General features: G+C 39.7%; 1 protein-coding gene and 1 long non-coding RNA gene across 2 annotated transcripts in view; both read right to left on the bottom strand.

Moving 5' to 3' along the window:
- Positions 1-48,856: 48,856 nt before the first annotated feature.
- LOC307168110 (apolipoprotein B-100-like) lies at positions 48,857-65,409 on the bottom strand. Its single transcript, XM_079887721.1, has 27 exons — positions 65,234-65,409; positions 64,594-64,632; positions 63,538-63,650; positions 63,283-63,428; positions 62,782-62,926; positions 61,280-61,432; positions 60,821-60,945; positions 60,626-60,711; positions 60,036-60,486; positions 59,551-59,668; positions 59,282-59,428; positions 58,963-59,174; positions 58,607-58,835; positions 58,254-58,433; positions 57,939-58,142; positions 57,605-57,769; positions 57,264-57,469; positions 56,900-57,073; positions 56,686-56,816; positions 56,386-56,587; positions 56,123-56,295; positions 55,823-55,998; positions 55,611-55,726; positions 55,144-55,517; positions 50,620-55,031; positions 49,971-50,471; positions 48,857-49,838 (listed from the first exon to the last, which is right to left on the bottom strand). The coding sequence occupies exons 1-27, from the start codon at positions 65,286-65,288 to the stop codon at positions 49,308-49,310; spliced, it is 9,564 nt and encodes a 3,187-aa protein (XP_079743847.1). The 5' UTR covers positions 65,289-65,409; the 3' UTR covers positions 48,857-49,307.
- A 3,522-nt stretch (positions 65,410-68,931) lies between these two features.
- The window catches only part of LOC307168704, a 3,672-nt gene continuing 514 nt past the window's right edge, over positions 68,932-72,089 (bottom strand). Inside the window, exons 3-4 of the long non-coding RNA XR_013822961.1 lie at positions 69,875-69,988; positions 68,932-69,034 (exon numbers count right to left, since the gene is read on the bottom strand). This is a non-coding gene — a long non-coding RNA (uncharacterized lncRNA). The remainder of the gene's footprint in view (positions 69,035-69,874; positions 69,989-72,089) is intronic.

The following is a 72,089-nucleotide window of genomic DNA, read 5'->3' as shown; positions in this document are numbered from 1 at the left end:
GAAACATGTTAAAACATGCTAACAATGCTTAGCTAAGTGCTAAAGAATGCTAATTCAATGAAACATGACTTTTTTGTTACTCAAGAAGGCAATTTCCAATTTGCACCAAACTTCACACGTTTGATAAGAGTTCTGTCCTGAACACACATCCATGCTCATATTCAGCAATAGTCATAACGCCACCTACTGGCAACAGAAACTGACATGGTTAACACAGTAATGCAGTACTAACCACATAATTATTGTGTACTAAGCATGCTAGAAACAGACTAAACATGCTAGCAACACTTAGCTGAGTCATGAAGCATGCTATTATCACCATTATACAAAACATTTTGTAACTGACTTTGACATACTCTTACTATATATACCTCCTTAAATGTACATTTCCCAACCATGCTCTGCCTTCCTAAAGCCACCGAGTGTTGATGGCACGGGTGCGAGGGCCCTTTCATCGCTGCTTGCAGCTTTAATTATTATTATTATTATTCTTCTCCGCATTGATTTGCATTTTTGAGGGCCTAAACATGCGCGAAAACTCACGAAACTTTGCACACGCGTCAGAACTGGCGAAAATTTACATCTGATATAGGTTTCAGAATTGGACGGGGCAAAATGGCTCGATAGCGCCACCTATAAAAGTTCAACGGAGTGCGCCTCCCGCAACGTTCAACGTACGTGCACGAAATTCGGTACATACGTGTAATGACCTAATACCTACAAAAAAGTCTCTTGGAGCATAGCCCTAAACACAACAGGAAGTCAGCCATTTTGAACTTCCTCTCAGATTTTTGTGCAGTTTTTGCCATTTTCAGGCCTCATACTTTAACGAACTCCTCCTACAGTTTTAATCTGATCATCTTCAAATTTGGTGAGTGTAATCTTAAGGCCTTTGCGACGTTAAATTGCGAAGATCTTGAGTTTTCGTCGAAGGGCGGGTCCTCGGCGGCCTTACAAATTTCGATGTTTCGCCATGAAACAGGAAGTTGCTGTAACTCAGGCATGGAATGTCCAATCTGCCCCAAACTTCACACGTTTGATAAGAGTTCTGTCCTGAACACATGGCCATGCTCATATTCAGTTATAGTCATAGCGCCACCTGCTGGCAACAGGAAGTGACATGTTTAACACTGTTATGGACTCCTAATAACATATAAAAAAGTACCAGCAAGTGCTAAACATGCTAACAACATACTAGAAGCATGCTAAAACATGCTAGCAAACTCTTAGCTAAGTGCTAAAGCATGCTATTATTGCAATTAAATAGGAATTTGCTGTAACTCAGGCATGGAATGTCCAATCTGCCCCAAACTTCACACTTTTGATAAGCGTTCTGTCCTGAACACATCTACATGAGAATATTCAGTTATAGTAATAGCGCCACCTACTGGCAACAGGAAGTGTCATGTTTAACACATTGATGCCATTCTAGCAACATGTTAAAAATGCCATTGAGGTCTAAACATGCTAGAAACATGTTAAAACATGCTAGCTAATGTTAAAACATGCTAGCAATACTTAGCTAAGTGGTAAAGCATGCTAATTCAATGAAACAGGATGTTGTTGTTACTCAAGAAGGCAATGTCCAATATGCGCCAAACTTCACACTTTTAATAAACGTTCTGTCCTGAACACATGAAAATGCTCATATTCAGTTACAGTCATAGTGCCACCTGCTGGCAACAGGAAGTGACATGTTAAACACTGTTGTGGACATATAAAAACATATAAAAAAAGTGCCAGCAAGTGCTAAACATGCTAACAACATACTAGAAACATGCTAAAACATGCTAGCAAACACTTAGCTAAGTGCTAAAGCATGCTATTGCTGCAATTAAATAGGAATTTGCTGTAACACAGGCATGGAATGTCCAATCTGCCCCAAACTTCACACGTTTGATAAGAGTCATGGCCTGAACACATCTACATGAGAATATTCAGTTGTAGTAATAGCGCCACCTGCTGTCAACAGGAAGTGACATGTTTAACACTGTTGTGGTCTCCTAATAACATATATAAAAGAGCCAGCAAGTGCTAAACAGGTTAGCAACATACTAGAAACATGCTAGCAAACACTTAGCTAAGTGATAAAGCATGCTATTACTGCAATTAAATAGGAATTTGCTGTAACTCAGGCATGGAACGTCCAATCTGCCCCAAACTTCACATGTTTGATAAGAATCATGGCCTGAACGCATGCCTATGCTCAAATTCAGTTATAGTAATAGCGCCACCTACTGGCAACAGGAAGTGACATGTTTAACACGTTGATGCCGTTCTAGCAACATGTTAAAAATGCCATTGAGTTCTAAACATGCTAGAAACATATTAAAACATGCTAGCAATACTTAGCTATGTGCTAAAGCATGCTAATTCAATGAAACAGGACTTTGTTGTTACTCAAGAAGGCAATGTACAATCTACCCCAAACGTCACACGTTTGATAAGAGTTATCTCTTGAACACATGTCCATGCTCATATTTAGTTATAGTCATAGCGCCACCTGCTGGCAACAGGAAGTGACGTTTAACACTGTTCTTGACTCCTAATAACATATAAAAAAATGCCAGTAGGTGCTAAACATCCTACCAACATACTAGAGACATGCTAAAACATAATAGCAAACACTTAGCTAAGTGCTAAAGAATGATATTACTGCAATTAAATATGAATTTGCTGTAACTCAGGCATGGAATGTCCAATCTGCCCCAAACTTCACACTTTTGATAAGCGTTCTGTCCTGAACACATGACCATGCTTATATTCAGTTACAGTCATAGCGCCACCTGCTGGCAACAGGAAGTGACATGTTTAACACTGTTGTGGACTCCTAATAACATATAAAAAAGTGCCAGCAAGTGTTAAACATGCTAACAACATACTAGAAACATGCTAAAACATGCTAGCAAACTCTTAGCCAAGTGCTAAAGCATGCTATTATTGCAATTAAATAGGAATTTGCTGTAACTCAGGCATGGAATGTCCAATCTGCCCCAAACTTCACACGTTTGATAAGAGTCATGGCCTGAACACATCTACATGAGAATATTCAGTTGTAGTAATAGCGCCACCTGCTGTCAACAGGAAGTGACATGTTTAACACTGTTGTGGTCTCCTAATAACATATATAAAAGAGCCAGCAAGTGCTAAACAGGTTAGCAACATACTAGAAACATGCTAGCAAACACTTAGCTAAGTGATAAAGCATGCTATTACTGCAATTAAATAGGAATTTGCTGTAACTCAGGCATGGAACGTCCAATCTGCCCCAAACTTCACATGTTTGATAAGAATCATGGCCTGAACGCATGCCTATGCTCAAATTCAGTTATAGTAATAGCGCCACCTACTGGCAACAGGAAGTGACATGTTTAACACGTTGATGCCGTTCTAGCAACATGTTAAAAATGCCATTGAGTTCTAAACATGCTAGAAACATATTAAAACATGCTAGCAATACTTAGCTATGTGCTAAAGCATGCTAATTCAATGAAACAGGACTTTGTTGTTACTCAAGAAGGCAATGTACAATCTACCCCAAACGTCACACGTTTGATAAGAGTTATCTCTTGAACACATGTCCATGCTCATATTTAGTTATAGTCATAGCGCCACCTGCTGGCAACAGGAAGTGACGTTTAACACTGTTCTTGACTCCTAATAACATATAAAAAAATGCCAGTAGGTGCTAAACATCCTACCAACATACTAGAGACATGCTAAAACATAATAGCAAACACTTAGCTAAGTGCTAAAGAATGATATTACTGCAATTAAATATGAATTTGCTGTAACTCAGGCATGGAATGTCCAATCTGCCCCAAACTTCACACTTTTGATAAGCGTTCTGTCCTGAACACATGACCATGCTTATATTCAGTTACAGTCATAGCGCCACCTGCTGGCAACAGGAAGTGACATGTTTAACACTGTTGTGGACTCCTAATAACATATAAAAAAGTGCCAGCAAGTGTTAAACATGCTAACAACATACTAGAAACATGCTAAAACATGCTAGCAAACTCTTAGCCAAGTGCTAAAGCATGCTATTATTGCAATTAAATAGGAATTTGCTGTAACTCAGGCATGGAATGTCCAATCTGCCCCAAACTTCACACTTTTGATAAGAGTCATGGCCTGAACACATCTACATGAGAATGTTCAGTTATAGTAATAGCGCCACCAACTGGCAACAGGAAGTGACATGTTTAACACGTTGATGCCGTTCTAGCAACATGTTAAAACATGCTAACAATGCTTAGCTAAGTTCTAAAGAATGCTAATTCAATGAAACATGACTTTGTTGTTACTCAAGAAGGCAATGTCCAATTTGCACCAAACTTCACATGTTTGATAAGAGTTCTGTCCTGAACACACATCCATGCTCATATTCAGTTATAGTCATAACGCCACCTACTGGCAACAGAAACTGACATGGTTAACACAGTAATGCAGTACTAACCACATAATTATTGTGTACTAAGCATGCTAGAAACAGACTGAACATGCTAGCAACACTTAGCTGAGTCATGAAGCATGCTATTATCACCATTATACAAAACATTTTGTAACTGACTTTGACATACTCTTACTATATATACCTCCTTAAATGTACATTTCCCAACCATGCTCTGCCTTCCTAAAGCCACCGAGTGTTGATGGCACGGGTGCGAGGGCCCTTTCATCGCTGCTTGCAGCTTTAATTATTATTATTATTATTTTTCTGTCAACCTTTCGGGCACTTTTGAGACCCTTAACGTGCTCGAAAACTCTTGAAACTTTGCACACGGGTCAGAACCCGCGGCCATCAGGGCCGGGCTGAAGCTGGTACCCGGGCGTGGCAGGGGGGCTCAACAGCGCCCCCTTGAACGGGGTCCGAAAACTTGGTCCATAAATCAGACACGCTTGCATGTAATAATATGAAACTCAATACACATATAGATCTCATCGGGCCAAACAACTTTCGTACTTTTACTTTTTACGCCAGCCCAACAGGAAGTCGGCTATTTTGGGTTGTTTGGAAACGCATGCTGTGGAATTTAATGTACTCCTCCTAGGGAATTCATCCATTCGCCTCCAAACTCAGTCAGCATGAAGTCAAGACATTGAGGATGCTAAATTGCGGACAGATTTTTGATATCTCGAACGGTTTGGCCGTGGCGAGGACACGAATTCATGGCGAATAATGGAAACAGGAAGTGTGTTATAACTTCTGCATACATTAACTGATCTTGATTAAACTTCAGCAGTGTGTTCGTTGTAAGAGGCCGATCACATGGATGTGACTATTGTGAGTCAAAGTTATAGCGCCACCAACTGGCAGCAGGAAGTGTGTCCCTTTCAAAATGCTTTAAAATCACCCTCTTATTTTTACCCGATTTGCTTAAAACTTTATGTGTATAATGTAAACACACGGCAGATGTAGACCTGTGAAAGGATTGTTGATATCTTTAATAATGTTGCCATGGCAACGCATCAAACTTTAATATTCTTTTTTGATGCTTTTGAGACTCTTAACATACTTGAAATTGGATGAAACTCGACAGACACATCACATTTATTAGCCCGTAGACATGTGCAAAGTTTCAGAAACGGGCGTGGTGAGGGGCTCAGTAGCGCCACCTTTAGTCATAAGTGGGGGGGTTAGTTTTATCAACAGCAACAAAACTTGGTATGTGTATTGTTCTCATCAAGACGGAAAACTTTCTAATTTACATTAACCATCTCCGACCAACAGGAAGAGAGATATTTTGGTTTGAATGTGGATTTTCTGAAGAATTTTCTCTCCCTCTCTCTGTGTCTCTGTGTGTGTGAGGGGAGGGGGGGATTTGACTATTGCTTTTATATTGTTAATCAAGGTTTCAGGGGCTTTTGGGGTCCTTAACCTGCTCAAAAACTCTTGAAACTTTGCACACAAGTCAGAACCCCCTGCCATCAGGGACGGGCTGAAGCTGGTACCCGGGCGTGGCAGGGGGGCTCAACAGCGCCCCCTTGAACGGGGTACCAAAACTTGGACCATAGATCAAACACGCTTGCATGAATTAATATGAAACTCGGTACACATATAGATCTCATCGGGCCGAACAACTTTCCCCCAGTCAAGTTTTACGCCAGCCCAACAGGAAGTCGGCTATTATGGGTTGTTTGGAAAACGCTTGCTGTGGAATGCGAAGTACTTCTCCTAGAGAATTCATCCAATCCCCACCAAACTCGGTGTGCATGAAGTCAAGACATTGAGGTTTCTAAATTGCGGACGGATTTTTGATATCTCGAACGGTTTGGCCGTGGCGAGGAAACGAATTTATGGCGAGAAAAGAGAAACACGAAGTGGTATAACTTCTGCATACATTAACTGATCTTGATGAAACTTCACCAGTGTGTTCGTGGTAAGAGGCCGATCAGATGGATGTAACTATTGTGAGTCAAAGTTTTAGCGCCACCAACTGGCAGCAGGAAGTGTGTCACTTTCAACATGCTTTTGACAAAAGTGGGGGGGGGGGTTAGTTTTACCAACAGTTACAAAAATCTGTATATATATTGGTCTCATCGAGCCAGACAACTTTCTAATTTACAGTCATTAGCTCTGAGCCAAAGGAAGTCAGATATTTTGGTTTGAATGTGGATTTTTTGGATATTTCAGACTCTGAGTTTTTTGCTACTCTTCCTAACTGGTTTATTATATTCACACCAAACTTTTTCAAAATGATGAAAATACATTAAATATGCTAAATTGTGAACGGATATTAAACATCTCAAACGGTTTTGCTATAGTGAGGGACTAAAGTAATGTCCAAAAAGGAAACACTAAAAGCCTCATTTCTTCAAAAAATGTAATTAAACACCATTTATTTCTATAAAAAAATATACAAATATCACAACTAAACCCATTTAATTCTTTTTTTTTCATTTTAAGAATTATTTATAAGTTTAAAAATAGTTATTGTACTATTTAGTCCCATAAAAGTCAAGTCATACATAGGGCTATACTGCCCTCTTGTGTTCAAAATCAGGTAGGCCTATAGTATTTATATATAAATATATTAGGGATGTGACTCTGGAAATATTTCCCCACCGGTTAATCGATGTGTGACACCGCTGGGGGCTTTTGAATCGCTAACTTAAAAACGAAAGTAAAATATGTTCGTCCGCACTGACTTTGATAATGGTTGAGCGAGCGTTTTCAATGAATTCCTATGGATGACTCTGTTTTTCTCGTTCCTCGCCATGGACGCGCACCGGTATGAATGCCCGTGCAGCAGTGAGTATTTTAGTTTAATTTTAAAATTAGCGCCTTTCGGGAGGCGGATTGCTTGAATTTATTTGACAAAAGCACAATGTTGTATTTTATTGCAACTGTAAACAAGTATAAGTTAACACTTTGCAGTTTGAATGATGTCCTGTAAATGACGGAGTATGTTTTTATGTGTCCACTGTTCAATCGCACCCGCACCCGCGCCCGTGCCACACACACACACACACACACACACACACACACACACACACACACACATTCCAGCATTGCAATCTTGACATCGCAGCCTGTTCATTATAGCCTTAATAAAATATAATAATAAAATAGTCAACCTAGCATATAAAAATTACACTGCTCTGTTTAAATAGTCAGTAGTACAATTTGTACCATTCACGGTAAGCACCGCTCCACTGTGATGTTTCAAGCACATTTTTGCGCGTGTGAAGAGGATGATTTTTTCCGTTGATATTGGAACACGAGTGAAGAACAAAGCCTATAATAAAGAATAGTTTAGCATCCAAATACATCGCAAATGTTGAAACATTTTGATTCTAATGAGAGGGTTACGTGAGCCCAACACTGTTTACTTTCATTTTTATTTTTACATTAAATTTAAAGGATTTGTTGTGGAATATTTTGAGTGTATCATAAAATCAGAATAAGGTAAGTCAAGTAATATTTTCTGTCTTTTATATATTTATATATATATATATATAAATATAGCTGCGAGCAGCGATTACGGGCCAAAGCCGGCGGTACCGCCACCCCGGTGCCTTTAGGTAACTAAAGGCACCGGGGTTGCGGTGCCACCGGCTTGGGCCCGTAATCGCTGCTCGCAGCTATATTTATTATTATTATTATTCTTCTCCGCATTGAATTGCATTTTTGAGGGCCTAAACATGCGCGAAAACTCACGAAACTTTGCACACGCGTCAGAACTGGCGAAAATTTACATCTGATATAGGTTTCAGAATTGGACGGGGCAAAACGGCTCGATAGCGCCACCTATAAAAGTTCAACGGAGTGCGCCTCCCGCAACGTTCCACGTACGTGCACGAAATTCGGTACATACATGTAATGACCTAATACCTACAAAAAAGTCTCTTGGAGCATAGCCCTAAACACAACAGGAAGTCAGCCATTTTGAACTTCCTCTCAGATTTTTGTGCAGTTTTTGCTATTTTCAGGCCTCGTACTTTAACGAACTCCTCCTACAGTTTTAATCTGATCATCTTCAAATTTGGTGAGTGTAATCTTAAGGCCTTTGCGACGTTAAATTGCGAAGATCTTGAGTTTTCGTCAAAGGGCGGGTCCTCGGCGACCTGACAAATTTCGATGTTTCGCCATGAAACAGGAAGTTGCTGTAACTCAGGCATGGAATGTCCAATCTGCCCCAAACTTCACACTTTTGATAAGCGTTCTGTCCTGAACACATGACCATGCTCATATTCAGTTACAGTCATAGCGCCACCTGCTGGCAACAGGAAGTGACATGTTTAACACTGTTATGGACTCCTAATAACATATAAAAAAGTGCCAGCAAGTGCTAAACATGCTAACAACATACTAGAAGCATGCTAAAACATGCTAGCAAACTCTTAGCTAAGTGCTAAAGCATGCTATTATTGCAATTAAATAGGAATTTGCTGTAACTCAGGCATGGAATGTCCAATCTGCCCCAAACTTCACACTTTTGATAAGCGTTCTGTCCTGAACACATCTACATGAGAACATTCAGTTATAGTAATAGCGCCACCTACTGGTAACAGGAAGTGTCATGTTTAACACGTTGATGCCATTCTAGCAACATGTTAAAAATGCCATTGACTTCTAAACATGCTAGAAACATGTTAAAACATGCTAGCAATACTTAGCTAAGTGCTAAAGCATGCTAATTCAATGAAACAGGATGTTGTTGTTACTCAAGAAGGCAATGTCCAATATGCGCCAAACTTCACACTTTTAATAAACGTTCTGTCCTGAACACATGACCATGCTCATATTCAGTTACAGTCATAGTGCCACCTGCTGGCAACAGGAAGTGACATGTTAAACACTGTTGTGGACATATAAAAACATATAAAAAAAGTGCCAGCAAGTGCTAAACATGCTAACAACATACTAGAAACATGCTAAAACATGCTAGCAAACACTTAGCTAAGTGCTAAAGCATGCTATTGCTGCAATTAAATAGGAATTTGCTGTAACACAGGCATGGAATGTCCAATCTGCCCCAAACTTCACACGTTTGATAAGAGTCATGGCCTGAACACATCTACATGAGAATATTCAGTTATAGTAATAGCGCCACCTGCTGTCAACAGGAAGTGACATGTTTAACACTGTTGTGGTCTCCTAATAACATATATAAAAGAGCCAGCAAGTGCTAAACAGGTTAGCAACATACTAGAAACATGCTAGCAAACACTTAGCTAAGTGATAAAGCACGCTATTACTGCAATTAAATAGGAATTTGCTGTAACTCAGGCATGGAACGTCCAATCTGCCCCAAACTTCACATGTTTGATAAGAATCATGGCCTGAACGCATGCCTATGCTCAAATTCAGTTATAGTAATAGCGCCACCTACTGGCAACAGGAAGTGACATGTTTAACACGTTGATGCCGTTCTAGCAACATGTTAAAAATGCCATTGAGTTCTAAACATGCTAGAAACATATTAAAACATGCTAGCAATACTTAGCTAAGTGCTAAAGCATGCTAATTCAATGAAACAGGACTTTGTTGTTACTCAAGAAGGCAATGTACAATCTACCCCAAACGTCACACGTTTGATAAGAGTTATCTCTTGAACACATGTCCATGCTCATATTTAGTTATAGTCATAGCGCCACCTGCTGGCAACAGGAAGTGACGTTTAACACTGTTCTTGACTCCTAATAACATATAAAAAAATGCCAGTAGGTGCTAAACATCCTACCAACATACTAGAGACATGCTAAAACATAATAGCAAACACTTAGCTAAGTGCTAAAGAATGATATTACTGCAATTAAATATGAATTTGCTGTAACTCAGGCATGGAATGTCCAATCTGCCCCAAACTTCACACTTTTGATAAGCGTTCTGTCCTGAACACATGACCATGCTTATATTCAGTTACAGTCATAGCGCCACCTGCTGGCAACAGGAAGTGACATGTTTAACACTGTTGTGGACTCCTAATAACATATAAAAAAGTGCCAGCAAGTGTTAAACATGCTAACAACATACTAGAAACATGCTAAAACATGCTAGCAAACTCTTAGCCAAGTGCTAAAGCATGCTATTATTGCAATTAAATAGGAATTTGCTGTAACTCAGGCATGGAATGTCCAATCTGCCCCAAACTTCACACTTTTGATAAGAGTCATGGCCTGAACACATCTACATGAGAATGTTCAGTTATAGTAATAGCGCCACCAACTGGCAACAGGAAGTGACATGTTTAACACGTTGATGCCGTTCTAGCAACATGTTAAAACATGCTAACAATGCTTAGCTAAGTTCTAAAGAATGCTAATTCAATGAAACATGACTTTGTTGTTACTCAAGAAGGCAATGTCCAATTTGCACCAAACTTCACATGTTTGATAAGAGTTCTGTCCTGAACACACATCCATGCTCATATTCAGTTATAGTCATAACGCCACCTACTGGCAACAGAAACTGACATGGTTAACACAGTAATGCAGTACTAACCACATAATTATTGTGTACTAAGCATGCTAGAAACAGACTGAACATGCTAGCAACACTTAGCTGAGTCATGAAGCATGCTATTATCACCATTATACAAAACATTTTGTAACTGACTTTGACATACTCTTACTATATATACCTCCTTAAATGTACATTTCCCAACCATGCTCTGCCTTCCTAAAGCCACCGAGTGTTGATGGCACGGGTGCGAGGGCCCTTTCATCGCTGCTTGCAGCTTTAATTATTATTATTATTATTATTATTCTTCTCCGCATTTAATTGCATTTTTGAGGGCCTAAACATGCTCGAAAACTCACGAAACTTTGCACACGCGTCAGAACTGGCGAAAATTTACATCTGATATAGGTTTCAGAATTGGACGGGGCAAAATGGCTCGATAGCGCCACCTATAAAAGTTCAACGGAGTGCGCCTCCCGCAACATTCCACGTACGTGCACGAAATTCGGTACATACATGTAATGACCTAATACCTACAAAAAAGTCTCTTGGAGCATAGCCCTAAACACAACAGGAAGTCAGCCATTTTGAACTTCCTCTCAGATTTTTGTGCAGTTTTTGCCATTTTCAGGCCTCGTACTTTAACGAACTCCTCCTACAGTTTTAATCTGATCATCTTCAAATTTGGTGAGTGTAATCTTAAGGCCTTTGCGACGTTAAATTGCGAAGATCTTGAGTTTTCGTCAAAGGGCGGGTCCTCGGCGGCCTGACAAATTTCGATGTTTCGCCATGAAACAGGAAGTTGCTGTAACTCAGGCATGGAATGTCCAATCTGCCCCAAACTTCACACTTTTGATAAGCGTTCTGTCCTGAACACATGACCATGCTCATATTCAGTTACAGTCATAGCGCCACCTGCTGGCAACAGGAAGTGACATGTTTAACACTGATATGGACTCCTAATAACATATAAAAAAGTGCCAGCAAGTGCTAAACATGCTAACAACATAATAGAAGCATGCTAAAACATGCTAGCAAACTCTTAGCTAAGTGCTAAAGCATGCTATTATTGCAATTAAATAGGAATTTGCTGTAACTCAGGCATGGAATGTCCAATCTGCCCCAAACTTCACACTTTTGATAAGCGTTCTGTCCTGAACACATCTACATGAGAAAATTCAGTTATAGTAATAGCGCCACCTACTGGTAACAGGAAGTGACATGTTTAACACTCTTGTGGTCTCCTAATAACATATAAAAAAGAGCCAACAAGTGCTAAACAGGTTAGCAACATACTAGAAACATGCTAGCAAACACTTAGCTAAGTGCTAAAGCATGCTATTACTGCAATTAAATAGGAATTTGCTGTAACTCAGGCATGTAATGTCCAATCTGCCCCAAACTTCACACATTTGATAAGAATCATGGCCTGAACACATGTCTATGCTCAAATTCAGTTATAGTAATAGCACCACCTACTGGCAACAGGAAGTGACATGTTTAACACTTTGATGCCGTTCTAGCAACATGTTAAAAATGCCATTGAGTTCTATACATGCTAGAAACATGTTAAAACATGCTAGCAGTACTTAGCTAAGTGCTAAACCATGCTAATTCAATGAAACAGGACTTTGTTGTTACTCAAGAAGGCAATGTACAATCTACCCCAAACTTCACACGTTTGATAAGAGTTATCTCTTGAACACATGTCCATGCTCATATTTAGTTATAGTCATAGCGCCACCTGCTGGCAACAGGAAGTGACGTTTAACACTGTTCTTGACTCCTAATAACATATAAAAAAATGCAAGTAGGTGCTAAACATCCTACCAACATACTAGAGACTTGCTAAAACATACTAGCAAACACTTAGCTAAGTGCTAAAGAATGATATTACTGCAATTAAATATGAATTTGCTGTAACTCAGGCAAGGAATGTCCAATCTGCCCCAAACTTCACACTTTTGATAAGCGTTCTGTCCTGAACACATGATCATGCTTACAGTCATAGCGCCACCTGCTGGCAGCAGGAAGTGACATGTTTAACACTGTTATGGACTCCTAATAACATATAAAAAAGTGCCAGCAAGTGCTAAACATGCTAACAACATACTAGAAACATGCTAAAACATGCTAGCAAACTCTTAGCTAAGTGCTAAAGCATGCTATTATTGCAATTAAATAGGAATTTGCTGTAATTCAGGCATGGAATGTCCAATCTGCCCCAAACTTCACACATTTGATAAGAATCATGGCCTGAACACATGTCTATGCTCAAATTCAGTTATAGTAATAGCGCCACCTACTGGCAACAGGAAGTGACATGTTTAACACTTTTATGCCGTTCTAGCAACATGTTAAAAATGCCATTGAGTTCTAAACATGCTAGAAACATGTTAAAACATGCTAACAATGCTTAGCTAAGTGCTAAAGAATGTTAATTCAATGAAACATGACTTTGTTGTTACTCAAGAAGGCAATGTCCAATTTGCACCAAACTTCACACGTTTGATAAGAGTTCTGTCCTGAACACACATCCATGCTCATATTCAGTTATAGCCATAACGCCATCTACTGGCAACAGAAACTGACATGGTTAACACCGTAATGCAGTACTAACCACATAATTATTGTGTACTAAGCATGCTAGAAACAGACTAAACATGCTAGCAACACTTAGCTGAGTCATGAAGCATGCTATTATCACCATTATACAAAACATTTTGTAACTGACTTTGACATACTCTTACTATATATACCTCCTTAAATGTACATTTCCCAACCATGCTCTGTCTTCCTAAAGCCACCGAGTGTTGATGGCACGGGTGCGAGGGCCCTTTCATCGCTGCTTGCAGCTTTAATTATTATTATTATTATTATTTTTCTGTCAACCTTTCGGGCACTTTTGGGGCCTTTAACATGCTCGAAAACTCTTGAAATTTTGCACACATGTCAGAACCTGCGGCCATCAGGGCCGGGCTGAAGCTGGTACCCGGGCGTGGCAGGGGGGCTCAACAGCGCCCCCTTGAACGGGGTCCGAAAACTTGGTCCATAAATCAGACACGCTTGCATGTAATAATATGAAACTCAATACACATATAGATCTCATCGGGCCAAACAACTTTCGTACTTTTACTTTTTACGCCAGCCCAACAGGAAGTCGGCTATTATGGGTTGTTTGGAAACGCATGCTGTGGAATTTAATGTACTCCTCCTAGGGAATTCATCCATTCGCCTCCAAACTCAGTCAGCATGAAGTCAACACATTGAGGATGCTAAATTGCGGACGGATTTTTGATATCTCGAACGGTTTGGCCGTGGCGAGGACACGAATTTATGGCGAATAATGGAAACAGGAAGTGTGTTATAACTTCTGCATACATTAACTGATCTTGATTAAACTTCAGCAGTGTGTTCGTTGTAAGAGGCCGATCACATGGATGTGACTATTGTGAGTCAAAGTTAGAGCGCCACCAACTGGCAGCAGGAAGTGTGTCCCTTTCAAAATGCTTTGAAATCACCCTCTTATTTTTACCCGATTTGCTTCAAACTTTATGTGTATAATGAAAACACACGGCAGATGTAGACCTGTGAAAGGATTTTTGATATCTTTAATACTGTTGCCATGGCAACGCTTCAAACTTTAATATTCTTTTTTTATGCTTTTGAGACTCTTAACATACTTGAAATTGGATGAAACTCGACAGACACATCACACTTATTAGCCCGTAGACTTGTGCAAAGTTTCAGAAACGGGCGTGGTGAGGGGCTCAGTAGCGCCACCTTTAGTCATAAGTGGGGGGGTTAGTTTTATCAACAGCAACAAAACGTGCTCAGGTTACGTATGTAACCTATGTTCCCTGAGAACAGGGAACGAGCACTGCGTCGAAATGACGCTATGGGAACCGCCTCAGCATGACCAATGACTGAAGTACCTATAAAAACCCGCCAATCATATTGGCCCGCGTCAGCCATGACGTCATGCTCTGACGCACCCGAGAAGTATAAAGGGAGCGCTCGGAGAAAATGACATCCTCTTCGTCTGAAGGGATTGAGTAAGCAGACCGGAAGCATGGCAAGGAGACGCAGTGCTCGTTCCCTGTTCTCAGGGAACATAGGTTACATACGTAACCTGAGCACGTTCCCTTTCGAAAGGGAACTCCCACTGCGTCGAAATGACGCTATGGGAACGTCTATACCAACGCCACCATGCTAAGGGGATGCCAAACAACTAAGTGTAACAAGCACAAAAAACACAATAACCCAAGGTTAAAGCCCCTACTGCTTAAACGTCAGGCTAACAGTAGCACCTCTCCCTAGGGCCACTGCCGAGCTCCAGCTCAAGGCATGGAAACCACATCTACAGGAAGGGTTCCTTAAAGGGAGTACGACCCCGAGCCAAAAAGGTCTCCGGCCTGCTACTTTCGGGGGACCAAAGTCGACCCCTATGACCAGGGAGGCTATCACGTTTAGTGCTGAAGCCAACAACCTGTTTAGACCTAAGGGAAGCGGAGGCCTCAGCAGGAAGACTCCGAAAGCAGAGGAAGCCTGCACACTCACATGGTCTCCAGAACTTATTCTCAAATAGTGAAAGTTCAACCTTTGCAGAGCTCAACAGGAAAGGCAAAAAATACACATATGGTGGCCTCAGCAGGAAGACTCTCACAGAGAGGAGGCCTGACACATATCTAACCATAGACAACTTAATTATGTATATGGAGGCCTCAGCAGGAAGACTCTCAATGGAGAGGAGGCCTAACACAATCTAAACCATAGACAGCTTAAATGGAAGCTTTAGCTAAGTTCTGCCAGGAAGACTCAATCACTACGTCATTACTACCTTCATCTCTATCCAATCACGTCTTTATACTTTCTGTATAAAAGATGGTACTTACTCATGTTTGAGTTCGCAGATGCCGACGCGACATCAATTGCTCGCGTTCACTGCTGAACCAACCATGTCTAACGATACCCCAATCGTCTGCGACTACTCAGACTCTGATGACGAGTTTGTTCCGCCCTCTCCTCTTCCAACACGGCGCAGCACGCGCCTCCAATGCCGTGACTCGCTATGGGCAGCGTGGTCTACGGAGGACATTTACAGTACTCTGGAATCAGCCGGCATTCCCATCAGCCAAGGTCTATCCAGAGAGGATCTTCTTCTTCTCGCCCAAAATACTCTGGGCAATCCACCGGAGTCCGTCACTAATATCGCGACTCCTTCAGCGCCCGGCCATTCAAAGCAAGCCGGCAGAAAGAAAACAGCTAAATCTTCGTCACCATATCCCGGTAAAAGAACCACGCCGCATGTGCGGGCACCAGTTCATCCGGACATCACCGAGCCTGACGGATTTAATTCTCAACTTCTCCAAGGGGTCCAAAGCCTCTCCCGAACTGTCAAAGGGCTCGAATCGAGGATGTCAAAGTTCGAACACTCCGCCGCTATCTCCAACGATCAGAATCCGGCAATCAACTTCGCAGTAACTCCCCAATTTCGTCCTTCTGCCAGCGGATTAAGCGATCCTCCGAGTTTTGCTTCTACCTCTTCAGCTCCGTCAACTTTTCTCCAACCTGCTCAGACTCCATTTCAAGACGTTTCCGCTCCACCTGAAAATTCATCATTTAACCTTTCGACAGCAGCCCCTGCCCAGCTATTCGGTAGGCGTTTTGTTTCTCCAGCCGCTGCTACGGTGTCTCCTCACATCAGAACAAACATCATTCAAGGTAAAGATTTAAACCTTGCTTCACTTTTGCTTCCTTCGCCTGCGGCTGACAGGAAGGTGGTTGACTGCGGTGACGTGGCAGTCCTGTTAAAAACTTCCGATCCCAGATTACAACGGAATCTGACATTCGCAGAATTCGTTATTGCTTTCAGCATATTTAGAGACGTTCTGTGTCAGGTTTTCCCAGATCGAAGGGAAGAGCTGGATTTGTACCTAGCCATGATGGCAGATTTCAATCAACGATACGGCGGTACATTATTCTACGAATACCATAAATCATTCTCCGCCAAATCAGCTTCCTTCATTTCGCTTTTCAATTCCAGACTGGACTGGTCCGTGACTGATACCGAACTGCTCGTCCGTCATTTCGGCGGCGCAAAAACGCTGGCTTGTAACATTTGTAGCGCTCACGGACACTCGGCGTCTTTCTGCCCCAAAGCTTTCGCCAGCCAAGAACCGCGCGCTGTCCAAGGTGCTGATCACGTAAGGCCTGCATACGACAGAAAGAATCGCTTCATCTCAGAAAACAAAGGCAACTTCATTTGTAACAATTTTAATGAATCTGTCTGTTCTTTTTCTCAATGTAAATATGAACACATCTGCAGTTTCTGCAAGGATCCGCACCCGAAATCGGTCTGCCCACGCCGGTACAAACCTCCAATCCGAGGAAAAGCCCCAATCCGGAAAAAATTCTGAAAAGCCATCCTTCTACTCCAATTAATGTTCCTAAACTCTCTAGCTACCTCTCTTCTCACCCCGATCCGACTTTTGTCGACTATCTAATCACCGGTCTGTCTCAAGGGTTTCGGGTGGGCATCCTTTCCAATCTCACCACCTCTTTCATAGCAAAAAATTTGCAATCTGCTATTACTGAACCAGAAGTGGTTTCCAATCTGCTAGAGAAAGAGATAAATAAAGGTTATGTCATTGGCCCTTTTGCTTCCCCTCCTTTTTCGCCTTTTCGCATTAATTCCATTGGCGTCGCAACACGGAAATACTCCGGTAAAAAACGTCTTATCTTCGACATGTCATCCCCTCATTCTGATTACACAGCGAGCGTAAACGAATGCATACCTCTAGCACCTTTCTCTCTACATTACGCCTCGGTCGACAATGCCATCCATCTAATCAAGATAGCTGGTCAAGGTGCTTGGCTAGCTAAAGCAGATATCACTGATGCTTTTAAAACCATGCCAATCCACCCCTCTGACTGGCCACTTTTTGGCGTTAAATGGGATTCCAAATTTTATTTTGCCGTAAGACTAACTTTCGGGTGCAGAAGTAGCCCTCACATTTTTAATAGCCTTTCTGAAGCGATGTGCTGGATCTTGCTGAACGTCAGCAAGCTTCCTTTCGTTCTTCATTTGCTCGATGACTTTCTGTTAATCGATTTTCCATCTCCGCAATCTTCAATTTTGGACATACTTAAACTTATCTTTAGTGACGTCGGCATTCCTCTCTCCGCGGAAAAAACTTCGGGACCCTCTACTTCATTAGAATTTCTAGGGATTTCTCTGGACTCAAATCTAATGCAAGCTTCTCTTCCCCCCGATAAACTTTCAAGAATTAGGTCTTTCTTGGAATCTTTTCCCTCCCTGCATTTCATTTCAAAGCGCGATTTGCTTTCGCTACTTGGACACCTAAATTTCGCCATGAGAATCATACCGCAAGGCAGGGCTTTCATCTCACGTCTGTTAACTCTGGCCCATTCCGCAGAAAAACTAAGCGATCAGATTCAACTAGACGAAGGCTGTTTGTCTGACATTAAATTCTGGAAAAGATTGCTTAACGATTGGAACGGCATTTCTTTCTTCTACAACGACGAGTTCGAATCATCGTTTCAACTCCAATTATTCACTGACGCGGCCCCTTCCATCGGCTTCGGGGGGTTCTTTCAAGGACAATGGTTCGCAGAAAAATGGCCTAATGACTTTCCTAAAACAGCATCCGACTTCGTTTCATCCGCGCTTTACGAGCTATATCCTATAGCCGTTGCCAGTGTTATCTGGGGCCCACAGTGGTCACGCAAACGTATTACGATGCTCTGCGATAATGAAGCCACAGTCGCCATCATTAATAAAGGTAGATCATCTTGCAATACGATCATGCCTTTTTTGAGACGGTTAATTTGGCAATCTGTCGTTTTTAATTTCATCATTAAAGCTGAACACATACCCGGCCGCTGTAATGTTATCGCTGATTCTCTCTCTCGTTTTCGATTTCAGACTTTCAGACAGCTGTGCCCATCAGCCAGCCCAGATCCTGCAACCTGCCCTCCCTTAGCAGACATGATACTAAACTAAACGACCTGCTTACGTCAGTGAAACATTACATTTCTAAAGGCGTTGCTCCCTCTACACTTAAAGCCTATACGTCGGCATGGTCTGCTTTTCTTATGTTTTGCTTCTCCTTCCAAATTTCCGTTTTTCCTATTCTTATTTCGACCGTTTGCTCCTTTCTCGTCTTTAATTTTGAAAATCGCAATCTTAAAATCTCTTCTATTCGCAGACTCCTCGCTGGCATCCAATTCTACGCGAAATATTATAATCCTAATTTCCAAAGCCTCTTTTCTGAACCATCCGTTCGTTTACTGCTTAAGGGGTTAGCCAAATCTTCCAACAAAATAACAGACAAACGCCTGCCAATTACCCTGCCTTTATTGCGTAGACTAATCACTTCCGTCCGCAATGGCCTTTTTTCTTCATACCTTAACATCCTTCTAGAGGCAGTGTTTCTATCTGCCTTCTATGGGTTTATGCGTCCAGGGGAATTTACTTCAGAATCTAATAAATTCGATCCAGCCCACGGCATTTCCTTTTCTGATTTACGCTTCGGACCTAAATTCTTCACACTCTTTCTTAAGCATTCTAAAACTGATGCTCAAGGTTCCGGCGTCACTTTAACACTGTCAAAACTCGATAATAATTTCTGTCCCTTCACAGCTATGGTTAAATTTCTTAAAATCCGGCCTAGAACTCCTAAATACGCACCTTTATTTATATTACCGAATGGAGCACCCCTTTCCAAAGCTTGTTTCAGAACTCACTTAACCACTGTTATCAAAAGCTGCAGCCTATCCCCCTCCCTCTATACTGGCCATTCATTCAGGATCGGGGCAGCTACCACAGCAGCTGAACGAGGAATCTCAACGTCAGCTATTAAGATCATGGGTAGATGGTCTTCTTCAGCATTTGAATCATACATCAGACCCGATTCAAAAACCATCCTTGAAGCCCAGCAAGCACTCCAATAACAAATCAGGTAAATTCTATACAATACTGGTGGTGGTGTTACGATAATGGCTTGCGTGGCCTCGCTCCATGCGTTAGCCATCATGCTAGGTCTAACGTGGCTATATCTGTGTGGTCTATCGAGGCCTGTATATGTCGGCCTATCGTGGCTATATCTGTGTGGTCTATCGAGGCCTGTGTAAGTCCGGCCTATCGTGGCTATATCTGTGTGGTCTATCGAGGCCTGTATATGTCGGCCTATCGTGGCTATATCTGTGTGGTCTATCGAGGCCTGTGTAAGTCCGGCCTATCGTGGCTATATCTGTGTGGTCTATCGAGGCCCGTATATGTCCGGCCTATCGTGGCTATATCTGTGCGGTCTATCGAGGCCTGTATATGTCCGGCCTATTGTGGCTATATCTGTGTGGTCTATCGAGGCCTGTATATGTCCGGCCTATCGTGGCCATGTCTGTGTGGTCTATCGAGGCCTGTATATGTCCGGCCTATCGTGGCCATGTCTGTGTGGTCTATCGAGGCCTGTATATGTCCGGCCTATCGTGGCTATATCTGTGTGGTCTATCGAGGCCTGTATATGTCCGGCCTATCGTGGCTATATCTGTGTGGTCTATCGAGGCATGTATATGTCTGGCCTAACATGGCTATATCTGCGTGGTCTATCAAGTCTGTTTACGTTCGATAATAATAAAAAAATAAAATAAAAAAAAAAGTAAATAAATAAATAAATTAATTAAATAAATAAATAAATTAATTAATTAATTAAAATAAATAAATAAATAAAATAATAATAATTTCATCTAACGTACATCATACTGACTATGGTAACTCCTTCCTATCTTTCAGGAACATCAGGATTCACGACTGGTGCGTATACTTTTCATCTACCAATTTTGGGGGGAGGCTGGCCCCGTCCTGGTGGATCTTAATCCACCTACTTTTGGGGGTCGGCTGCGCCCCTGCCTTCGTCTTCAGGCAGGAGATGCAGATCCGCTACCCTCGGATTACGAACTATGGACGGGGCCTACGCCAAAGAACTTTACAATGCTTGCTGGGCTGCCAATAAAAATATGCTTGTTACATCACTTTATCTTCCGAGTCTTTCTGGTAGAAATGGAAGCTTTAGCTAAGTTCTGCCAGGAAGACTCAATCACTACGTCATTACTACCTTCATCTCTATCCAATCACGTCTTTATACTTTCTGTATAAAAGATGGTACTTACTCATGTTTGAGTTCGCAGATGCCGACGCGACATCAACCTCCACCCTCCCCACCACCACCAGGATGGTCCTGTCTATACCTTCTAGGGGGTCGGCTGCGCCCCTGCCTTCGTCTTCAGGCAGGAGATGCAGATCCGCTACCCTCGGATTACGAACTATGGACGGGGCCTACGCCAAAGAACTTTACAATGCTTGCTGGGCTGCCAATAAAAATATGCTTGTTACATCACTTTATCTTCCGAGTCTTTCTGGTAGAACTATGAATATGGTGACCTCAGCAGGAAGACTCTCAGTGGAGAGGAGGCCTGACACATATCTAACCACAGACAGCTTAACTATGTATATGGTAGCCTCAGCAGGAAGACTCTCAATGGAGAGGAGGCCTGACACATATCTAACCATAGACCGCTTAACTATGTATATGGTAGCCTCAGCAGGAAGACTCTCAGTGGAGAGGAGGCCTGACACATATCTAACCACAGACAGCTTAACTATGTATATGGTAGCCTCAGCAGGAAGACTCTCAGTGGAGAGGAGACCTGACACATATCTAACCACAGACAGCTTAACTATGTATACGGTAGCCTCAGCAGGAAGACTCTCAATGGAGAGGAGGCCTGCCACAAATCTAACCACAGACAGCTAAACTATGAATATGGTGGCCTCAGCAGGAAGACTCTCAGTGGAGAGGAGGCCTGACACATATCTAACCATAGATAGCTTAACTATGTATATGGTGGCCTCAGCAGGAAGACTCTCAGTGGAGAGGAGGCCTGACACATATCTAACCACAGACAGCTTAACTATGAATATGGTAGCCTCAGCAGGAATACTCTCAATGGAGAGGAGGCCTGACACATATCTAACCACAGACAGCTTAACTATGTATATGGTGGCCTCAGCAGGAAGACTCTCAGTGGAGAGGAGGCCTGACACATATCTAACCATAGATAGCTTAACTATGTATATGGTGGCCTCAGCAGGAAGACTCTCAGTGGAGAGGAGGCCTGACACATATCTAACCACAGACAGCTTAACTATGAATATGGTAGCCTCAGCAGGAAGACTCTCAATGGAGAGGAGGCCTGACACATATCTAACCACAGACAGCTTAACTATGAATATGGTAGCCTCAGCAGGAAGACTCTCAGTGGAGAGGAGGCCTGACACATATCTAACCATAGATAGCTTAACTATGTATATGGTGGCCTCAGCAGGAAGACTCTCAGTGGAGAGGAGGCCTGACACATATCTAACCATAGACAGCTTAACTATGTATATGGTGGCCTCAGCAGGAAGACTCTCAGTGGAGAGGAGGCCTGACACATATCTAACCATAGACAGCTTAACTATGTATATGGTGGCCTCAGCAGGAAGACTCTCAGTGGAGAGGAGGCCTGACACATATCTACCAAAGCAAGGCAGGTCTACAACAAACGTAGTGTATATGGAGGCCTCAACAAAACGACTCTCGAAGGAGAGGAGGCCTAACACATATAGCTAACTATATATAAAAATATATATATAAAAATATATATATAAAGAGACACATACCTATGATAGCTACCAATCTGTTCGCAAGAAGGCCTAAACCTAAGGCATGCACTGCATATATGGAGGCCTCAGCAGGATGACTCTCCATGGAGAGGAGACCTGGCACATATACCACAAACAGCTATAATGTCTAAACCAATTGCATGAAGGTCTCAAAGAGACGACCCAAAAAGAGAAGGAAACCTGAAACATGCACTGTGTAAACTGAAGCCTCAGCAAGATGACTCTCAATGGAGAGGAAGCCTAACTCACACATTAACAGAGCTCAGGGAGCGAAGGGCCTAGAGTTCAGTTTTTTACCAAAAAGGGGAGGGGCCACTTCCCAGCTCTACCTGCAAAGCTGTTTGCATGGTAGCTACAGACAGAAAAGTGTATATGGAGGCCTCATCAGGATGACCCTCAATGGAGGGGAAGCCTAACACATATACCTATCCATCAAAGCCAACCTATGTATATGGTGGCCTCAGCAAGAAGACTCTCAATGGAGAGGAGGCCTAACACATATATCTAGGAAATCTAGCTTATCTTACCAAGGCTCATGGCTCTAAAGATGTAACTGCAAAGCGTAAACGAATGTAAACCTCAGCAAACTGTTCTCACAGGAGAGGAAGTCTAATGCACACTATGCACAGTTTAAGGTAAATATGGCCTGCCATATAGCGGAGGCCACATATTTAACAAAACAGAAACGTTTATTTGCAAGGAAGAACGGAGGCCAAAACTCAATTTTGCAGAACATAACAAAAAATATCACTTCCCAATACAGGAACAGCCTGTTCTACGTTCAAAGATGCATAATAAGCTTGACGCAGACCGTCAGATTAAAATTATCATCATGGGTCCAGCACATGAGCCTGATGTCACTTAAAACAGGGGGAAAGAGGGAAGGCAGGGCATGTAAAGGGAGAATGGCCATCATCTGCCTCTTCCAGGGCGCTTGTCATTACGATTACCCTGGAAGTCTTCTCTCCTTACCCCCTGCCTTTTCCTCCTGGCCTCGCGCCGTCTCACGGTCCTACTCCTACCAAGAGGAGGGGCACGAGCGGCGACTGAGTCCCGCTGGCCCTGTCTGCGCTCCTCAAAGCGAGACGGGCCAGGGCCCCCGGGGTGTCTGGGTGCGGACCTGGACCGGTGCGGAATGAAAGATTTATACGCTGCTGACCGCGCCCTCGCCTCTCTAAACTTCCCAACCACTGCCTCGACAGAGGTACCGAAAAGTTCAGAGGGCGAGACCGGGGCATCAAGGAGAAATAATTTCTCTTTCTCCACGATGCCTGAAAGGTTCACCCACAGGTGCCTCTCCGTGACCACCATAGCAGCCATAGAACGCTCAACAGCCGTAGCTGTCTGCTTGGTGGCCCGGAGAGCCAGGTCTGTGGTGCGGCGCAGTTCAGCTACCGCATCAGGTGATAAGCCCTGACCCTGGTCCAGGTCCTGACCCTGGCAGATCAGCCTGGTACGCCTGCAATACAGCCATTGTATGCAGTGCAGCACCAGCCTGACCTGCCGCCGCGTATGCCCTGCCATTCAGACGAGACGTGGTCTGAAGAGGTTTAGATGGCAGGGTTGGAGCTCTTAGTGTCGATGCCTCCCCCCGCGCTAGATAGTTCGCGAAGGTATCCTCAACAGGAGGCATCGACACATACCCGTTCTCCCGCACCCCTTCCACATTGGAATAACTCCTCGCTTGGAAGCGATGGATGCGGGAGGAATACGGGTTCTTCCATGCCTTCACGATCTCAGAATGGAGATCAGGAAGGAATGGAAGGCTCCCAGGAACTGATGGGGTGTGGCCAGAGAGAAAGCGCTCGTCGAGCCTTCCACGAGCAGCTCCCTCCTGAACGCGCTGCCAAGGCAAATCCAGCCTAGCGGCAGCCCGCTCCATCACCTCCATCAGTTCCTCATACGCGGGGCAGGAGGGCTGGGCAGACTCAAATAACATATCTTCGTCTGCCTCACGCTCCGCCTGCTCGTCCTGGTTAAACACCAGAGGAGCACTGCCTGCTGGTCCAGAAGATACCTGAGAGCTGTTATCTTCAGCCAGCAGCTCATCCTCGTCCCGCGCTGACGATCGAGAGAGACTCACTCCTCTCTCGAACTCGTCAGCGAGGTCTCTTTGTGACCCCCACGATCTGAGCCTCCTCTCGGCCTCAGCGCGAGAGGGACCCGAACCGCGGGGCAAAGAAGACTGTCCCTCCTCCCTCGAGAAGAGGGACAGACGAGAACGAAGAGTCCTTAAGGGTAGACTCTCGCAATGCGCGCACCCCGCCCCCTCGAGAGCAGAGCGCGCGTGCTCCTCACCCAAACACCAAACACATAGGTCGTGCAAGTCACCAGGTGTAAGACATCTCTCACACGGGTCAACACACTTCCTAAATGCTTTTGCAGGTTTATCCATTTTCAAGTACTCAGTAAATCAGTCCCTGAAGACGAAAAGAGGATGTCATTTTCTCCGAGCGCTCCCTTTATACTTCCCGGGTGCGTCAGAGCATGACGTCATGGCTGACGCGGGCCAATATGATTGGCGGGTTTTTATAGGTACTTCAGTCATTGGTCACGCTGAGGCGGTTCCCATAGCGTCATTTCGACGCAGTGGGAGTTCCCTTTCGAAAGGGAACTTGGTATGTGTATTGTTCTCATCAAGACGGACAACTTTCTAATTTACATTAACGATCTCCGACCAACAGGAAGAGAGATATTTTGGTTTGAATGTGGATTTTCTGAAGAATTTTCTCTCCCTCTCTCTGTGTCTCTGTGTGTGTGAGGGGGGGATTTGACTATTGCTTTTATATTGTTAATCAAGGTTTCAGGGGCTTTTGGGGTCCTTAACGTGCTCAAAAACTCTTGAAACTTTGCACACAAGTCAGAACCCCCTGCCATCAGGGACGGGCTGAAGCTGGTACCCGGGCGTGGCAGGGGGGCTCAACAGCGCAACCTTGAACGGTGTCCCAAAACTTGGTCCATATATCAAACACACTTGCATGAATTAATATGAAACTCGGTACACATATAGATCTCATCGGGCCGAACAACTTTCCCCCCGTCAAGTTTTACGCCAGCCCAACAGGAAGTCGGCTATTATGGGTTGTTTGGAAAACGCTTGCTGTGGAATGCGAAGTACTCCTCCTAGAGAATTCATCCAATCCCCACCAAACTCGGTGTGCATGAAGTCAAGACATTGAGGATTCTAAATTGCGGACGGATTTTTGATATCTCGAACGGTTTGGCCGTGGCGAGGAAACAAATTTATGGTGAGAAAAGAGAAACACGAAGTGGAATAACTTATGCATACATTAACTGATCTTGATGAAACTTCAGCAGTGTGTTCATGGTAAGAGGCCGATCAGATGGATGTAACTATTGTGAGTCAAAGTTATAGCGCCACCAACTGGCAGCAGGAAGTATGTCACTTTCAACATGCTTTTGACAAAAGTGGGCGGGTTAGTTTTAACTACAGTAAAAAAAAAATTGTTTGTATATTGTACTCATCAAGCCGGACAACTTTCTAATTTACATTCATTAGCTCCGGCCATCTGGAAGTCAGATATTTTGGTCTGAATGTGGATTTTTTGGATATTTCAGACTCTGAGTTTTTAGTTACTCCTCCTTATACATAGGGCTATACTGCCCTCTTGTGTTCAAAATCAGGTAGGCCTATTGTATCTATATAAAAATATACTAGGTAATATGTGACTTTGAGAATATTTTACCACCGGTTAATCGACGTGTGACACCACTGGGGACTTTTGAATCGCCAACTTAAAAAAACGAAAGTAAAATATGTTCGTCCGCACTGACATTGATAGTGGTTGAGCAAGCATTTCAAATGAATTCCTATGGAAGTAGGAATTAACTGAAAAACATTCCTCGCTCGTTCCTCGCCGTGGACGCGCACCGTTATGAATGCCCGTGCAGCCGTGAGCATTTTAGTTTAATTTTAAAATTAGCGCCTTTCAGGGGGTGGATTGCTTGAAATTATTTTACAAAAGCACAATGTTGTGTTTTATTGCGACTGTACACAAATATAAGTTAACACTTTGCAGTTTGAATGTCGTCCTGTATAATGACGGAGTATGTTTTTATGTGTCCACTGTTCAAACGCGCCCACGCCACACACACACACACACACACACACACACACGGTTTACTATCTTTGTGGGGACTCTCCATAGCCTTAATTTTTTTTATACTGTATAAACTGTATATGCTATCTCCTCACACTAACCCTACCCCTAAACCTACCTATCACAGAAAACTTTCTGCATTTTTACATTTCCCAAAAAACTCATTCTGTATGATTTATAAGCTTGTTTACCCATGGGGACCTCTATTTAGGTCCCCACTGTGACACGAGTCCCCATGAGTCTGTATGTATTCAGGTTGAAGTCCCCACCGGGATAGAAAAACATGAACACACACACACACACACAGACACACATTCCAGCATTGTAATCTTGACATCGCAGCCTGTTCATTATGGCCTTCATAAAATATAATAATAAAATAGTCAACCTAACATATAACAATTACACTGCTCTAAATAGTCAGTAGTACAATTCATACATTCACAGTAAGCACCGCTCCACTGTGGTGTTTCCAAGCACATTTTTGCGCTTGTGAAGAGGATGATTTTTTCCGTCGATATTGGAACACGAGTGAAGAACAAAGCCTATAATAAAGAATAGTTTAGCATCCAAATACATCGCAAATGTTGAAACATTTTGATTCTAATGAGAGGGTTACGTGAGCCCAACACTGCTTTCTTTCATTTTTATTTTTACATTAAATTTAAAGGATTTGTTGTGGAATATTTTGAGTGTATCATAAAATCAGAATAAGGTAAGTCAAGCAATATTTTTGGTCTTATATGGTTACATATATTATATATAAATATAGGTGCGAGCAGCGATGAAGGGCCAAAGCCAGCGGTACTGCCACCCCGGTGCCTTTAGGTAACTAAAGGCACCGGGGTTGCGGTGCCACCGGCTTGGGCCCGTAATCGCTGCTCGCACCTATATTTAGGGCCCGAGCACCGATGGTGTGAGGACCCTCTTGGAATTGCTCTGTTTATTAGGGCCCGAGCACCGATGGTGTGAGGACCCTCTTGGAATTGCTCTGTTTATTAGGGCCCGAGCACCGATGGTGTGAGGACCCTCTTGGAATTGCTCTGTTTATTAGGGCCCGAGCACCGATGGTGTGAGGACCCTCTTGGAATTGCTCTGTTTATTATTAGGGCCCAAGCCCTGAAAGGGCGAAGGCCCTATTGTTTCCGGTAGGATTATTATTATTATTATTATTTTGTCAACCTTTCGGGCACTTTTGGGGCCCTTAACATGCTCGAAAACTCTTGAAATTTTGCACACACGTCAGAACCCGCGGCCATCAGGGCCGGACTGAAGCTGGTACCCGGGCGTGGCAGGGGGGCTCGACAGCGCCCCCTGGAACGGGATCCAAACACGTGTCCGTAAATCAAACACGCTTGCATGTAATAATATGAAACTCGGTACACATATAGATCTCATCGGGCCGAACAACTTTCGTGCTCTAAGTTTTACGCCAGCCAAACAGGAAGTTGGCTATTTAGCGTTGTTTGGAAACGCATGCTGTGGAATTTAATGTACTCCTCCTAGGGAATTCATCGATTTGCCTCCAAACTCGGTGTGCAGGAAGTCAAGACATTGAGGATGCTAAATTGCGGACGGATTTTTGATATCTCGAACGGTTTGGCCGTGGCGAGGAAACAAATTTATGGCGAAAAAATGAAACAGGAAGTGTGTTATAACTTCTGCATACATTAACTGATCTTGATGAAACTTCAGCAGTGTGTTCGTTGTAAGAGGCCGATCACATGGATGTGACTATTGTGAGTCAAAGTTATAGCGCCACCAACAGGCAGCAGGAAGTACATCACTTTCAAAATGCTTTGAAATCAGTGTCTTATTTTTACCCGATTTGCTTCAAACTTTATGTGTATAATGTAGACACACGGCAGATGTAAACCTGTGAAAGGATTATTGATATCTTAGATACTGTTGCCGTGGCAACGCATCAAACTTTAATATTATTTTTTGATGCTTTTGAGACTCTTAACATACTTGAAATTGCATGAAACTCAACAGACACATCACATTTATTAGCCCGTAGACATGTGCAAAGTTTCAGAAACGGGCGTGGTGGAATGGCTCAGTAGCGCCACCTTTAGTCAAAAATGGGGGCTTAGTTTTTCCTAGAATCACAAAACTTGGTATGTGTATTGTTCTCATCAAGACGGACAACTTTCTAATTTACATGAACCATCTCCGACCAACAGGAAGAGAGATATTTTGGTTTGAATGTGGATTTTCTGAAGAATTTTCTCTCTCTCTCTCTGTGTCTGTGTGTGTGTGAGGGGAGGGGGGGATTTGACTATTGCTTTTATATTGTTAATCAAGGTTTCAGGGGCTTTTGGGGTCCTTAACGTGCTCAAAAACTCTTGAAACTTTGCACACAGGTCAGAACCCACGGCCATCAGGGCCGGGCTGAAGCTGGTACCCGGGCGTGGCTGGGGGGCTCAACAGCGCCCCCTTGAACGGGGTTCTAAAACTTGATCCATATATCAAACACGCTCGCATGAATTAATATGAAACTCGGTACACATATAGATCTCATCGGGCCGAACAACTTTACCCCGGTCAAGTTTTACGCCAGCCCAACAGGAAGTCGGCTATTATGGGTTGTTTGGAAAACGCTTGCTGTGGAATGTGAAATACTCCTCCTAGAAAATTCACCGTGTCCCCTTCAAACTCGGTGTGCATGTAGTCAAGACTTTGAGGATGCTAAATTGCGGACGGATTTTTGATATCTCGAACGGTTTGGCTGTGGCGAGGAATCGAATTTATGGCGAGAAAAGAGAAACACGGAAGTGGAATAACTTCTGCATACATTAACTGATCTTGATGAAACTTCAGCAGTGTGTTCGTGGTAAGAGGCCGATCAGATGGATGTAGCTATTGTGAGTCAAAGTTATAGCGCCACCAACTGGCAGCAGGAAGTGTGTCACTTTCAACATGCTTTTGACAAAAGTGGGGGGGTTAGTTTTAACTACAGTAAAGAAAAAACAGTTTGTATATTGTTCTCATCAAGCCGGACAACTTTCTAATTTACATTCAATAGCTCTGGCCATCAGGAAGTCAGATATTTTGGTCTGAATGTGAATTTTTTTGCAAAATCAGCCTCTGAATTTTTAGCCACTCCTCTTAAACTATTTATTTTATTCGTACCAAACTTTTTCAACATGATGAAACTACATTAAATATGCTAAATTGTGAATGGATAATAAATATCTCAAACGGTTTTGCTATGGCGAGGGATTAAAGTAATGTCCAAAAAGGAAACACTAAAAATCTTCTAAAAATGTAATTATATACCATTTATTTCTATATAAAAGAATACAAATATCACAACTAAACCCATTTTATTCTGTTTTTGCAATTCAAGAAGAATGAAAAAGTTAAAACAGGCTATTTAGTGCTATTTGGTTCAACAAAAAAGCAAACATAGGGCTATACTGCCCTCTTGTGTCCAAAAGGACATCAAAATAGTATATAAAACTTTTTACCAGGTAGGCCAATATTGTATTTAAATATACATTTATTAGGTATGTGTCTGAGGATATTTTCCCACCGGTTAATCGACGTGTGACACGAGTGGGTGCTTTTAAATCGCTAATATAATAGTGAAAGAAAAATAATGATAATGTTGCACACACAAATCACACACATGTGGGAAAGAATGATGCTTTTAAACAACACTAAACCGCCATTAGGTGTCGCCAGGCATCCATCTTAATAAGCGAGTCATTGATTCATTCGTTCAAACGATTCGTTCGAATGAGTCGATCATGATTAAGACAGATGTTTATGGATTGATCATTCAATCTTTGAGTCAACCGATTCGTTAAAAATGCTGAATCGTTCAGTTATGAGAAAACACGTGATGCGTGATGGTTCTGCCGTGATCTTTGTTTAACTATTTTCGCTGCTGAAACAGAACAAAAACAGTCAACATTGCATCTAAAATGTAAGTGACTTAATTGTAACTGTTTATTAACCTGTTGTATGAAATCTAGGGGTGGGAGAAACAAATTATTCTTAGATGCATCGCGATGCGGACGTGGACGATTCTGAATCGATTCACAAATGTCAAAAAATCGATTCTCTAAAAAAATATTTTTCTAATAATGTAATATTGACGGAAGTCAAAAGGCGGAACTCTAAGCGGACGTGCGTGCAGTCTGTGGCGCGCACATAACAGAGAAGTTTCTTCTGCTCACCAAGGCTGCATTTATTTGATTCAAAATACAAACAAAAACAGTAATATTGTAAAATATTATTACAATTTAAAACAGTTTAAAATATATTAAAATAGAAAGCAGCTGTTATTTATTCCTGTGATCAAAGCTGAGTTTTCAGCATCATTACTCCAGTCGTCACTGTCACATGATCCTTCAGAAATTATTCTAATATGATGATTGATACTCAAGAAACATTCATTATTATTTTAAATGTCGAAAACAGTTGTGTACAGTCTTTGATGAATAGAAAGTTCAAAAGAACAGCATTTATCTGAAATCTAAAGCTTTTGTAACGTTAAACACTACCGCTCAAAAGTTTTGGGTTAGTAATAATTAAAATTTTATTTTTGGGGGAAATAAATAAAATAAATCAGTACTTTTATTTATGAAGGATGAGTTAAACTGATCAACAGTTACAGTAAAGACATTTATAATGTTAAAAATATATATATTTGAAATATATGCTGTTCTTTTGAACTTTACATTCATCAAAGCATTTTGAAAAAAAAAATCTGTACACAACTGTTTTCAACATTGAAAATAATAATGAATATTTATTGAGCATCAATCATCATATTAGTATGATTTCTGAAGGATCATGTGACACTGAAGACTGGAGTAATGATGCTGAAAACTCAACTTTGATCACAGAAATGAATTACTATGTAAAATATTTAAAAATTGAAAACAGCTGTTTCAAATTGGAATAATATTTCACAATATTACTGTTTTTGTTTGTATTTTTAATCAATAAATGCAGCCTTGGTGAGCAGAAGAGACTTCTCCTAAAAACATTAAAAATCTTACTGACCCCAAACTTTTGAACAATAATATATATATATATATATATATATATATATATATATATACATATATATGTATGTGTGTGTATGTATGTATGTATATATATATATATATATATATATATATATATATGTATATATATATATATATATATATATATATATATATATATATATATAAATATAGCTGCGAGCAGCGATTACGGGCCCAAGCCGGCGGTACCGCCACCCCGGTGCCTTTAGGTAACTAAAGGCACCGGGGTTGCGGTACCACCGGCTTGGGCCCGTAATCGCTGCTCGCAGCTATATTTATATATATATATATATATATATATATATATATATATATATATATATATATATATATATACATACATACACACACATACATACATATATATTTATTATTAATATTATTCTTCTCCGCATTTAATTGCATTTTTGAGGGCCTAAACATGCTCGAAAACTCACAAAACTTTGCACACGTGTCAGAACTGGCGAAAATTTACATCTGATATAGGTTTCAGAATTGGATGGGGCAAAATGGCTCGATAGCGCCACCTATAAAAGTTCAACGGAGCGCGCCTCCCGCAACGTTCCACGTACGTGCACGAAATTCGGTACATACATGTAATGACCTAATACCTACAAAAAAGTCTCTTGGAGCATAGCCCTAAACACAACAGGAAGTCAGCCATTTTGAACTTCCTCCCAGATTTTTGTGCAGTTTTTGACATTTTCAGGCCTCGTACTTTAACAAACTCCTCCTACAGTTTTAATCTGATCATCTTCAAATTTGGTGAGTGTAATCTTTGTCAGCCTTTGCGACGTTAAATTGCGAAGATCTTGGGTTTTCGTCGAAGGGCGGGTCCTCGGCGGCCTGACAAATTTTGATGTTTCGCCATGAAACAGGAAGTTGCTGTAACTCAGGCATGGAATGTCCAATCTGCCCCAAACTTCACACATTTGATAAGAGTTCTGTCCTGAACACATGACCATGCTCATATTCAGTTATAGTCATAGCGCCACCTGCTGGCAACAGGAAGTGACATGTTTAACACTGTTATGGACTCCTAATAACATATAAAAAAGTGCCAGCAAGTGCTAAACATGCTAACAACATACTAGAAGCATGCTAAAACATGCTAGCAAACTCTTAGCTAAGTGCTAAAGCATGCTATTATTGCAATTAAATAGGAATTTGCTGTAACTCAGGCATGGAATGTCCAATCTGCCCCAAACTTCACACTTTTGATAAGCGTTCTGTCCTGAACATATCTACATGAGAATATTCAGTTATAGTAATAGCGCCACCTACTGGTAACAGGAAGTGTCATGTTTAACACGTTGATGCCATTCTAGCAACATGTTAAAAATGCCATTGACTTCTAAACATGCTAGAAACATGTTAAAACATGCTAGCAATACTTAGCTAAGTGTCTAAAGCATGCTAATTCAATGAAACAGGATGTTGTTGTTACTCAAGAAGGCAATGTCCAATCTGCGCCAAACTTCACACTTTTAATAAACGTTCTGTCCTGAACACATGACCATGCTCATATTCAGTTACAGTCATAGTGCCACCTGCTGGCAACAGGAAGTGACATGTTAAACACTGTTGTGGACATATAAAAACATATAAAAAAAGTGCCAGCAAGTGCTAAACATGCTAACAACATACTAGAAACATGCTAAAACATGCTAGCAAACACTTAGCTAAGTGCTAAAGCATGCTATTGCTGCAATTAAATAGGAATTTGCTGTAACACAGGCATGGAATGTCCAATCTGCCCCAAACTTCACACGTTTGATAAGAGTCATGGCCTGAACACATCTACATGAGAATATTCAGTTATAGTAATAGCGCCACCTGCTGTCAACAGGAAGTGACATGTTTAACACTGTTGTGGTCTCCTAATAACATATATAAAAGAGCCAGCAAGTGCTAAACAGGTTAGCAACATACTAGAAACATGCTAGCAAACACTTAGCTAAGTGCTAAAGCATGCTATTACTGCAATTAAATAGGAATTTGCTGTAACTCAGGCATGGAATGTCCAATCTGCCCCAAACTTCACATGTTTGATAAGAATCATGGCCTGAACACATGTCTATGCTCAAATTCAGTTATAGTAATAGCGCCACCTACTGGCAACAGGAAGTGACATGTTTAACACGTTGATGCCGTTCTAGCAACATGTTAAAAATGCCATTGAGTTCTAAACATGCTAGAAACATATTAAAACATGCTAGCAATACTTAGCTAAGTGCTAAAGCATGCTAATTCAATGAAACAGGACTTTGTTGTTACTCAAGAAGGCAATGTACAATCTACCCCAAACGTCACACGTTTGATAAGAGTTATCTCTTGAACACATGTCCATGCTCATATTTAGTTATAGTCATAGCGCCACCTGCTGGCAACAGGAAGTGACGTTTAACACTGTTCTTGACTCCTAATAACATATAAAAAAATGCCTACTGGCAACAGAAACTGACATGGTTAACACAGTAATGCAGTACTAACCACATAATTATTGTGTACTAAGCATGCTAGAAACAGACTAAACATGCTAGCAACACTTAGCTGAGTCATGAAGCATGCTATTATTACCATTATACAAAACATTTTGTAACTGACTTTGACATACTCTTACTATATATACCTCCTTAAATGTACATTTCCCAACCATGCTCTGTCTTCCTAAAGCCACCGAGTGTTGCTGGCACGGGTGCGAGGGCCCTTTCATCGCTGCTTGCAGCTTTAATTAGGGCCCAAGCCCTGAAAGGGCGAAGGCCCTATTGTTTTCGGTAGGATTATTATTATTATTATTATTATTTTGTCAACCTTTCGGCCACTTTTGGGGCCCTTAACATGCTCGAAAACTCTTGAAATTTTGCACACAGGTCAGAACCCGCGGCCATCAGGGCCGGACTGAAGCTGGTACCCGGGCGTGGCAGGGGGGCTCGACAGCGCCCCCTGGAACGGGATCCGAACACTTGTCCATAAATCAGACACGCTTGCATGTAATAATATGAAACTCGGTACACATATAGAACTCATCGGGCCGAACAACTTTCGTGCTCTAAGTTTTACGCCAGCCCAACAGGAAGTCGGCTATTTAGGGTTGTTTGGAAACGCATGCTGTGGAATTTAATGTACTCCTCCTAGAGAATTCATCCAATCTCCTCCAAACTCGGTCAGCATGAAGTCAAGACATTGAGGATGCTAAATTGCGGACGGATTTTTGATATCTCGAACGGTTTGGCCGTGGCGAGGAAACGAATTTATGGCGAAAAAATGAAACAGGAAGTGTGTTATAACTTCTGCATACATTAACTGATCTTGATGAAACTTCAGCAGTGTGTTCGTTGTAAGAGGCCGATCGCACAGATGTGACTATTGTGAGTCAAAGTTATAGCGCCACCAACAGGCAGCAGGAAGTACATCACTATTAAAATGCTTTGAAATCACTGTCTTATTTTTACCAGATTTGCTTCAAACTTTATGTGTACAATGTAGACACACGGCAGATGTAAACCTGTGAAAGGATTATTGATATCTTAGATACTGTTGCCGTGGCAACGCATCAAACTTTAATATTCTTTTTTTATGCTTTTGAGACTCTTAACATACTTGAAATTGCATGAAACTCGACAGACACATCACATTTATTATCCAGTAGACATGTGCAAAGTTTCAGAAACGGGCGTGGTGAGGGGCTCAGTAGCGCCACCTTTAGTCATAAGTGGGGGTGTTAGTTTTATCAACAGCAACAAAACTTGGTATGTGTATTGTTCTCATCAAGACGGACAACTTTCTAATTTACATGAACCATCTCTGACCAACAGGAAGAGAGATATTTTGGTTTGAATGTGGATTTTCTGAAGAATTTTCTCTCCCTCTCTGTGTCTGTGTGTGTGTGAGGGGAGGGGGGGATTTGACTATTGCTTTTATATTGTTAATCAAGGTTTCAGGGGCTTTTGGGGTCCTTAACGTGCTCAAAAACTCCTGAAACTTTGCACACAGGTCAGAACCCACGGCCATCAGGGCCGGGCTGAAGCTGGGACCCGGGCGTGGCTGGGGGGCTCAACAGCGCCCCCTTGAACGGGGTTCTAAAACTTGATCCATATATCAAACACGCTCGCATGAATTAATATGAAACTCGGTACACATATAGATCTCATCGGGCCGAACAACTTTACCCCGGTCAAGTTTTACGCCAGCCCAACAGGAAGTCAGCTATTATGGGTTGTTTGGAAAACGCTTGCTGTGGAATGTGAAATACTCCTCCTAGAAAATTCACCGTGCCCCCTTCAAACTCGGTGTGGATGTAGTCAAGACATTGAGGATGCTAAATTGCGGACGGATTTTTGATATCTCGAACGGTTTGGCTGTGGCGAGGAATCGAATTTATGGCGAGAAAAGAGAAACACGGAAGTGGAATAACTTCTGCATACATTAACTGATCTTGATGAAACTTCAGCAGTGTGTTCGTGGTAAGAGGCCGATCAGATGGATGTAGCTATTGTGAGTCAAAGTTATAGCGCCACCAACTGGCAGCAGGAAGTGTGTCACTTTCAACATGCTTTTGACAAAAGTGGGGGGGTTAGTTTTAACTACAGTAAAGAAAAAATAGTTTGTATATTGTTCTCATCAAGCCGGACAACTTTCTAATTTACATTCAATAGCTCTGGCCATCAGGAAGTCAGATATTTTGGTCTGAATGTGGATTTTTTTGCAAAATCAGCCTCTGAATTTTTAGCCACTCCTCTTAAACTATTTATTTTATTCGTACCAAACTTTTTCAACATGATGAAACTACATTAAATATGCTAAATTGTGAATGGATAATAAATATCTCAAACGGTTTTGCTATGGCGAGGGATTAAATAATGTCCAAAAAGGAAACACTAAAAATCTTCTAAAAATGTAATTATATACCATTTATTTCTATATAAAAGTATACAAATATCACAACTAAACCCATTTTATTCTGTTTTTGCAATTCAAGAAGAATGAAAAAGTTAAAACAGGCTATTTAGTGCTATTTGGTTCAACAAAAAAGCAAACATAGGGCTATACTGCCCTCTTGTGTCCAAAAGGACATCAAAATAGTATATAAAACTTTTTACCAGGTAGGCCAATATTGTATTTAAATATACATGTATTAGGTATGTGTCTGAGGATATTTTCCCACCGGTTAATCGACGTGTGACACTAGTGGGTGCTTTTAAATCGCTAATATAATAGTGTAAGAAAAATAATGATAATGTTGCACACACAAATCACACACATGTGGGAAAGAATGATGCTTTTAAACAACACTAAACCGCCATTAGGTGTCGCCAGGCATCCATCTTAATAAGCGAGTCATTGATTCATTCGTTCAAACGATTCGTTCGAATGAGTCGATCATGATTAAGACAGATGTTTATGGATTGATCATTCAATCTTTGAGTCAACCGATTCGTTAAAAATGCTGAATCGTTCAGTTATGAGAAAACACGTGATGCGTTATGGTTCTGCCGTGATCTTTGTTTAACTATTTTCGCTGCTGAAACAGAACAAAAACAGTCAACATTGCATCTAAAATGTAAGTGACTTAATTGTAACTGTTTATTAACCTGTTGTATGAAATCTAGGGGTGGGAGAAAAAATTTATTCTTAGATGCATCGCGATGCGGACGTGGACGATTCTGAATCGATTCACAAATGTCAAAAAATCGATTCTCTAAAAAAATATTTTCTAATAACGTAATATTGACGGAAGGCAAAAGGCGGAACTCTAAGCGGACGTGCGTGCAGTCTGTGGCGCGCACATAACAGAGAAGTTTCTTCTGCTCACCAAGGCTGCATTTATTTGATTAAAAATACAAACAAAAACAGTAATATTGTAAAATATTATTCCAATTTAAAACAGCTGCTTTCTATTTTAATATATTTTAAACTGTTATTTATTCCTGTGATCAAAGCTGAGTTTTCAGCATCATTACTCCAGTCGTCACTGTCACATGATCCTTCAGAAATTATTCTAATATGATGATTGATACTCAAGAAACATTCATTATTATTTTAAATGTCGAAAACAGTTGTGTACAGTCTTTGATGAATAGAAAGTTCAAAAGAACAGCATTTATCTGAAATCTAAAGCTTTTGTAACGTTAAACACTACCGCTCAAAAGTTTTGGGTTAGTAATAATTAAAATTTTATTTTTTGGGGAAATAAATAAAATAAATCAGTACTTTTATTTATGAAGGATGAGTTAAACTGATCAACAGTTACAGTAAAGACATTTATAATGTTAAAAATATATATATTTGAAATATATGCTGTTCTTTTGAACTTTACATTCATCAAAGCATTTTGAAAAAAAAAAAATCTGTACACAACTGTTTTCAACATTGAAAATAATAATGAATATTTATTGAGCATCAATCATCATATTAGTATGATTTCTGAAGGATCATGTGACACTGAAGACTGGAGTAATGATGCTGAAAACTCAACTTTGATCACAGAAATGAATTACTATGTAAAATATTTAAAAATTGAAAACAGCTGTTTTAAATTGGAATAATATTTCACAATATTACTGTTTTTGTTTGTATTTTTAATCAATAAATGCAGCCTTGGTGAGCAGAAGAGACTTCTCCTAAAAACATTAAAAATCTTACTGACCCCAAACTTTTGAACAATAATATATATATATATATATATATATATATATATATATATATATATATATATATATATATATATATGTATGTGTGTGTATGTATGTATGTATATATATATATATGTATATATATATATATATATATATAAATATAGCTGCGAGCAGCGATGGAGGGCCAAAGCCGGCGGTACCGCCACCCCGGTGCCTTTAGGTAACTAAAGGCACCGGGGTTGCGGTGCCACCGGCTTGGGCCCGTAATCGCTGCTCGCAGCTATATTTATTATTATTCTTATTTTTCTGTCAACCTTTCGGGCACTTTTGAGACCCTTAACGTGCTCGAAAACTCTTGAAACTTTGCACACGGGTCAGAACCCGCGGCCATCAGGGCCGGGCTGAAGCTGGTACCCGGGCGTGGCAGGGGGGCTCGACAGCGCCCCCTTGAACGGGGTCCGAAAACTTGGTCCATAAATCAGACACGCTTGCATGTAATAATATGAAACTCGGTACACATATAGATCTCATCGGGCCGAGCAACTTTCGTACTTTTACTTTTTACGCCAGCCCAACAGGAAGTCGGCTATTATGGGTTGTTTTGAAACGCATGCTGTGGAATTTAATGTACTCCTCCTAGAGAATTCATCCAATCGCCTCCAATCTCGGTCAGCATGAAGTCAAGACATTGAGGATGCTAAATTGCGGACAGATTTTTGATATCTCGAACGGTTTGGCCGTGGCAAGGAAACGAATTTATGGCGAATAAGGGACACAGGAAGTGTGTTATAACTTCAGCATACATTATCTGATCTTGATGAAACTTCAGCAGTGTGTTCGTTGTAAGAGGCCGAACACAAAGATGTGACTATTGTGAGTCAAAGTTATAGCGCCACCAACTGGCAGCAGGAAGTGTGTCACTTTCAAAATGCTTTGAAATCACTCTCTTAATTTTACCCGATTTGCTTCAAACTTTATGTGTATAATGTAGACACACGGCAGATGTAGACCTGTGAAAGGATTATTGATATCTTAGATACTGTTGCCATGGCAACGCATCAAACTTTAATATTCTTTTTTGATGCTTTTGAGACTCTTAACATACTTGAAATTGCATGAAACTCGACAGACACATCACACTTATTATCCAGTAGACATGGGCAAAGTTTCAGAAACGGGCGTGGTGAGGGGCTCAGTAGCGCCACCTTTAGTCAAAAATGGGGGCTTAGTTTTACCTAGAATCACAAAACTTGGTATGTATATTGTTCTTATCGAGCCGGACAACTTTCTAATTTACACGTATTAGCTCAAAGCAACAGAAAGTCAGATATTTTGGTTTGAATGTGATTTTTTGGAGAATTTTCTCTCTCTCTCTGTCTCTGAGTGTGTGAGGGGTGGGGGTGATTTGTCAGTTGAGTGAGATTTACTTTTTCATTTGTTTTTCAAGGTTTCTGGGGCTTTTGGGTCCCTAAACGTGCTCGAAAACTCTTGAAACTTTGCACACAGGTCAGAACCCGCGGCCATCAGGGCGGGGCTGAATCTGGTAGCCGGGCGTGGCAGGGGGGCTCAACAGCGCCCCCTTGAACGGGGTTCTAAAACTTGGTCCATATATCAAACACGCTTGCATGAATTAATTTGAAACTCGGTACACATATAGATCTCATCGGGCCGAACAACTTTCGTGCTCTAAGTTTTACGCCAGCCCAACAGGAAGTCGGCTATTTAGGGTTGTTTGGAAACGCTTGCTGTGGAATTTAATGTACTCCTCCTAGGAAATACATCGATTCGCCTCCAAACTCGGTCAGCGTGAAGTCAAGACATTGATGATGCTAAATTGCGGACGGATGTTTGATATCTCGAACGGTTTGGCTGTGGCGAGGAAACGAATTAATGGCGAGAAAAGAGAAAAACGAAGTGTTATAACTAATGCATACATTAACTGATCTTGATGAAACTTCAGCAGTTTGTTCATGGTAAGAGGCCAATCAGATGGATGTAACTATTGTGTGTCAAAGTTATAGCGCCACCAACTGGCAGCAGGAAATGTGTCACTTTCAAAATGCTTTTGACAAAAGTTGGGGGGGTTGTTTTACCTACAGTAGCACAACTCAGTACGTATGTTGATCTCATTGACCCGGACAACTTTCTAATTTAAAGTCATTAGCTCCGACCATCAGGAAGTCAGATATTTTGGTTTGAATGTGGATTTTTTGCAAAATCAGCCTCCAAAAGGCACTAAAAGCCTCAAATCTTCTAAAAATGTAATTTTATACCATTTATTTCTATATAAAAGTATACAAATATCACAACTAAACCCATTTTATTCTGTTTTTAAAAATAATTTTATTCTAATTTTATTCTAAATTTTAAAACAGTAAAGTATAAAAAATTCAAGTCATACATAGGGCTATACTGCCCTCTTGTGTCCAAAAGGACATCAAAATAATATATAAAACTTTTTACCAGCTAGGCCAATAATGTATTTAAATATACATTTATTAGGTATGTGTCTGAGGATATTTTCCCACCGGTTAATTGACGTGTGTGACACGAGCGGGTGCTTTTGTATCGCTAATATAAAAGTGAAAGAAAAATACGGACGTCCGCACGGACATTTATAATGGTGCACACACAAATCACACACACGTTGGAAAGAATTATGCTTTTAAACAACACTAAACCGCCATTAAATGTCGCCAAGTGACCGTCTTAATGAGCGAGTCATTGATTCATTCGTTCAAATGATTCGTAATCCATAACATACAGATCCATAAACATGGATCCATAAACATCCAATCCATAAACATAAACAGATGTTTATGGATTGATCATTCAATCTTTGAGTCAACCAATTCGTTCAAAATGCTGAATCATTCAGTTATGAGAAAACACGTTCCTGTGAGATGCGTTCTTCTGTGATCTTTGTTTAACTATTTCCGCTGCTGAAACAGAACAAAAACAGTCAATATTGCATCTAAAATGTAAATGACTTCATTTTAACTGTTAATAACCTGTTGTATGAAATCAATGTCACAGTTTCAATAGTGATTGTATTCAGGAAAAGTTAGGTACGGAGAGCGAGCGATTTCAACGAAATCAGAACTAAACCCATTTTATTCTTTTATTAGGGCCCAAGCCCTGAAAGGGCGAAGGCCCTATTGTTTTCGGTAGGATTATTATTATTATTATTATTATTATTATTATTATTATTTTGTCAACCTTTCGGGCACTTTTGGGGCCCTTAACATGCTCGAAAACTCTTGAAATTTTGCACACAGGTCAGAACCCGCGGCCATCAGGGCCGGGCTGAAGCTGGTACCCGGGCGTGGCAGGGGGCCTCGACAGCGCCCCCTGGAACGGGATCCGAACACTTGTCCATAAATCAGACACGCTTGCATGTAATAATATGAAACTCGGTACACATATAGACCTCATCGGGCCGAACAACTTTCGTGCTCTAAGTTTTACGCCAGACCAACAGGAAGTCGGCTATTATGGGTTGTTTGGAAACGCATGCTGTGGAATTTGATGTACTCCTCCTAGGAAATTCATCCATTCGCCTCCAAACTCGGTCGGCATGAAGTCAAGACATTGAGGATGCTAAATTGCGGACGGATTTTTGATATCTCGAACGGTTTGGCCGTGGCAAGGAAACGAATTTATGGCGAATAATTCAAACAGGAAGTGTGTTATAACTTCTGCATACATTAACTGATCTTGATGAAACTTCAGCAGTGTGTTAGTTGTAAGAGGCCGATCACATGGATGTGACATTTGTGAGTCAAAGTTATAGCGCCACCAACTGGCAACAGGAAGTGTGTCACTTTCAAAATGCTTTGAAATCACCCTCTTATTTTTACCCGATTTGCTTCAAACTTTATGTGTATAATGTAAACACACGGCAGATGTAGACCTGTGAAAGGATTATTGATATCTTAGATACTGTTGCCGTGGCAATGCATCAAACTTTACTATTCTTTTCGGATGCTTTTGAGACTCTTCACATGCTTGAAAATGCATGAAACTCGACAGACACATCACATTTATTATCCAGTAGACATGTGCAAAGTTTCAGAAACGGGTGTGGTGAAATGGCTCAGTAGCGCCACCTTTAGTCAAAAGTGGGGGGGTTAGTTTTATCAACAGCAACAAAACTTGGTATGTGTATTGTTCTCATCAAGACGGACAACTTTCTAATTTACAGTAACTAGCTCGGACCAAGAGGAAGAGAGATATTTTGGTTTGAATGTGGATTTTCTGGAGAATTTTCTCTCCCTCTCTCTGTGTCTCTGTGTCTCTGTGTGTGTGAGGGGAGGGGGGGATTTGACTATTGCTTTTATATTGTTAATCAAGGTTTCAGGGGCTTTTGGGGTCCTTAACGTGCTCAAAAACTCTTGAAACTTTGCACACAAGTCAGAACCCCCTGGCATCAGGGCCGGGCTGAAGCTGGTACCCGGGCGTGGCAGGGGGGCTCAACAGCGCCCCCTTAAACTGGGTCTGAAAACTTGGTCCATAGATCAAACACGCTTGCATGAATTAATATGAAACTCGGTACACATATAGATCTCATCGGGCCGAACAACTTTTCCCCCGTCAAGTTTTACGCCAGCCCAACAGGAAGTCGGCTATTATGGGTTGTTTGGAAAATGCTTGCTGTGGAATGCGAAGTACTCCTCCTAGAGAATTCATCCAATCCCCACCAAACTCGGTGTGCATGAAGTCAAGTCATTGAGGATGCTAAATTGCGGAAGGATTTTTGATATCTCGAACGGTTTGGCCGTGGTGAGGAAACGAATTTATGGCGAGAAAAGATAAACACGAAGCGGTATAACTTCTGCATACATTAACTGATCTTGATGAAACTTCACCAGTGTGTTCGTGGTAAGAGGCCGATCAGATGGATGTAACTATTGTGAGTCAAAGTTATAGCGCCACCAACTGGCAGCAGGAAGTGTGTCACTTTCAAAATGCTTTTGACAAAAGTGGGGGGGTTAGTTTTACCAACAGTTACAAAAATCAGTACGTATATTGGTCTCATCGAGCCGGACAACTTTCTAATTTACAGTCATTAGCTCCGACCAACAGGAAGTCAGATATTTTGGTTTGAATGTGGATTTCTTTGCAAAATCAGCCTCTGAATTTTTACCCACTCCTCTTAAGTGGTTTATTTTATTCCCACCAAACTTTTTCAACATGATGAAAATACATTAAAAATGCTAAATTGTGAACTGATAATACATATCTCAAACGGTTTTGCTATGGCGAGGGATTAAAGTAATGTCAAAAAGGAAAACACTAAAAGCCTCATATCTTCTAAAAATGTAATTATACACCATTTATTTCTATATAAAATTATACAAATATCAGAACAAAACCCATTTTATTCTTTTTTTTTAATTTAATAATTGTTTAATTTTAAAAACAGTCAGAATGTTTTTTTAGTCCAAAAAATAAATAATGTCATTCATAGTGCTATACTGCCCTCTTGTGTTCAAAATCAGGTAGGCCTATTGTATCTATATAAAAATATACTAGGTATATGACGATGAGAATATTTTACCACCGGTTAATCAATGGGTTAATCAACGTTAATCAATGTTGTGGAATATTTTGAGTGTATCATAAAATCAGAATAAGGTAAGACAAGTAATATTTTCTGTCTTATATATATATATATATATATATATATATATATATATATATAAATATAGCTGCGAGCAGCGATGAAGGGTCAAAGCCGGCGGCACCGCCACCCCGGTGCCTTTAGGCAACTAAAGGCATCGGGGTTGCAGTGCCACCGGCTTGGGCCCGTAATCGCTGCTCGCAGCTATATTTATATATATATATATATATATATATATATTTAGGGCCCAAGCCCTGAAAGGGCGCAGAGCCCTATTGTTTTCGGTAGGATTATTTTTTTCTATTATTATTATTTTTTGCCTTTCAGGCACTTTTGGGGCCTTTAACATGCTCAAAAACTCTTGAAACTTTGCACTCAGGTCAGAACCCGCGGCCATCAGAGCCGGGCTGAAGTTGGTACCCGGGCGTGGCAGGGGGGCTCAACAGCGCCCCCTAGAACACAATCTGAAATCTTGGACACATACAAGAACGTATTAGTATGAAACTCGGTACACATATAGATCTCATCAGGCTGAACAACTTCCGCACTCTATGTTATTAGCTCCGCCCAACAGGAAGTCAGCTATTATGGGTTGTTTGAAAAACGTACGCTCTGGAATTTGAAATACTCCTCCTAGAGAATTCATCCGATCACCACCAAACCCGGTCAGTATGAAATCAAGACATTGAGGATGATAAATTGCGGACGGATTTTTGATATCTCAAGCGGTTTGGCCGTGGCGAGTAAACGAATTTATGACGAAAATGCTTTGAAATCACCCTCTTATTTTTACCCGATTTGCTTCAAACTTTATGTGTATAATGTAAACAGATGGTAGATGTAGACCTGTGAAAGGATTATTGACATCTTAGATACTGTTGCCGTGGCAACGCATCAAACTTTAATATTCTTTTCGGATGCTTTTGAGACTCTTAGCATACTTGAAATTGGATGAAACTCAGATACATCACACGTATTAGCCAGTAGACATGTGAAAAGTTTCAGAAATGGGCGTGGCAGGGGGGCTCAACAGCGCCCCCTTGAACGGGGTCTGAAAACTTGGACCATATATCAAACACGCTTGCATGAATTAATATGAAATTCGGTACACATATAGATCTCATCGGGCCAAACAACTTTCCCTCGTCAAGTTTTACGCCAGCCCAACAGGAAGTCAGCTATTATGGGTTGTTTGGAGAACACTTGCTGTGGAATTTGAAACACTCCTCCTAGAGAATTAATTCAATCCCCATCAATCTCGGTGTGCATGAAGTCAAGACATTGAGGATGCTAAATTGCGGACGGATTTTTGATATCTCGAACGGTTTGGTCGTGGCGAGGAAATGAATTTATGGCGAATAATGGGACACAGGAAGTGTGTTATAGCTTCTGCATACATTAACTGATCTTGATGAAACTTCCGCAGTGTGTTCGTTGTAAGAGGCCGATCACATGGATGTGACTATTGTGAGTCAAAGTTATAGCGCCACCAACTGGTTTGTCACTTTAAAAATGCTTTGAAATCACTCTCTTATTTTTACCCGATTTGCTTAAAACTTTGTGTATAATGTAGATACACAGCAGATGTAGACCTGTGAAAGGATTCTTGATATCTTAGATACTGTTGCCGTGGCAACGCATCAAACTTTAATATTCTTTTTGGATGCATTTGAGTCTTTTATATACATATATAATATGTGTATATATATATATAAGTGTATGTATATATATATATATATATATATATATATATATATATATATATAGCTGCGAGCAGCGATGAAGGGCCCAAGCCGGCGGCACCGCCACCCCGGTGCCTTTAGGTAACTAATGGCTCCGGGGTTGCGGTGCCACCGGCTTGGGCCCGTAATCGCTGCTCGCAGCTATATTTTGATTTTGAGTACAGATGAAAATGTTTTTGAAGCAATTGTTTGATTTTGCCAGAAGAGTCAAGGGTTTCGTGAATTTAGTTAAAAATTTTGGTTTTGCGTTTAAGGTTTTTAGAAAATTAGTGATGATTTCAAGAAATTTGTTTTAGCAATTCAGAAAAACTGTATTATTGTAATGTTATGTGCTTTGAGAGACATGAGGTAAATTTAATGCCGCCTCTCTTCTTGTGACACTTTGCAGTGTGCGCTCATGTGTTTTGAAGGAGGTGTGGCTTTGAATACGCTCTGAAGGGAGGGTGGGATCTAATGCTTTCAAAGCTTGTTATTGGCCTCTCTGAAAATTGCCTACCCTACCTTTAAGGGAAAAATAATGTCCTTGTTTCAGTCCCTTTTTAAATAAAATAATTTGGTACTGAATCACTAATAAAGACAGTCTTTGCCGCCATCTTAAGGCATAATAATGTAACTTTCACTGAAGTCGGAAATCACAATCACTAACGGACGCAAATATTATTTATTGAACAATGTTGTGCCTAACAACGCCCTTCAGCCGTGATTTATTGACCATACAGCACAGCCTCTCGCACCTTATTGCTTAATAAATAAATTATTCATATGTGTCCACTTCACATTAAGGTTCACATTCACAGGTTACTTTCATTTAGAATTCATGAATAAATAGTTCACAGGTGTCCACTTTGCATTAAGTTGCACTTTCACAGGTTATTACAGTTTTTCTCGATTGCTTAAACACATTTCTTGAAACTATGCCTCGTATTCTCAAAACTATAAACACAAATCCATAACGTCTCACCCAATTTCCCAAACATCCTATTTTCAGGTCAAAATGAAGCTCTACACTCAAAACCATTCACTCTTGCTGAAAAACCAAACTTTGCCCTCAGACAGGACACACAAGCCCTCAAAATCACACACACTACAACATAGTCTAACACACTGGTGCAATAAATTCAAAACAACATTTCCAAAACTGGTAAGTTACTGTATGTTGCTTGTGGTTCCCCCCTCACAGACATTTTCACATGATGAACACAAAAGACACAACCAATGGATACATTGGCACATTTTTATTCATTCATGTACTACACAGTACAATACACTCACAACAAAACAAAACAAAAAATTTTTCCCTGTTTTACTTTTTTATTTTTTTTATTCTCTCCTCTAAAAAATGTTTTATATTTACTTACTGTAAGATGTGTGTGACCATCATATGACAGTAAAAGAGCACACACAAACCTTATTCTAATATGGAATTGTATTAGAATGGTAAAGAGTGTTGGTCGTGACAGGAGGGCCTCCACTCAAGGAGACAATATGATGAACACGTCTAAGAATGTTCCACATATGGTTGAAATACCATCATTGGCCTAGAAAGATAACATTCTGGGAGTCAAGACTATAAAGGATGAAGGATGCCCTCCCTTCACTGTCACACTCTGTGCCATTCTGTGTGACTGTACGACTGCTGGCCTCTTCTTGCAAGAAAATACACCTCGTCAAAGACTATTGGAAATGTTTGTCTTTTATTCAGTGATAGAATTTTGTTTGCCACCACTCCTCCCTGAAGGTTCTCGAGGCGACGGTAAAGCAACTCAAATTTGGCCTTACTCGTAGCCCAGCCTCACTCATAGTCATACCATTGATAAAGACATGTGCAACTAGAGTGGCTTGAATTTCATCTGAGACTGCTTGTCTTCTTGCCCTTGCCCTTCGTCCTCCTCCTCCTCCTTATCCCTCCTCGATCTCTTCATGTCTTCCTGGATCCATTGTTCCAAAACTCAATAAACTGATTTGGGCCCTTTTATCTATCTAATGAAGGATCTGATTGATGTGTGTTCAATTTTGACTCTTAGTGTTTCCACCTGGGTAACTGTGTGCTAACTGAGCTGAAGCTGTGCTGACTTGAGTGAACAATATGTGCTTTCTATATGACAACATGGTCTAGGCAATGAGAAATGAAGGGATTTGTGTGTAGTTTTGCAGTGACAGTTCAACAAATCTGACTCATGTGTCAAAACAGGGAATAGTGTTTAAAGTTTAGGGAAATGGGTGTGCTTTTTGATAAATGGCATTATGATTTTGAAATTTTAGTTCAAAAGCCTGGTTATAGTGTTAAAGCAATCGAGAAAAACTGTAATGTTTATAAAACACGAATAAATGGTTCACCCTACATTAAGGTTCATAGGTAATTCATATTGGAAATATTTTTTTCATTTTTAACATCTCATCAAGTTATGGTTTTGCTTTTATGTTTTTGTTCTTCAAAATAAACTAAAATCAGTTTTTATACATGGCTGTGAATAGGCGTCGTGAACGTTTTGCAGAGTATCATGGGTAAGACAGAGAGTAGCTTCTGGTAAGCAACATTGTAAGAAAAGTGAAATGAGTCATGAGAAAACCACAAACACAACACCCTTCAGTCTCACTATAATAGTCAATTTTTGCAGCATCATAGAATAATTCAGGAATCTGGTTTTGAGTGAAATATATATGAATAAAAATGTATTAAGCATTTATAACATTTGAGTTAGAAATGGCTCATTATTTGGCAGATATACTGTACGTCATAAAGTCACCCTTTTTATTCATGCAGTTCTAACTTCTTATCAACAAATTATAATACATCTGTAAATTAGTTATTAGTCATTAATTAACACTAAATAATAAAACCTTTACAATATTTTTACCTATACATTTACCTTAATGTAAAGGGTTACCGGAATGATAAAAGACCATTCGCCAACAGTGAACACTGAACCAGACTATTTGAGCAAGCAAGATTTCAGATTGAACAGTTTACTCACATTTTGATTTGTAATATTTCTATTATTTCTTTCTTTGTTATTATTTTTACTATCAGACTAGAATCTGTGGAATATTTGATCAGTGTTACCCTGTCTCCTAAATTTAACTGAAGTGCATCTTAAAACTTATCTGTTTTCCCCTGCTGTTTAGTGACACCCAGTGGTGAGTGTCTGGTCAACCTATGATTTTCAGAAAATGAAGATGTACATACCAAAGAATGAATAAAGAAAATAAGAACTGTATATAAGAAAATGCAATGCAAGTGTCAAAGTATAAGGAACACATAACATCTTATATGCAGTGCAAATGTTTTTTTTTTATTGATACTTCAATGTCATTGCTTATTAAATAAAATAAGACATTCAGATATTTACTTTAAAGAACATTATTCTAAATTAGTCACTTACAAAACAAAAAGAGGGAACAAAAGCAGCATGGGCTAAATATTTTGTGGGCATAACACTTTTAATGAGGCAATCTTAATCATTACTCTTGGTAAAGAGTTTAGCTAATTAGTGACTTGATACAAGGATGATAAATCATTCTACTGAAGAAATCCCATATGAATGGAAAAGGAATGTCAATGTCCATCTCTGTGTCACTTACTCTGACATAAAACGGGATGTTCTTGATGGCATCTTTGAGGGTCTTAGTAATTTGGTCCCTGAGAACTTCCAGTCGGTTCATTATAGATTTAATCCAAGCCTGGATGTCTTCAATCAGTTGCTCAATGGTCATCTCAGCAAAAATGTCCTGGGCCTTGGCTTTGACAGTTTTATAGTAGTCTTCAATAATTGTCCTGAACTTCTCAGCCTGCTCAGTTATTTCACTCAGGCTATTGGAATTGACAGCATCAGAGAAGACTTTAGAGATCCAGGATGAGAGCTTGTCGAGATCTTTAAATTTTATGGTGTTAAAGAGCTCCTCTGCTTTCTCCACACTAAATTTCAGGATTTCAGACAGTTTCTGCACAATGGTCTCAAAGCTTACATCTCTTGGACCCTTCACAATGGTGATAATTTGGCTTTGGATCTTCTGAAATGCAACATGGAAGTCATCCAACACATCTCTTCCAGTGATAATATGGGTAGACCCAGGAATTGTGACTTCTACTTTTCTAATATGTTCAATGACAGCTTTAGCATATGAGGTAAAGATCTCTGGCACCTTTGTGATGGCCTCCTCGATGACATCAAAAATGAAAACACTGATTTTATTGTAGACCTCAAGTCCAGAGAGTTTCTCAGCATGTCCAGGAAGCTGGAACTGGGTGTCCCTCATAAATGAAGTGGTTGCTTCCAGTAGGGCTTGAATATTCTTCTGGTATGCTCTTAGGATCATTACAATGTTGTCTGAAATCTTACTGCTGATTCCTGTGAGGTCTGCAGCAGCAATCTTTTCAGCTGCTCTCTTGTACATGACTTTACCTTGATCTTTGATGTGATCAATGGCACTCTCTAGCTTCTCATACTTCTTGCTGATGCCATTGTAAACTGCAGTAATGTAATATGTCATTGTGTCTTTCAAATCCTTTAATGAAGCAACTTTCTCCTTCAGCCACAAAAGAATCTGACTTTGGACCTCCTTGTTCCACTGTGTCTGGATGCTCAGTCTGTTTGAGGTCATTACTGCAATGTCAACCTTCAGAATGTCCACATTATCCTCAGACTGTAATAAAGAAACAGAAAATATTATAATCATGTCACCTTGTAATTAAACTTTCAAAATATTTAAGATATCAACAATTGATTGATACGTAAGATACACTAAATGTATAATAAATTGTAATATTCTAAAATGATAAACAAATTCTTACTGGGATTGCACCAAAAAGTCTTCCTGTATGGTGGGATAAGTTCTTGCTCTGTAGCTGAAGACCAAGAAGTCCAGCAGACGGAGAAGATACAGAGACAGTAAGACCTTCTTCTGCATTTCCAGTTAATTCATGGTAAAGCATAAATTTCATATCTGGCAGATTGACTTTGGCAGTATTTGAAACAACAGCCTTTGAGACTTCTGTGTTGGCCTCAAGAAGTCCATTATAGTTGTTCTCAAAATATTTATGCTCCACTATCAGATTGGTTAAAAATTTCATCCCTGACTTCATGTTAAAGGTTGCAGAGCCACTGGTTTTGCCATTAAAAACCCCAAACTCAGATGTAGCCAGAGTTTCAAACTGGGCAGCAATTTCATCCTGATTAAGGATCTCAGCCTTGGTATTAATGGTGATCATAGCAGTTTTCACAGACAAGTCATAGGTCAGGTCTCCCATGACAGGGATCATAATGGATTCCTTTATACTGGGAAGAGGGATCTTGGCCAAATAAGGACACTCGTATATATCAGATGAGATTTTGGCAACTGTGAAAATGGGTATTTGAATTTTCCTAATAACAGAATTGAGGGCTGGCTGAATGTTGAACATCTTATGGTTCTTCACATACTTAAGCTTTGCATCCATATCAAAGGTCTGCTGAGGTGTGATCAAGATTGTTTTAAGGCCTGTGTCCTCCCATAAAGAAAATTTCTCTACATACAGTGTTTCCTTGTTAATGAAAGGGATAGTCAATTTAGGAATATTAATTGGCAAGGTCAACACATTAAAGTCAGCCTCACCATTAAGTGATGCAGAGATCTGAATTTCCTTCTCGCCATTAGCCATACTGATATAATGAGAGTACTTATATTGATTGATTCTAGCGAGACCGGTCCAGCTTGCCTGTTGCACAGAGGGACTCAGAGTTAAAGTCATATCGTTTTGCAAATCAACCTTACTGGATAACTTAAAGGGAAGCTTCAGCTTTATGTTTTCCTTGTTCTTGGTATCAAAGATCATTTCAAAAGGCACAGCCTTGAAGTTAATTGTGTTGGTAATGGTGCCTTCAACTTTGCCAATCAGTTCAGCATCATGAGACCCACTTAGCTCAAACATGAGTTTCTTCAAAGAAATCTGCCCTTTTACTGCTGCAAGGCTTCTCTGGATGAAGGGAGTTTCTGTCTCTGCATGCACATTAAACTTAATCTGAGTCAAACCACTGGTCTCAGCATCCACTTTCTGCTTCATCTTGAGAAGACTACTCTCAGTGTCACCATTAAAGATCAGTTTTATGGACTCCACACTCATCACAATCTCCAAGTTACTCTTATGGTCTCCTTCATCAGAATAATCAAGGATAGAGTATTTTCCCTTGCCATCATTTCCAAGGGTGAGAGTAAATATGCCAGATTCAAGCTGAGCGGCAGCTTTTTGGGTCATTGTAGCTTCACTGAAGATGTTGGCCACTGGCATGTTCACACTGTGGATGTAAGAGGTCTCCAAAGTACATGAGAAGCCATTCTCTGTGCTCAGTAATGCATTGTTCTCTAAGTCAGCAGTGTATGGTTCTGTGGTTACCTTAGCTGTGGTCTTGGAAGATACCTGGGCAAAAACGTCATTGATGGACATTTCTCCCTGGTGATCAAGAGAGAAAGCCATGTGATTGGCTTTCACTGTCTCAGTCAGGGACAGCTCTTTCATTCTAGGGATGTTAAGGTGAGCAGTGGCATCAAATGTATAGGCCAGGAGATCAATGGGAGTCTGGAACTGAGAATTCAGATTAGCAGTGATCTTGTCTGTTGAGTTCTTGAGTTCAGCGATGGTCTTCAGAGTGTGCTCTGAGGATTTGATCTCAATCTCACTATGCAGCATTCCAAAGCAGGGGACTTTAATGAGGTCAGTAGCAATCTGCTTTACTTCATCAGCCAAGGTGTCAAAATCATAAGCAATCATTTCATTGACTTCGGTAATTAGTTGTTTTGTCAGTTCATTAATCTGTCCAAAGATTCTTTCAAACACTGGTTTTAAGTCAAGATGGTTTAGGTAACTTGCAGCTGATTGCATAGTTTCTCTTAGCTCATATTGTTTCATTAAATCCACAGCATTATCAATAATTTTCTCGACCTTTGCCTCAACCTCATATTCTGCCAAAACCTTATCAATTTTGCTGAAGATTTCATTTATCTTGGTGATAATGCCAGTTCTTCGATCCAAACTGTCAATCAAGTTCCTTAAATATTGCAGATGTTTGCCCATTTCCGTTACTACAGCTGTCATGTAGGAGGCAAAAAGTCTCACATCATCCAAGAACATATCTACATCAAAATTTTCAATTACTTGTGAAAGTTCCGTTCCTTTGCTGTAAAGAGTGGCTGTAATGTCATATTTATCATCAATGCCGTGAAGCATGTCAATGCTATGATCTTTCATGGTGAGCATTGAACTTTTAACATCCCTAATGACAACAGGCAGCTTCTCAATGAAAGGCAGGGAAATAAAATGACTATCACTGTTCTTTTCATATTGCAGAGCACTTGTTATGGCAAATTCCTGATTATCATTTGCTTTGTTCAAGAGGTTGGTGGACACTGTGCCTTTCAGTGCAATACCTATGTTCTTTGGAGTGTTGAAGATTTCCAGGGAGTGGTCAAAGGCATGGTCATTCAGCATAGACTTCATATTCATGTTAAAATTTTGCTGCTGAGGGGTGATAGCGCTGGTTATTTTATGCTGGAAGTTAGTTTCAATGGAGTTTCCACTGTTCAACTGGTGAGAGGTTGATGCCTTGTATTCATGCTTGTGTGAGTAAGACTTAGGTTCAGCTTGAATGAGCAGCATGCTTTTCACCTGGCCACTGTGTTTTCCATACAGGTTTAGTGATCCATCAGAATTGAAGGAGCTCTCAACATTCACACTAAAAGGTTCTGCTTTAGTGAGGATATTGCTCTCCAGTCGGAGAGAGGGAGAGATGAAGCGCACCTCATTGCCGAATTTTGTGGAAAATCCAACAATCTCAAACTCAGAGCTCTGAGTCATTTGAGTGCCCAAGAGTTTTCCAGTGGTGCTGCACTTTGCAGTGGCTGTCTGGTCAACATAGGTGATCTCATATGTATGTCTTAGTTCCTCTTCATCAAATGACCCTTTCAGAGTTCCAGTAGCTTCCATCCTGTAGGGCTCTGCCGTCATCTGGGCATCATTGATGTAGTTGACACCAATGACTTTAAATTCATTGTTGACATTTAAAGATGCTTTAAAGTCATGCATGTCCACTACAATTTTGTGCTTGTAGAAGTTGTTCTCATTCAGAAAGTTGTCTGACTCAGAGCGGATGGCCAGAGATTTGAGGGTAAGTATCAGAGAGTCAGTGTTTTCTATTTTCATCTCCTGATTTGATGCAATCAAGTTGTTGGAGAGGTTCAGGCCATCTTCATTCAACTTGAAATTGATCCTGTTTCTAGTGTTGACATTGAAAAAGTCTCCCTTGTACATACTGTTTAGGTATACCTCTGAGCTTGCAAGTCTTCCCTCAACTTTGAGTTCAGCATTGTTCTCGTGGACTGTTCCTTTGGTAGAGACAGACATTGTTGCTCCAGTGGTTGTAATGCCACCATGGAAAATGTTTTCAAAGGTCAGAGAGCTGACCTGGGCACTGGTGGTACAGCTAGTAGTCAGGCCATCTTTGGTGAATGACAGGGTGCCCTTGTTGGAGGCACGGTTGGCAGCAAAGCTGATAGTGGCATCAGTATTAAGCTCCAGTCCCTGGGTGTTCAGAGATCCAGCAAGCTGGGAGAAAGCTCGGTTTGTGTTATCATCAGCCTGGGACTCAATCCTGAGAGCGACTTCCTTCATGGTTGCAGTAAAGTCTACCTGGTTTTGAAGCTTTCGCTCATTAGATTTGGTGACAGAATCAGACTTAATGGTAAACTGAGCTTCTTTCAGTTCAATGTTGAACTTGGTGGTGTGATGGACTGGGTCATTCTCTATGTCAGTGTTTGATTCAAAAGAAAGTTCTCCATTGACTGCTGCAGCTTTCATCTTGTTTACAATTTGGAGAATGGGACATCTGACACTGAAAGTGGATTCAGCTTTTGCCTCTCTGGTTTTGGGCTGAAGTATAAAGGTTTGGGTGGCAGTGGTCATAGTAGACATTGATCCTACTTTTAGTGATCCATCTAAATTGCCATCACCTGTCATTTCAGAAGAGAATAAAGCCTGGGTTGTGTACATCATAGACATCTGCATACCCAGAGGGCTGAAGGCTTCAATCTTGTATTTTCCTGTTGTTTTCACTGCATCTGTGATTTTGGCTGTTTCCATTAGGCTGAAATTTGCATCTAAGAGCTTATGCTTCAGGGAAGAAATTATGTCAAACTTCGCAGTGTCCTCTGAAATGCCAGCAGTTTGTGCAGATCCTGTATATAACAGATATGGAAATTACAGAAATTATAGAAAAATGTATCCAAGAGCCGATATCAATACACTAAATTCATGTATCATGTATACTGCATGTATGCATGTGTTTACCTTCCACAGTAAAAGCAAGAAGTTCCAACGGGCTGTTGGCAACAACTTTGTAGCCTGCAGTGTAGCTGGACTTATCGACAGTGTTGTTGCCACCAGAGAAAACCACCTCTATATCATAAAAGTTAGTGCTGACTTTTGCAGATGCCTCTACCATTCCGAGAAGAGGCATTGAGAGATCATAGCTGGAGGGGATAGAGAAGGTGGGTAGACTGAACTGTTTAGAGGGCAGCATTAGACCAATTTGAGGCATAGTTAGGTCAGGGGTGGCCATGGTGGGAGGGATTTTCAGGTCCTCAGATGTCTTTCCACCAAGAGGCAAAGGAATGGTGAAAGTGACACGATCTTTGTTGAACTTGTATTTGAACATGCTCTCACTGTAAAGAGAATACACATTTTTGGAAGTGAATAGATATGCACCTTAGAAGTTGGATTATGTAGATAAAAAAAAAAGTTAGCATTAATCTTACGTGTTCATGAACACCCTCTCAGGCATAGATGGAATAACCAACTCAGGAATGTTCTCTCTTAGTGTCTGAAGGTAGGGCACATCAGAAGCAATCTTATCCATCCAAATGAGGTAAGCCTGTAAAATTAATGAACATACTGGTATGAACATCATTAAAATAAAATTATGTATGTAATGAATACTGTTTTCAATTGAAATTATATACAATCATACCTCCCAGAGTTTTTCATAAATATGACGGAGCTTCATGTCAGTCCTTACAACTTTATGTTCCATGATGTCATCAAAGACCTGATCCAGGCGACTCTGAAGAGGTGCTACATTAGGCATCAGCTTCTGTATCTCAGAGTCTATGTCAGACTTCATCTCTATCTTCATCTCATCTTTAGCTGTTGTAAAAGCACATTTTCACTTGTCATATTTGACAGAATAGATTATTGATTTAATATAATAAAGATTTTTAATTAATAATCAAGAGTTTACAAAAACAGTGACAGGAAATAGATCCAATACCATATTGGAAGGTAATCTTCTGCACAGAGTTGGTCTCTGGGAGCTTGATGTTACTCTTGAGTTCCACGGTCAAATCTTCAACACAGTTCAGGGTGGCAGTAAGAGTGCACTCAGTGTTAAGTGAGGGCACAATCAACTGAGCTTCCAGCAAGCCATCTTTCATGGTATCAAGCCTGTTATTAGCAGAAACTTGTCTTTAGATGAAAATAAATTTGGTTGTCCATCGACAAGTGTTTTAAAAAGTTATCTGGATCTCTACTTACTTTGCACGACCAATGAGAGAAAACTGGTGAATATTTTTGTTGGAGATATCAATGGCGATCTTCTTTCCCTTGGCAATGCTGTCAGTGACACCAACTTTGATTCCAGCCTCAATATCATAATCTGGAATCGCAATGCTGGTGGTGAGAGTATTCTTGTTCCTGTTGTACTTAATAGTAGCAGATGCCTCTGTGGGCTTTTCACCTTATGATTAGAAAAGAAAAAAGTAATTAGCCACCTTTGATCAATTTAGAGACATAGTGGTCATGATTTAAAATTCACTGTTGTTAAGAATTACATGCCTTCTGCTTGCAAAATCATTTTCAGAGAATCTACTTTCTGGCGGCCCTCCTTGCCCTCATTCAAGAGTTCGTAGGCAATAGTTGCTGTGTACTCAGTGATGTCACCAGTGGGCTGGATACCCAAAACAAAACTGTGGGAAAGAAAACAGGCGTTGAAAAATGAAGTAGAGGAATGATTTGGTGTGTTTTCGCATGGAAAATATTTGATTCTTACTTGGACTCTCCATTGAAAGGAAAGTATGGAGAATTTCTCTCAGCTCTAGAGTTAATTATGGTGGTGCAGAAATTGATCCCAGAGATAAGGGGGCTGCAGTGTGCTTTGGCAATCCTGTCACCTGTGTCAGGAACAAGTGTGACCGGGGTTTTGGACACCATCACTAGCTTGTTGCTATTTGTGAAAAAATGACAAGAGGTTTCCCATTATGTCTTTGTTAAACAGCTGACTTGCTGACCAGCTGACCAGTATTGTTGAAAGCTGATGATATTTCTTTCTGTATATTTTCTTTATTTGTATGAAGAGAGTATACATTTTAAATAAAGCATTGAAGTATGTTTCAGACATATAACACAAAAGATACCTGACTCTGAAGAGTTCGGTAGTACCCTTAGGTGCCGGGATATACAGTTTTATTTGACCAACGACCTTAGTGATTTTGGCATTGAAAGAGCTTTCATGGAACATATTAGTGTGCATTTCCACAGCAGAGACAACAAACTTGGGGATATGGACTCCCATACGGGTAACAAATTCTACTGCCATGGAGGGTGAAAAGGACAGTTCATGCTGTGAAAAGAACAGGGAAACACTTGTAATGCTAATAAACATGTCAGTAATAAGATGAAGCATAAATTGTAGCAGTTTTTATACATTAACCATCTAGCTATTGAACAAATAGTAATCAGGGGCAAAATTTTGTACCCTTCCAGGCTCCATGTGCAGACCACCCTCAACACCAGGTGCAAAAGTCCCAGACAGAGCAAACTTCAGGGGGAATCCAGAGGCAGTTGTGAGGCTAAACTCATTATCCATAAAGATGTAGTGAGCAAAGATGCTCTGATCTCCAGACATTAATACCTTTATAATCTATTGAAACAAGAATAATATGTATTTGCATTTATAGAACCTGAAAAACAAACTGTTCTTAAAGTATAACAAAGCAAATCTTACCAATCAAGCAAATACCAATTGCTGTCTGATATATGAGCTAATATACTGTAGACATATGATATGTATGTAAAATGCATATACATACCCAAGCAGGTGAGAATTTGAGGGCCTGAATATATGTGGCCATCCTATCAACAATAGCTGACAGTTCATTGGTACTCTTGATGTATCCCAATTCATTCCCCATGATCTTTAAGTAAGCCATGGCCTCTGGGGAGTCCTGGTTGTACAGGTCCTTTGCAAGCTTGTTAAAATTGCGCACCATTTCCCTGATAATGTTCTCAGGAACCTGTCAAAGAGAAGGTCCTGATATTATCTAGCCTTGGATACATGCATCAAAACCTCAATCATGTAAATAATCACATTTTTTAGGGTTGGAATAAGCAATGGATATCAGTACCTGTCTCTTATTTTTTTCTGTTCGCAGAGGGTCAACCCATTCTTGCAGAATCTCATTGATTTTGTTTGGCATTTTGTCCCCAAACCAGTACATTGCCTTGGAAATCGTATCAGGGAAGAAGCCATTGCTTCCAAAGAGAGTCTCAACAGTTGGCTCAAATCCTTTACCGTCCATACCAAACTTGGTGACAAAAAAATTAACAATAATAATTTTAAATTCTAAAAGTCACGTGTGTATGCAACAAGTAGAACAAAATCAAGAATTGGTACAAACAATTAGTAAAACTTAAAACATATAACAATATAGTTTCACAATTAACTAATTACAAGTACATATCGCATGAAGATTCCTACCTCCATAAAGTCCAGGTTGTAACTGAAGGCTTTTAGGGTTGTCTCAAGCATAACCTCTCTGGGCAACTGGCTGCTGGGATCAAAGATGATGCTTCCCTGCGTGCTGGAGCCTATGACATCCTTTCCTGGCATAAATATGTCCATCTTATAGTTACGAGAAAGCTGAGTGTAGTTTGAGTGGGTAAGCACCTCATCATCCTGCATGACCTCAACTATCCTTTTGCCCAACCTGGGAAGGAAAAAGTTATTGTCTTAAGGAGAGGATAAAGAGCAAACTGAAATGATAGACAGCAGATGATATGCAATGAAATGTTTTAAACTCAGTCTAAATAAAACTGATAAACTGAGTAACATACTCTTGAATTTCAGGATCCCTGGAATGAATAATGTTGTTGACATGAGAAGCCACAAATGACTTGACTTGCACATTCTGGTCCTGGGTAATGATCTTCTTCGCAACCTCCAGATCGCTTGCCTCTGGCTTTTTCATCAAGATAAGATATGCAGCCAGTCTCTTCTGAACAGCACCTTTGGCATAAAGGGCCACTCTCTGAATGTTGGAACGGACCTGAGCGTGAAAAATATTAGTGTGAAGTTGGTTAGTTTTAGTAAGAAAGTTCCACATAATTGGTTCTGAAGAAATGTAAATAGTTGGACAAATCCAGCAATACTTACATCAGGAGTCACAGACATACGTCTAAAAGCCTGGATGGCAGACATCTGGACGGATAGGGTGGTGGCAGGCTGTCTCATGCACTTAAGCAGAGTGGTCTTCATGTTGGGATCAGCTGCTTCCATAGCTTCACCCATGTTTCCAATCACCTAAACAGGACAGGTTATAATAATTATAATAATCATAATAATAACATTATATTACTATATTGGATATATTATTACTGGATTTGTTTTTACTAGTGTGAATATGTCCAGGAATATAGACACACCCTTAAGGTCAAGAAGATCAGATCTTTCTCGCCAGCACAGTCAGCACCAAGGATTGAGGTAATGAAGTTATACACCTCAAGAATCTCAGAGGTGAGCTGACCCTCAGCTTGGAAGTGCCTGAAGGGATATATTATACATTGTCAGTTACAGTGGCAAATGCATTTAGGATTTTTTTTTCCCCCAAAATGAGAATCAATCCCTATTGAAAAGAGAAGCATAGCTGGTCACCTATGTTGTGTTTTGGATTCTGGCGTGTAGATGTCCCCATCTAGCTTTTTAACTAGCTTATAACGCATGATTACTTAGTTTCACTAGAAAGACCATACAGGTGACAATTTTCACAAACTATGTTTTGCAGCTTATATGATGGCCACCACTTTACTAGTATGAACAAACCTGGACATGCATGGAAAATCAATCTCTGCTGGTCTTTTCAGCAGGGAAGTGAAAGATTCTATAAGAATGGTACAAAGAGTTTGCTTACCGCCTTACAGCATTACTGAGAGCATACATTATTGGCTTGCTCTGCTTGGTCTTGGCAATCTGCAATATGTCTTTCACCAAGAGGCCAGTAGGGCTGTGCATCATTCCTAGAGCATAGACAGCAGCATCTACCTCGATGGCATCAGTGTCAAAGGTCTTCAGGAGACTGAACATGGCACTACCACACTCTGGGGTGCCACACTGAGTCAAAGCCTGCCAAGTCAAGAGCTTGTCCTCCTCCACCATCTGAGTAATGGCCTGCTGCAAAACCTCATGTTCAAGTCCACGGAGTTCAGACACCAAACTCTGGAACGTGTTGGCCCTCTGCTGGCGATCTGTTTTTTCGTTCATGGATTTCAGCTCCCTGAAGATGAACAGCAGAGCCTCAGAGGTCTGGACTGGGGCTTTGTCCTCTACTGCTTCTAGAACCAAGTCCTTGGGGTTAGTAGAACCTGTATTGTAGAGAGTGGGATGATGTGTGAGTGAAAGTGGCTGGAAATGTAGTCAGTATTCCTTAACTTTTAACCGGACAAATCAAATCCAAATATCTTTAATTTATTTGAGATATACAGTGAAACTGGGAATACTCACGGTAATCAAAAACTCTGTCATTAATCTTGCTGGTTTCCTGAAGAGTTAGGATTTGTTTCACAAGAGAAGAGAGACCATACTTGTTCCTGCAATGGAAATGAAATACATTTGAATGAATCAGGACCACTTGTACCACTTATGCAGGTACATTGCATTAGGAAATGTAGCTAGTGATTTGATGTCAGTGTCACTCACTGGTAAGAGAAGGGAAGGAATATGTGCTTTTCTGTGCATGTGGCAGATGTCATGTGCTTCTTCTGGTTGTCGAACTTATAGTTGCAGGTCTGGGTACTGCCAATCAGCTTGGACAGAGGGTATTGCTGTTGACAAACACATACATTTAAGTACAAAATATCTGTTTCTTGAAATATATGAGTACCATTTTTTTTCCCACCTGTAGTTGGCTCAGTCTGTATGATATAATGATTTTGTCAATATTGGTTTGAGGTAACTTGCTTAATATTTACCTAATTGTTCAAACATTTGGTAATGGGTAAATTGCACTGAGGATGATGATTAATGGAATAAATGCATTTATTTAAATTCATAAATAAATAAATAAATAAAAAATGATGAAGCAATAATTGCAAGATTCAACCAGCCAAGATTCAATATTATTTATTGTAATAAATAAAATAAAAATATTTGTCTCACCAAACTATTGATGATGGCAAGAGGGCTGGTGTGGCTTCTTTGGGTTTTGAAAGCATCACATCCTGACAGGTCCCTAGTGATGGTGACATCAGTGGCAATATCTTCCTTGGTGTTGACCTTGACGTCAGTGGCACAGATTCCATGGACAGTAACCTAGATGAAACAAGGAAATCTAAATCAATGCGAATACATGTTTGTGTACAGGCTTTTACTTTTAGAGATCCTCACTTACTTTCAGTCACTGTTTGCATTTTTTTTTTTTTTTTTTGGCAGGAAGTACTGGCATATATAAAGTCAATGTACTCAACTGATATTCCACTATTATGAGTAATTATTATGTTATTTTTATTTATTAATTTACTGGGCCATATGGCCAAAGGTTATGTAAAACTAATATTTTAATTACAATCTTTGTTTAATTTGATTACTACTAATGAGTAAAGTCAAACTACTCTAAGGTTAAATACAGTAATGGTGTAGTGGGGATTGGTGGCTCTGTTAGAGAAAGGATATTGTTTGAAAATTAAATATTCATAGGTGTGATTGGCAAAGAACAAAAAAGCAGGAAAATATACGGCGCACCTACCATGATTTTTTTTCCGTTGCGGTTCAGGGCTTCCGTAGGCTATTCTGATCATGCTATGACATTTTCTCGTTGTGCAGCTGGCTCTAGAGGCAATATTTTCTAACCATGTCGGGGGAGTTTTATGCGTATGCGTTTTAGAATAATGTCACTTGCCAGGTCATGTAAGGGCTAGACTACAGAATTTATTATACTTGTCAAAACGAAAATAGGAACTCCACTATGTCTCTCTTTACATTTATTTTGTCCCGTTGTCGGCTTCAGCTAAGAAAAGAAATAGTTCGTCCCACACGTCCAAAATTCTTAGCACACTTAAGATAACCTTTCGCAACAAGTGCAGGCGGAGTTCTGCTTTGAATGAAGTTCCATCGTGACAAATGAATGGACTACTTGCGGAGTGACATGAAGACATGAATCAGAGGCACAAAAAACGTTGACAGCGGTGAGCGTTCATGTTTACCAATACCCGAACCGTACTTTGCATGCGACCCGCAAAAAAAAAAAAAAAAACGGATTTGCATGATTTACGAGAGCATCATTTTCAGGTCGGAAAAGCCGGATTTCCGGATTTATCCGGAAGAATCACACTTGTTTTACATAAAATTACAATAATGATTATACTAAGCAAATATGCAAAAGCTAGCCTCAACACTTTTCACCAAATCATGAGAGTACTAACATAATTGTTTCAAACCTCTCATGAGGATATTGATGATGTTAGAGGCAATGTAGGCCTAATGGATATTAGGAAATTGTCTCCTATCGGCTAAGTGCCTTAGGTCAAGATCACCTTGTTCTTCATTGGAATTTATTATTCTAGATAAGAAGATTCATTGCAAACAAGTTCAACATAACAATAAAAGGCAATTAATACCTTTACAGATTAGGACCCTTAAGGAAGAAGTAAATGTTTATGTACCATGTCTTTGCTCTGTTCCTTCTCCATGACAGGCACAATTAGGGCAGAGATGATACCTCTCTTGAAGTTCAGAATGTTGGTTTCATCACCCTCAGGATAGAGTGTCACACCAGTTTCACCTTCAACTACAAACTTCAGTACATTCCTGTTCAAAGAAAATGAATGGCTGTTGAATAACTTATTTTTTCTGGACAAAGAGTTTCTGGACAAATTTAAAATCAATTTATTATAGACTGGAGAACATAGCCTAGTTCACAATGTCTCAATAAACACAAACTTTAATTGTTGTTGGGTCCAAAGGCAACTTTAAAATATTTAAAATGTTAGTGTTTGTTAGGGCAGTGTAAACTAGTCTTACAATATATAGTTTTAAAGGTAATTTTTATTTTTCACAGACTGTTTGTATATTTGAGCTATACTGGCTTTGCTCATTTTAAATATTTGTGAACTTTATTATTTGGGTCAGTTTCTCTAAAGCTGGGAATTGAAACTTAAACATACTTTTCCATGGCAGATTGAAAGGCTTGGGCCTCAGAAGCAGGTGAATAAATGGGCGCCCCATTTGCATCTGTTCCGACCACCTCAGTTAGGGAGCACTCACTCGTCCGGAGCTCAAAGCTGCATGCCACAGGCACATCAATTTCAACCTATGGATGGAAGGGTGTTAATGACTTTAAGAAACAAACAAAACAAAAAACAGGGAATATATATTGAGAAACTGTATAGTTAGATTTGATTTCTCAAATTTCGATGTACCTTGCAGGACAATTTGGGGCCATTCATGAGAGGAGAGGTCCCAGTCACCCTGTTTTGGATCTCTGCTTCATACCGATATGTATATTTTTTGTAGATCTTAAATCTTTTAGATACTGTTAATAAAATAAATACAAGGTCAATTAAAAAATGATATATTTGAAACAATAATCACATGCTGATAAACAGTCATATTTAATGGTTTCATATATAAGGTTTCCTTTGCTAACATTTGTTAAACAGTACATTAGTTAACATGAACTAAAAATGAACAATAATTCTACAGCATGTATTAGACTTAGTTATTGTTATTTTCAACCTTTACTAATACATATTTAAAATTAAAAGGTGTATTAACTTTAGTGAAATTAGTAAAGTGTGAACTAACATGAATAAACAATGAACAATTATTCATATTCATTCAGAACAAAGATTGTTAAATGTCGTATAGTGCAAATATACTGTATATAGCGAACTGTTAGTTCATGTTAGTTAATATAATATATTATATTAACTAATGTTAACAAATTTAAACAAACCTTAAAGTGTTAATCATATTTTCAGTACATTTGGTTTTCAATAAATTTCTTGTTTTCCAATAAAAAAATATTGGTTTTTTTTCAGCTGTGGATTGTTTTGATAGAATGTAAATGTAATATAAATTTTGAATATACATTTTGCCTTTTGGCACTAGACTTTTCAATTATTTTTCTTAGAGGTCAAATGATGAGATTATTATTTAAAATATTACTTATTAAATTGCATTTCATATTACATTGTTTTATAATCAAGATGAGCAATAAGAAATATGGACTCTGTCATCCTGACTCAAGAACTGTCTGTTGTTGATAAAGAGTACATAGGCCAGGTTACAATGGTGATCTCATTTATTGAGGGTTCAAAGTAAGTGTCAACAACAATTGGTACAGTGAGTCCAACAGGTAAAAGGTCAGGATAAATTATAGGGAACTTTAACATGTGTGAGTCATAGACACCTCAAATACAAATAAAAATAAAAATGAATCAAAGGATTAGAAATAAAGAAAGAAAAATACTTACAGTGACATCCTGGATGAGAATTGGACTCAAATTCTTGCTCTGGCGAGAAAAAGTCATTATGTAATTACATTAAACATAACATTAAAAAATAATGTATCCAATTTAAAAAATCTATTTTTAAGGTGAATTTAACCATTCAAACAACTTTATCTTTAATAACACAGTAATTCAACAAAAAACAGGATATAGGATACATAGGATGAAGCAAAATAAATAATGCATGTTTATCTTTTAAACATAACATTAAAAGATCATGTATTTCAATTTAACAAATCTAATTTTAAGATGAATTTAACCATTCAAACAACTTTATCATTAATAACATTAATAGCCTTGAAAGAATATAAAAAACTAAAAACAGGATATAGGATACATAGGATGAAGCAAAATAAATAATGCATGTTTATCTTTTAAGCATAACATTAAAAGATCATGTATTTCAATTAAAAATATCTAATTTTAAGGTGAATTTAACCATTCAAACAACTTTATCATTGATAACATTAATAGCCTTGAAATAATATAAAATGCTAAAAAAACAAGGATATAGGAGACATAGGATGAAGCAAAATAAATAATGCACTCTACATGCACTGAAAATCTTTTAATGCACCAGAATGCAAAGGAACTTTATACTCACGGGCTATGGCATAGGTGCCAAGCATCAGCAATAGGCAGAACTTCGCACTACCCATGCTGGGTCAGACGAAGCTCAGAAGCCCTGAAACTAAAGCGAGTCTTCCTCCAAACGAAGACTGATGGTGATCCCCTGGCGTGCATCTTTTATACTCGGATCTATTCAGTCCAGTGTTAATCAAGGGTTGCAACAGGTCCAAAGTTCCATCAGCCAGTGTGGCAGGCCAAAGGCAAAGGCTGTTTCATAAACTCCATCCAAGATTTTCCTGTCAGCAATTGAACTGATAGAACTCACTGATTGCATTAGCCAACATCAACCACAGCTTTTAGACCTTGATTGATTTTCTTTTCTTTGTGAAAATGTTGCATTGGGCAAAGGTTGTTGCTTGGTTGGGGGGAACAAGTTTTGTTTCTAAGCTGATTTTCAATTAGCTATGTTTAATCCTTCACAGATTGTGTAAATACCAGGTGTGTAACAATATATCGTAATACAAAAATAGTATAGTTCACCCAAAATAAAAATGAGTGTGTTTAAGAAAACTTAAAGTTTTCAGAGTCTTAGTGTCAGTAAACTAATAATGTTGAATATAATGTATAATAATGCAGTGAGGGAATATTTGTGGGTCCTGATAATGCCAAATGTCTTATGCTACCAGTAAAAAGTGGCCTACATTATTTTAAATAAATCTAGTCAGTGACAGAGTGCAAGCATATTCGTCTAAAATAATTCTGTATTTTCAGCTTCAGAATCATGAATATATTTATTCTGGTGTCACTATTGTCTTGTGCATTGGGTTTCCAGCACCAAGTCCAAGCCTGTTCATTTACAAACACAATGTAATACCAAATTTAGCATTTTAATCAACAGTACATTTTGAGTACTTTTAATCATATGTCTTGGAGTATCGCAATAATATCGTATCGTGAGTTCAATATCGTGATATGTATCGAATCGTGACATGAGGGTATCGTTACACCCAAATACACGTGATAAATGTAATCTAAGTGTAAGACTAAATCATAAGCAATAAAAGGGCTAAAGGGCTTTAAAAGGGCCTACAACTTATTTAGCTGTAATTATATTCTTGATATGCTTTTATAAAATACTTACTACAAACTAAAATATTAAGGAAATAAACTTTTATTAAAATGTTATTATGGCAAATTACAAATGCCACAAATACTGTAGCCTAATTATTGGAGCAGAAACCCTGATTCAAAACACATCTGAGTAGTTGTTAACAAATATCATTCTCTGCAGTGACATGTGAGTCATGTCCTATCGTAGGTTGTTTCAAAGAACATGTCCTTTCCCAATTTACAACTCTTATCTTTGAAACCAAGTCAGTGTGCAACAGTTCAGAGAACATTTCATCCATTTAGAACAACTGACGGACTGTGTTTGGAATTATATATTCTGAATTATCAACAGCATCATTAGCACTAGATATTATAGAAAAGAAAGAAACTAAATGTGTCTCAACTTAAGTCTCAGATCTTATATTTATTTTTTGTTGGATTTTATCATGCTAAACTTCTCATTATCATAGTTTCAAAATTAGTCTGTTGTTGGGGGTTAACTTATGGTTTGTTGACTTATGACGTGAAGAGATAACTTAATCAGAGAGAAGTTCATCAAGATAAGTTACATAATATATTTCTTGCCACTGTTTTTTTTTTTTTTTTTTTTTTTTTTTTGGTTTGCAGTTGCATATATATATATTCAAACCAGCAAATGATTAACCTGATTAACAGTGTCGAAAGCGAGAGATACTGTAGATCTATCAGAATGAGAACTAATGACTAATGAACTTCTTAGACTACTCTTACAAGTTAGGCATCTATTTTTTTTTTTTCTTTTACTTCAAGACTGGCCAAAACTTTTTAAAGTCAGTTACATAAAAAGGTATATTGGTCTAATTTGAATCCGAAAAGAAAGACTGATTACCCCTTGGTTAACTGCTAGTTTGTCAGACTAGTTCTTAAGACACCTTCTTAACATAGTGTATAACTGGCCCCAGCAGCTCTTGCAATCTGCAGAGCTTCCATAACTGATAGAAAGCCAGTATCGGTTGAAAAGCTACTTTTAAAACCTGGTTGGTTATCATCCAGCTGTTTGTTCTGTGAAAGGAAAGATGATACCTGGTTGGAAACAACTCGTTCAATCAGAGAGACAAGCCTGTAACTTTCTACAAGTAAAGTGTTAAATGTTTAGTTTTTTTGTGTCACCCGAGCCTGAGTCTGAAAATGCCTGAGAGGAGAGATGTGTTGATGATGTGTGAGTGATGGCAGAAGTGTGGGAGAAATGGGAATAAAATAGAAATAAAATAGTGGGAGACAGAGGAGAGAATTTAATATTTTGAAGAGTTTGCGTTTGTCAGAAGTACTGTTGATTTTCTTGATTGTGAAGTTTTGGCAGTGTGAAACTTGACAGAATAAGATGAAAGCAAAGACGATGTATAAATTAGAATACAAATAAAATACAAATAAACAGTAAATGAATTAATCCTTCCTATAGCAGCAAATAACATTAATGACTAAACTACTAATGACTATAACACTAAATGGGTTTCTAGTATTTGAAGACAATGTCAATTTTAAATTTTAACATATAAATGCAAAATAGGGGTGACAGGGGCTGTGTCAGAAAGCTAAGCTTAGCTATTTTACTATCTCACTGCCCAGTCAGGCTTGACAGACAGAACATCTAGTTTCAAAGATAATGCCAGTTTCAAAGTTCATCACCATAATGCCAAGTCTTATGATCTAAAATTGAACTTTAGTGTCTCAGCTCCACCCCCTGTAGGATGCGAGGGAAAGAAAATGAGGACAGAGGACAGAGGAATTATTGTATATTGCAATATTCTTGATCACTCGAGCGTCACTTCACTGCGGCAACTGCGCTCAAAGGATCTGCCCTTATGTTAAAGTTTGGTTACTCACTTAAAAATGTTGGGTTAAAAATAACCCAACGAATAACCCAACTGTGGATTGGTATAGCACCTTCCCAACTGTGGGTTATTTTAACCCAATGCATTGGGTTAAACTCCAGTTGGGTTAAAATAACCCAACAGTTGAGTTAAATATTTATTTTTATTTATGACCTTATTTTAATAAATAAAATACAAATTGTTTTCAAATACAGATTGTTTATTTGTATAAACAATACATATGTTTCAACAAATATATTTTTCAATTACAAACTATATATTGGGGAGTCTAGCATTTAATGTAAATATACATAATTGTGTACATAAATTCAAAATGCACAAGTGTATACAACACACATAATAAATTCAAAACCTATGCAAATATGTACAAACAGTACACATTCAAAACCTACACAAAAATGCACATAGCATACATACAATTGTACAGCATACAGCACACAAAAATTCTAAATGAACACTAAATTTAGAACTACACATTAATAACCTATACATTTAATTCAATAACCTATACAAATATGGACAGAATACACAAATTAATAACAATAAATCCTAATCACAACTTTATTAAAAGGTCTTCACTGTTCACTGAATGCATTGATGTGTTAGTGTAAACATACCTTGAGTAATAAAACTACAAATACATATGTTGACTACTGGACCTAATGATGATGATGATCAAAGTTCTTAATGAGGTAGGACCTCCTCCAGATATATTAAAATTTGCATGCTACAAAAACTCCCAAAATGGGTGCAGAGGTCTTGAAATAGTTTATGTCATAGATGTAAAACATTTTTGAAACACATCAAGTCATGTGGATCCGGGCTTGTCTCACTGTTTCTCACTTGTCTCCAACCTTAAAAGAATAAATAATGTTCAGTTGGGCATGCACTGTGACAACATCAACAGTGTTAAATTATGAAAAAGTTATATCAAAGCAGAGCTGTATTGAATTAAATTATGGTCACTCTAATTAGTCATTACACCTGCTGTTAAATGGTTAGTTCACCCAAAAATGTAAAATCGGTCAATAATTACTCGCCCTCATGTCTTTCCAAACCTGTAAGACTTTCGTTCATCTTCGGAACACAAATAAAGATCTTTTTGATGAGTCTTACAGATTTCTGTCCCTCCATTGACAGCTACACAACTATCACTTTTAATCCCCAGAAAGGTAGCAAACACATCATAAAGGTAATACATGTTACTCCAGTGGTTCAACCTCAATTTTATGAAGTGACATGAGTATATTCTATCCCTTAACCATAATTTATCACTTTATTTACAACATATTAAACTCAAACGCATGTTCACGAGAGCACCTCGACATTAACATGTTGTGTTAATGCGCGAGCAGACGACAAGAGCGTGAAAGCAACAATTATGTATTTTTGCACAAAGCACTCGCGTCAGTTCATAAAATTGAGGTTAAACATGGATTACTTTAATGAAGTCTTTACTACCTTTCTGGGGCTTGAAAGTGGTAGTTGTGTATACTGTCAATGGAGGGACAGAAATCTCTCAGATTTCATCTAAAAGATCTTCTTTTGTGTTCTGAAGATGAGCGAAAGTCTTACAGGTTTGGAACGACATGAGGGTGAGTTAATCATGACAGAATTTTCTTTTTTTGGATGAACATGAGCTGAAGAGCAGTGTAATTTATCAAAATTGACTTGATAGTGTTGCTTTTACTTACAGGCCAAATGTCATTTAAGCTGCGCTTCATTTCAGCATATGTTGGACACACCATTTTTCCATTTGTGAGGTATGGCGATGATGGAAGGATGTCAGGCCATTTCTCCAGGATCATCTTTGAAAGACAAGAAAAAAACAGTTTTCAACTATACCACACATGTGTGAACCTAATTTCATATGCACTTAGACACAGCCAAAACAATTTTCCAAAATAAGACACCCCTTCCATATACAGTAGAGGGTATGCACTGACGTCACTTTCCCGCCGAAGAGCTGTTGCGTGACTGGATTTAATAGGGGAAACTGCGAAAACGTGAGTAAAACAAACGATTATCAGTTTAAACCATAGACTGTAAAAAAAGATGGACGACGCCCCTTCGCTCTCTTCCATTGATGAAAACTGAAGCCGCCAGAGTCCCGATATGGCGCTGACATATTGGAACTTGAGTCTGCGCAGTAGCGATCTCGGGACCAGACCTGCGCAGTAGTGAGCAGGAAGTAAAGCCGCGAGATCAACGCTCCGCCTTCACTCTCGCAGAACGCACTCAGGGAGAGCGGATTCTGCACACTTTTTTAAAAATTGATTGCAGTACGACGAGAGGCTTGTTAAAATAAAGTAAATACAATCTCCTCAGTCCTCCGAAGATCCCGAAAAAAATGTCCGTTGGTGCTTCAGTGACTACTTCGCACGAGAACCTGTCAATCACAGCTGTCAATCATGACGTTACACCACCGCATCACGTAACTAACTAAAAAACAACTTATTTTTGAAACAGACACTTGAACTTACATCAGCGTGATAAAAACGACAGCAAATGAAAGAAACCACCTTTGGAAAAAAGATATTTGAACTGTAATTTAATTGTTTCGTTGGTCTCACGTCCCGTTGAATAACACGGGGAGGCGGGGCTTATGACCTATACTAGGACCAGCCACCGGGGGGCGATCGAGACGTTTTGGCTTCACTTTTCAGGGCTTGTGCGGCACGCTTGGTTTAAACTAAAGGTTGGACTCGATATAGTGTTCCTTACAACTTAACAAAGATCCAGTGATCTGTGGATATTGACATGCAGCCAGGAATCCTGTTTCCTGATATTTATATGAGCCTGATTTAGACACCAAAAAAAAACAAAAAAAACTAATTTGCCTGTGAACGCTTTATACACCGACAATATAAGTCCGGGTGATCACTTCTATCAATGTTATATATATTCTATCGTCCAGCCCTAAAACTTTTATATTTTTTTGTCAATGTTTATTTAAAAACATCCAATTATGCGCTCCATTTGCTTCTCTGTACTGTAGTGATGGGTCGGTCATGAATGATTCGTTTATTTTGAACGAATCTTTAATATGACTCGGGACTACTGAGTCTGTACTGGAAACAGAAATTATTAGTTCATCTCTTGAGTCTTTGGGTTCGAGTCCGAGTCTTTTGTTCTTCCTGTCAGTCCCATAGAGGCTATGCTGTCAGTACCGGAAAGAGAAATGATTAGTTCATCTCTCGAGTCTTCGGGTCTGATTCTTCTCTCTGAGTCTTTCATTCTTTTGTCACATGACAGCGCTGGACACATAAATGAGTTACTAATTTTTTAACAGTAACATGCTACATTTTTGGTCTCAAATTATAGCTTTTTAATTTCTTTAAATTTATAATTTAAGAATTTCTGTTATGATGGATCTTTTCCATATGGATGAGGTACTAAAGAGTTGGTAATGCTTTAAACTTTATCTATGATGGGGCAAACCACTTTGATAAAGATATATATTATATATATATATATATATATATATATATAGTCTAATAACAACAGTTCCGTGACATAAAACTAAACGACTCGAACCCGAGAGATAAACTAATCAATTCTGTATCCGGTACCGATTGCATAGCTCAGCTTATGTAGTCACGTGTTGAAAGAAATGACTCGAACCCGAAGTCGATAGACTCGAAACGTGAACTAATCAATTCTCTATCCGGTATTACAGACTGCAAAGCTCAGTTTATGAGGATGTCACGGGATGAACGAACGGCTTAGATTGGGTAAACTAACAGACTGCATAGCCTGAAGACCCAGATAAATAAATTAATCGTTTCTGTTTCTCATAATTTGGCCTCTTCCTTGCATTGCATTTTTTTTCTTATTCTAAATGTGATCAACATTTGATGTGTTTGGGGAATTTGGCTATTGACATGTAACATTTAAATACATTCTGCT

This window comes from Squalius cephalus (assembly GCF_949319135.1).
Source record: "Squalius cephalus genome assembly, chromosome: 12".
Taxonomy (NCBI): domain Eukaryota; kingdom Metazoa; phylum Chordata; class Actinopteri; order Cypriniformes; family Leuciscidae; genus Squalius; species Squalius cephalus.
This window is presented reverse-complemented; position numbering and strand designations above follow the sequence as displayed.

Coding starts and splice junctions, on each gene's coding strand:
- LOC307168110 (XM_079887721.1), bottom strand. CDS start 65,288: ATGGGTAGTGCGAAGTTCTGCCTATTGCTGATGCTTGGCACCTATGCC. Junction 63,651..64,593: donor TTCTCATCCAGGATGTCACT/GTAAGTATTTTT, acceptor TTTTATTAACAG/TATCTAAAAGATTTAAGATC. Junction 49,839..49,970: donor TCGAGGAGGCCATCACAAAG/GTGCCAGAGATC, acceptor GTTGCATTTCAG/AAGATCCAAAGCCAAATTAT.